General features: G+C 38.3%; 2 protein-coding genes across 3 annotated transcripts in view; one reads left to right on the forward strand and one right to left on the reverse strand.

Moving 5' to 3' along the window:
* The first annotated feature begins 12,974 nt into the window (after positions 1-12,974).
* LOC117406118 (discoidin, CUB and LCCL domain-containing protein 2-like) lies at positions 12,975-59,700 on the forward strand. The gene is made up of 15 exons (XM_034009942.3): positions 12,975-13,335; positions 28,467-28,694; positions 29,881-30,018; positions 42,860-42,911; positions 43,870-43,942; positions 48,937-49,070; positions 49,347-49,387; positions 50,548-50,760; positions 52,041-52,159; positions 52,676-52,823; positions 53,184-53,303; positions 54,452-54,545; positions 54,727-54,776; positions 55,016-55,153; positions 55,390-59,700. Exons 1-15 carry the CDS (start codon positions 13,230-13,232, stop codon positions 55,797-55,799), a joined length of 2,064 nt encoding a protein of 687 aa, XP_033865833.2. The 5' UTR covers positions 12,975-13,229; the 3' UTR covers positions 55,800-59,700.
* Positions 59,701-63,264: 3,564 nt separating this feature from the next.
* LOC117405243 (uncharacterized) overlaps positions 63,265-72,089 on the reverse strand; it is a 12,197-nt gene continuing 3,372 nt past the window's right edge. The window contains exons 2-9 of one of the 2 annotated variants that reach the window (XM_034008150.3): positions 71,036-71,383; positions 70,231-70,420; positions 69,976-70,094; positions 69,242-69,343; positions 68,406-68,638; positions 67,867-67,930; positions 67,411-67,473; positions 63,265-66,542 (exon numbers count right to left, since the gene is read on the reverse strand). In XM_034008150.3, coding sequence (XP_033864041.3) covers positions 66,363-66,542; positions 67,411-67,473; positions 67,867-67,930; positions 68,406-68,638; positions 69,242-69,343; positions 69,976-70,094; positions 70,231-70,420; positions 71,036-71,332 — 1,248 coding nt within the window. In that variant the 5' untranslated portion in view covers positions 71,333-71,383 and the 3' untranslated portion in view covers positions 63,265-66,362. Of the gene's footprint in view, positions 66,543-67,410; positions 67,474-67,866; positions 67,931-68,405; positions 68,639-69,241; positions 69,344-69,975; positions 70,095-70,230; positions 70,424-71,035; positions 71,384-72,089 lie in introns of both variants that reach the window. The other variant, XM_034008148.3, reaches the window with a different exon arrangement.

Genomic DNA, 72,089 nt, shown 5'->3' on the forward strand with positions numbered 1-72,089 from the left:
TATGGAAAACTACAAAGCGGTATGCAATTCAATTTGTTAACATAACATTATTCAGCAGGCTTCATTCGACTTTATGAAGCAAAATTAGTTAATTCTATAGAGTGATGCTAAACTTTTGGCCATATAGCTGTAGTCTCACATTGATGATGCAAAAAGCCCTTGTTAGAATCTAGAAGCTAGCCTTAATGTTTTTAGTAGGGAACATGCTGTGTACCGTGCTGAGGTCAAAGAAAGTAATGAAAAATGGAAGCGATGTGAGAAATGGAAACCAAATAACATGAATGGCATGTCGGTAATGAAAATGATTCATTTTGTACATCCTATTTATTCTGCCTTTAACATAATGATCTATGGTCAATCATACTGGACTGGTATTTTACTATGTTTTACTACACCTTGCTAAGTTTCAACAGTAGAATACCACAACAAACTTGACCAGTGTGCCCATTAAAACAGTGTTTGCAGACAATCCCCAACCATAATTCTGATCACAAGCAGCTCAAGTCGGATCGAGCTACAGACAGACATGTGCAACATATTTTTTGACTGATCAGTGTAGAAATGTGCCCCTGTGTACCTTTATTAAAAATGGTAAACTTGGTTGGTTCGATTGAAGATGATCCTGTGCACAATTTCTCAGAAATTACTAGTGTAAAACTAGTACTTTATTCCCATGTTATTGTATTTTGAGTTATTACATTTATTCAATTTTATTATATTTTGCAGTTGTTTGATATTACATTTTGCTGCAAGGTTTATCACATTCTGGGTTAATACTGAAATATGTGGAAAGTATTTTGCATTTGTTTAGGGTTGCTGTCTTTCTGATATAACAGAAATGTTTGGCTACATGGCTGTTTATATGACAGTCCCTGTTGTTTACTGAAGAATAGATACATTACCATCACAAACACTCAATTGAGAAGAGAAATGTCAAGATGATGTTGTCATCCATTAAAAAGTGCAAATAATTTTCGAAGCAGAAACTCGTAAGGTCTGCCAGCATGACATCTCCCTCTCCTGTGTAAACAGGAAAAAAAATGACGTATCCCAATAATGTCATCCAGCTTGAAGAAAAGCTTGTACATTTGTTTGAAATCATGATATATCAGTACATGTTTTATTTAGTGTACATTAATAACATCTTTGGATTTACAACACTAAGAAAGCACAGGAGAAGCACATGCAAAGATATAGCTTTCTATAAATGTAATTACAGTAGATATCTATAACTGGTTAAAAACTGGTTGGCTGGGCAGTTAGTGATTTAAGTGGTTAATTTGATCCACATATACTCCACTGGGATAAACTGCAGTCAGATTTTACAGCCCTGGGTAATGACTCTGGATTGCATAAACTACCTAGCTGTGGTTATCCATGGAATACCCCTAAAACCAAGTGGTTGATGCAATCCATGTTGATTACTTGGTGCTGTAACATGCTAAACAATGTCTCAAAGTCTCTGCACATTTACAGAATATTTTCCTTTAATATATTTTGTTAGCTCAACAGGCCAGCTGAGACTTCCTGGACCTTGCAGTGCATTGTGCTAGCATTGTACATGTTTCACAGACTTGCAAACAAAGCTCAAGCTTAAAGATGTTGGAAATTGCACAGGGTAATAAAGCTACACTTGAGGCCACAAACACAACACAAAAAACAGCAACTTTGGTTTACTTATTATAAAGCAGTCAACATGGCTTATTGCACAGGTTTCAGCACCATTCATAACATTCTTTGAAGTTCTTGTACGGCAGTCAAGGAGTGATGAAGATAAAGCTATTGATTTTTGTCTAGACAGTGAAGTACACTGTATATAATGGAACAGATTGATATGGCCTTCACTGTTTATATAGTTTTTTTTGTATTTGTTTTTCTCAAAAGCAGCTAACTAGTTTCTGAGAATCTGCTGACAAAAAGAGTTACGTGGAGACCATGGTAGACAAATATTGAATCGAGTGACTCGTAACTAACCATTTCCTATTCCCCATTTTTCAGCCTTTGGCAATCATGTGAAGAGATATATGGCTACAAAAGGGCACCATCTTTCTTTTAAGGAAGGTGACAGAATCCTTGTCTTTCATGTCTCTTCCTTCCACGGCAACTTGAGGAGGCTTTGGCGGGAATCTGTTGCAGTTTAAACAGGAACCTTACTGCTGATCACAGCCTTCCATAATAACTCATAACCCTCTGGCCAGCTCGCTCTCTTTGGTCCTTGAGCCTGGGTTTAGTCTCAGAACCTGGATCCAAGAGCTGTATTCTAGGTTCAAGAGCCTATAGTTGACTTTGGAATGCTTTTCCTCAGTCTATTAGAGACCGTTCTAGTTTTCTATATCTGTGCTTTGTGGTGGTCTTGGCGCAACACAATTGTTGTTTTTATTGTACATTTTTTTGTATTTAATTAGGTTTGTGGACTTCAAAATATATCTGTCTCTCTGCCAGTGAGTATCTGATACAGTAGTTGCTGTCTGAAGAGTGTGTATCAATGAAGCTACCAAGCCCAAGTTACAGAATCAGCTAAACTCAGATCTGGAAAACATTATAATTATATTTAAATAATAGTTTAATGTCTGTGGCTTTGTGGTGGTTATTATTTTTCATCCAGCAATTGAGAAATGTGAACTTTAATTAAGGAAATGAAAACACTCTTGATACCAGAAACATGCCTGGCTCTTTGAAGTCACCAGGACATCGACATGGAAATAATTTACTACCCGAAAAAAAAAATTTGTCTGCTTCCAACATCATTCCGTTTTTGCTTTCGCTGGGCCGCTCCAACAGGATGTCTTTCCATATCGACATTCAGATTTATGCAAACCAGATGGGGCTGTGACTCTGAAAAGACTGTTGTTGCCTGCACAAACACCAAAGAGCATCTTCTTCCAAATTATCATTAGTTTAACGTTTCATTTAGGAAAGGCACCATAAAATATTAATATTCTGGGTGAAAAAATATCAATAATGTGTTTTTTTTTGGGGGGGTTTCTTTCATTCCAAATTTTGATTGCTTTGTTTTTAGTTTATTTTAGAAAAAAGTGGAAAAAGTTATAATATTCACATTGCTTTCCTCTTAAAATGTTGGATAGAATCTGGCAGTGTGTTTTTTTAAGCTGAGTTCAGGAGCTGCTCTTCTGTTCTGGTTGTTTCTAGACTAAAAGATCAAATGTGTCATTATCTTAGGCCCTGTCCACACTATATAACCGATCTTGAGAACTGTACTCAAAAACATTTAAATTAATCCAGCCCACTAAAGTACTGTTTCATGTTTAGTCAGGCTTAATGCATACACACACTATTAAAATAGTCCGGATACAGTTCCTAGCAGCACAATGGACTGTGGGACTTAATATGACATTATCACAACCCAGCAGATATGGAGCCTGTGCCGATGAAAGACATAGCGCTTCTTAGCATGAACGTTATGGCTTTGTTTCTTAAACACAAGGTACATTTTATCATAATGTGTGCGTTTCATTTTTAACTCTGAAGTTCTCCTTGACTGATTTCATCACTCCAGATACCAATGTGCCTTGATTTCAGCATCTGATCAGGTTGCTCCATGATCCACCATTTTACAGACAAGCCTCAGAAATTGTATACGGCACAGCAGTACTGATAGTGGTTCTCAACTCAACTCCTTCAGGCATCTGTTCTGAGTACTGTATTTGTAATGTCCACGCGCCAGAACATATCAGAAAGCATTTGGGGATATTGGAGGATACACAAAAAATGTAGGTACTACCTGAACAATCTAATTTAGAACCAGACTCGAGACTACCCCCTGAGGTGGTCTTGAGTACTGTATTAAACACTGCATAGTGTAGACCCTAACCGTATTCAGCACTTTTAAGCTGGCTTAAAGGCAACAAATAAGGTTTAAAAGCATAGTGTGGACAGGGCCTTAGTACACACCAGACCCACCAGACCTGTCTTGTGCTCAGCTATACACTGTATTGCCAGTAATAGGAAATAAACTAGATGCAAAGTGGCAAACCACCAGATGACACTCCCACTTTGCTTTAACATGTGTTTCTCTCAATACCGCACACATGAGATCAACATTTTGTACCACTGTATGATTGAGTGTTTATGGATGGAATAGGAATAGGAAGTATATTACTGACAAGCTCCCTCTGCTGGATAATGTTGGCTAGTCACTCAGCAAATGGAAGTCTCAGGCAGCAATAGGAGAAGGAGGCAACCACTCTCAAAAACAAACCTGTGCTTGGAAGTAATAATAGTAATAATAATACGTAAAACAAAACCAAACAAAACAAAACCAAAAAACATGTGAACAGCTGTGCCCATCTAAAACTATTCAAAGTTAATAATAATAATAATAATAATAATAATAATAATAATAATAATAATAATAATAATAATAATAACACCGTGTAACAATTTTTTTTTTTTTTTTTGGTTCCTGGGTAGTAAGTGTTATTTCCTAATTGCTTATGCCTCAAAAGTATAGAAAATGGCTATTATTCCCCACAAACTTTGCTTTTGTGACCAGGACAGTGATATTTTGAAATTTACCTATTTTCCAGAACATTCCAGATAGATTCAGTGCTGAGTAAACTTGGAGTAACTTCTAGAACTTTCTAGAACTTTCCAGTAATATAAATAGTAGTATAAATACAGGGGCCTTAAGCCCACCAGTTCAGTTTAGTTCCAGCCGCCTAAGTGGATACATATCTGCATTTTTCTGAGATGGCATCAAGAGGCTGCAAGCATCCGGCAGACGCATTTTGCTATGTCTGCGGCCAATTTATCAAGACAAGAGCGAAAAAGTACTCTGTGGAAGCATCTGCTAAGATGTGTGAGGCCTACAAGGCATATTTCGGCATGCCTGTCGGGGATCAAGACAAACCCTGGGCATCTCATTTCACCTGCGAGCACTGCAAAAAAACTCTGGAAGGTAAGATGGACAATTGTTGCTCGGAATTTTATGTTATAAAATTTGTTAAAATTTTTAAAATTGTAAAAGTTTTTAATTTTAAAATGTTTTACAATTTTCAATGTTATTGAAAAAATATATCATATATGAAAAATGTTGCGAGAATCTTTTACACATTAGTCATGGGTGAAATAAATGTATTTTTGTAGGATGGTACAGAGGGGAAAAGAGAGCCATGAAGTTCGCTGTCCCAAGAATTTGGCGGGAACCCACTGACCACTCAAGCAACTGCTACTTCTGCATGGTGGACCCTTCCAAACGTCGGACTGGCAAGAATGCACCTGCTATCACATATCCGGACCTTCCTTCATCCATCGCCCCGGTGCCACACTGCCATGAGCTCCCCGTACCCACTCCTCCGGAGAGAGAGCAGCCGTCTTTAGAAGAGAGCAGCAAGTCAGAGAGCGAGGAAGACGTTGTAGATCCAGATGACAATTTCAGAGGTGGAGCTGAGGAGAGAAACCCATACTACCCCAACCAAAAAGACCTCAACGACTTGATTAGAGATCTTGGTCTCACCAAGTCCAATGCCGAGCTTTTGACGTCTAGGCTCAAGCAGTGGAACTTGTTGGATGAAAGTGTGCAAGTCGCAGATCAGAGGAAGCGTCACCAACCTTTTTCCAGCTTCTTCATCCGTCAAGATGGGCTCTGCTTCTGCCACAATGTGACCAGTCTGTTCGAGGCAATCTGAATCGCCTGTAACCAGAAATCTCGAAAAACTACTCACTTCTAAATCTTTTGTAGTCATTTTTGTATTACTTTAGTATAAATACATGTTAATTTGGATTCATATGTTGTTTTTTTCTGACTTTATGTGAACGAAAAGACACAAATGCGCCCGTTTTCTCATTGGAAATAGGTAAATTTCAAAATATCACTGTCCTGGTCACAAAAGCAAAGTTTGTGGGGAATAATAGCCATTTTCTATACTTTTGAGGCATAAGCAATTAGGAAATAACACTTACTACCCAGGAATAAAAATTGTGTTACATAGTGTAATAATAATAATAATAATAATAATAATAATAATAATAATAATAATAATAATAATAATAACAGTACATACAATTACCATGTTATTTTCTCTATAGTCTTCTACACACAAAGTTTTAAACATTTACAGTTTCTCATATTTACTTGAATAATATCGAAGTATATGTATTAATTTATTACTGCATTTGTAAGGGTTTATGAGCCATACCCATAATCATGAAGCATTTCACATTGCTCTAAATATGCACTTTTTTGGGGGGAAAAAACTAACTCACAGAACCAGCAATAAAATACTATTTTTAAGGTCCATGTAGGAGCTCGTTAATGGATTTTTTATTTGAAACATTTTAACACCAATGCTTGAATATGAAAGTAGACCTATATACTTTAATTTATAGGAGTGTTTGGGTATCTTTCTAAAATATTTATCCCAGAGCTAAGTTTGAAGCATTTTTGTCAGCAAGAAACATCGTAGGTGCATGTAGGAGCTGTAACGTCCTGATTTATTTATTTGAAGCTAAGTAACATCAGCATTGTGTTCTCATTTTAGAAAAAAAAAAAAAAAAACCCTAATACTTTGGTAAATGCTTTGTAAACAAAGCACCCAATAAAGTGTACTGAGTTGTTTATTTAAAAAAAAAAAAAAAAAAAGCATTCAAAGTTTTCACGTTTTGCACTGCAGCATAAGCTTTGTTTATCTGCGTCACGTTACTGAAAGGACGAGGAGCAGTAACAGAATAGTATTATTTTAACCATAGAGTGTTACAATTAAATTTGACCAGAAGAGGGTAGCAGTACCCCACAATGCAATACTGTCCACATAAAGCAAAGAGAGCTTTAACTATTAACACACACACACACACACACACACACACACACACACACACACAGTAAAACCTGTTTAATACAGTGTGTTGGTTTACAGAGGTACTGTCAATTTTAATACTGTACCTCTGAAATCATCAGAATATCAGTCACTGATGCTTTTACTATAAATGCGGTTAGAATGAAGTTACTGTACTTATCATAATGTAGTCACTAAACACTACTTGTATCTGATTATTCATCCACCGCTGGGGGGAGCGGTTGACTAGTTCTGGTAAAAACGTTGACATTAACAGATAGCTATTTTCACTGACTTCTTGTTCCTAGTTCCTAGTTCAGAGTTGCTGTGCTGAAGCTGCTGCTGTATGTACTCAAGCTGATGTGTAGAATAAAGTTAGTTGGTTATTTAATCAACGGGATGTGAATTATTTCAGTGGAATGACGGCATGGTACCGAAACTAATGGCTTTAGTTCAAAGCAAATTGACAGGCTGAGCAATTGGAAGTGAAGAGTGCTTGACAGGAATGAGAGGATGCACTCTACTGCAAATAGTCTGTACTCTGTATTCACTTCTATGAACTACTGTCATCTTCAAAATGCAGTCGTTTACTGTGACACATCCTTTCTGGTCTGGCAGTCAGATAAAATGGAGCACATGCTTACTTCTTGTGTCCTTATTTCAAGCAGAAGGTTTTACAAACCAATTATTCTTCTGTGTAGCCCAACGCATCTGTATGTGAGTAATGTATGTGAGTAATCTACATTACAGAACACTCACCCGGAAACAGACGCTAGTGGAGCTCTTAGAACCATTATAAATGTCCACTTTCTTGAAAAAGGTGCGGCCTGCTCCTTTAAAAATACCAAAAGAAGGTTCTGCAAGTTAAACTCGAATTACAAAATGTAAACTACAGCTTCCTGCACAGAAACCAATAAGTAGGAACCTGCAGTTCAATCTGTCTAGATATACAGTGACGTATTTAAACTATCTGCATATCTGTAAATAAAATAAAATAACAACAAAAAGCAGGCAAAGGTCTTCAGCATTCTTTTATAATACAGTAGGGTCTTTTTTAAACCAGGCATGGGCAACACCAGCCCTGGAGGGCCCTTCAACAACATGTGCTGTATAATTAAGTAGTTAACTGTTTTAGTGTACCACTGCTTGGGATTAATTGGTTCAATGAAACAATTATTAACATGGTTGGAACAAATAAATGCTCAGGAAGGGCCAGAGCTTTGCCCAACCTTAATTTAAACAGTGGCAGATCCTAATAGGAGGTTGTGTGGTTCAGCGGTTAAAGAAAAGGGCTTGTAAACCCTGGTCCCTGGTTCAAATCCCTGCTCACTCACTGACTCACTGTGTGACCCTAAGCAAGTCACTTAACCTCCTTGTGCTCTGTCTTTTGGGTGAGATGTTGTTGTAAGTGACTCTGCAGCTGATGCATAGTTCACACACCCTAGTCTCTGTAAGTCGCATTGGATAAAGGTGTCTGCTAAATAAACTAATAATAATAATGCCACCCTTAATTTTATAAGCCCAATTTACAAATTTTACTGTCTACATTTATTACAGTGCTCTGTGACCATACCTTAAGGATGTATTACATTTTGTGTTTTTGGGATAGCGGTTTATAGACAAATATTCCACCCTATGTGTATTAAGTGCTATATTTTTGCTTGACATTTTGGATATTGGACTTCTGACCCGTCTTCGTGTCTCCCAGGGCATTCTGCGTTGCCCTCTGCTATGACCTCTGCCCTGAACAATCTGTCATTTGATCTCTTCCAGATGTCAATATATTGTTGCCAATTCTATTTTTTTATTACTCAGAATATTTTATTGTGCCTTTTACTTTCCTGGTTTTGCAATGTGTTCAGATTGTAATTTGTAGAACACTGAGGCGATGTCTTGGTAGCTGAGCTAAGAAAACAAACAAAAAAACAGATGGGGTTTGTCAGGTGGCCCAGCAGAAAAGATGGTATACTCATACTGACATCACAAACAATTATCAGTAAAGTGAGTTTATCACTATAAGTATGCCTTTACTTTAACTAGGCAAAAGATTTGTTTTCTATGAGATATCACCAAATCATTCTGTATTGAGGAAACTGAATAGTTTTGGCCAACACACTAAATGACAGTGAGACTTGATCAAAGCTAAAAATCAAAGACCATCATTTGTTCTTTTTATTTTTTATGTAATCGGTTTTGGGAAATGGTGAAAAATGAAAATAAGTTATACACTTTACTTTTCAGTGTTTTCAAACATGGTAGATTTCCATAACACAGTTTATTTTTAAACAAAGATTACTATATTTGTATTATTATAGATCTCCTAATGTTTTACAGTGTCTATAAACCAACATAATAATGTAATAATGTTACCCTGTGCTGTTGATATATTTTGACCGTTTGACCAAATGAAAAGTAAAATAAAAAAGTACAACAGTAGAGACACGTTTCTTGAGAAGGAAGATCTCCCATCATGGCCTCTTCGCATTCGCCTAAACTTCATGATTCCAGGGACACAGAAAACAAAAATTCTTGTGACAATTTATTTTTTCTTGTGTTCTATTTTTAATTGTATTTGTTTTGCATTTTCGTAACAATTGTTAAAAGAAATACATAATGGTGGCTCACTTACTTAACACAGTGCCACTGGGGGTCTTCCTTGCACCACACGTGGCTTTACACTGAAAGCCATATTGAGAAAGAACCCAGGAGTGTCGGAGTTCACTTAAGTGTGCCAAGTTAACGCTTGCTAATCTTGATAAAACACCCTTAAGTAAGCTGAAAAGCTGTTTCTGAATATATCTGTACTGACTGTTTTAATTCACTATGTGTTCACATGTATATCTTTTTAATTAAATAAATCTCCACTGCTTTAAAAAGCAGGTGTGTAAAAGTGTGCAAGAGAGGACTATTATACCGGTGAAGGCAGAGGGGTTGGGTCCCTGCTTTTCTAGATTAAATGGGGTCTTTTTAAAAACACTTTTATTTGTTTGTGGTTTTATTTAAATAAAAGCACATGCTACATGTCTATTAGACTTGGCTGATCTAAACATAAATGGCTCTATATGTCAGTCACATATAAAAGGGGACCAGGAAACAAATGATAATATCTAACTTAATATGAAATGTATTAGTACTTGGTATAATCTCAAATTCCAAAATCCCTACATTTTCTATAAAGAATGTTGAGTATTTAACTGAAACTATGAAGCCTCTTCATCCCTGTATACTGTAGTTATACACTCAGTATTCAGGTATTGAACAGAGGGAACAATAGCTGTAGTCATTTATTTAGCAGACGCCTTTATCCAAGGCAACTTACAGAGACTAGAGTGTGTGAACTATGCATCAGCTGCAGAGTCAACTACGTCTCACCCGAAAGACGGAGCACAAGGAGGTTAAGTGACTTGCTCAGGGTCACACAATGAGTCAGTGGCTAAGGTGGGATTTGAACCGGGGACCTCCTGGTTACAAGCCTGTTTCTTTACCCACTGGACCACACAGCCTCATTAATTAAACATTTTGACAGTGCTTAATTATTTGGCTCAGGCAGATCAAAGAGCATTTTCTGGGTCTCCACTCTGATGACAGAAAACAACTTTCCAACAGAAGTGTTTTTTCCATAGCTAAAACAGCACTTGTGTCTCCATAGCAACCACACCGTGGTGTATGGGAGTTTATTTTTAATTTGCAATTGCTTCTGAATGACCAGGGATGAAGAAGCCATTCTCACGGAGAATGATTAACTAGAGGGAATTAACTAGAGGGAAAATGTAGTTCAACTCATTTAGATTTTAATGAACTGTCTGATTTGCATAATCTCCTTCACACCATTAGACCATTATAATGTGTTTCTCAATTCTAATTATGAGACCCATTTAGGATAGATCAAGCTAAAGGAGAGGATGCATGCATTAATATATATTCCATTACTTAGGTTAATTTTAGAAGGAAATAAAAATACCTGGATCAAAAAGATTTGGTGGTTGTCATGGCAAGAATATATTCATATTTTTGGAGTATAACATAACGAGGTCTAGCTAATGGAAATACACTTATATGTACAGTTTGGGTGAATTGTATTTGTTATAATACATGGTGACATAATTAAAATGTAACAAGAGGGTCTAACCAAATGTCATACGTTGTGTTCACTGACTTCTCTGAGATAATTTCTTAATAAATTATTTTACAGATCCCTGTCTTCCTCAGACACCATTTTAAATACACAGATCATTGTTGTTTATTTTGGTAGTGATGTTGTTTTCTTGTGTACATACATTGGTAGCAACAGAATTGCTTTTCAAAAGATGACATCACACTACAGGGAGCGCTTGCATTTTTAAAAATGGTATTATTATTTATTGTTTTAAATGTAGAATGTTGATTTTACCCCCAATTTTCTCCCCAATTTAGAATGTCCAATTAGGTTCCGTCACCTACTCAATTCTGCAGCTCAGGAGAACTCAGATTCAGTGGGCATCCTCCAATCCCACAACCAAGCCAATCGCCTCTTTACATCCAGGAGATCGAGAGCAGATGGTGGCAAAGGGAATGCTGGGGTCACCCTGGTACAGTCAAAGTGCTGGTTATGATAGAAACATTTATCTAGCATGGGGAAAGTTACCCAATTTAAGGGAGCCTTCAGATTTCTCTTGATAAAGGCAATGTTTCATCAAATGTGATCCTTCAAAACTGAATTTAAAAAGTTTAAGGGGAAATAAAAGTACACCCTGTACTGTACAAAAAGAAGAATGTGTCTGTTCTTAGATTTTTATCAGGTCTTGACAAAGATCTATGTTGAGGTCAGAATGTGATGTAATAGATTTGAGCAGAGCACCAAGACTAAGCGTGCAGGCCTTATTTGTACAAACTCTTGTTCAAAGCAGAATGAAGCACTTAAAGTGCACCGTGGGATGGGTATTAATATCCTAAATAATGTATCTGTATTCTTCTTGTTGTTTAGATTTTCTTTGTATCGTTTTCTGCTTCAGCCATCACATCTTGGTGCCTTTTTAAAATTCACAAGTTTAAAGCACCTGTACACCAGAAAGAAACCAATAACCAGCCCTCCCTCCTCCAGTGGATACATTATTAAGAACAAGCGTGGTATTTCTTGAATCCACTAGGGGAAGAGTGTTGCCGGAGGGCAGGTTATTTACCTAAAGCTAAATGTTATGTTGCGCAAACTATGGTATGACTGTCTGTGTACTCCAGATGGGCATGGATGTATGTGATCTGTCACGAGAAAATGTTTTCAATAAGTGTTTCCCAAAAGCAAAAGCCAGGAATGAGGTAACTCTCATAGCTGATTGTATTGGTATTTGTGGGGACTAGGTAATGATTTAAAGTGTATTAATGTGGAAGATGCACATTTTTTTTTGGTATTATAAATTCCCTCGAAAATGCTGTGTTTCTCATTCAATGTGGCATGTTATTTATTGATAATAATAAATATTAGAATAATAACAATACAGGAAATGCTGAAAAGAATACACCAGTATTTTGGACGAAGTAACTGCATGTATTCATGCATTACTGCTTCTTTGTAGGCTACTGCATTACAAAGTTAATTAAAAATGCACTTTGTAGCTCAGTTGAAAAGGTTTATCATGTCAAATTGTCCTGTCCTGCTTTAAATATCCCATCACCCTAATGGTACCTCCTAATTGCCCAATCCTCTCTTGACTTCTGGCTTCTTTGCTGTTACTTGACTGAAAATGACTTCCAAGCTCATATCACTTTCTGTCCATCTTCCTTTCTCTTTCTTTGCCTCGTTTAATTTTTTGATGTGGTTTGGATGATCTTGTTTAATTTTTATTAGGGAAAAAAATAAACAAATGTACGACTACTACTACGACTAATAATAATAATAATAATAATAATAATAATAATAATAATAATAAACAAATGTACACAAAACATACCCGTAAAAACACATTCATGTAAGTTTAATAGCAAAAATACATTGCAAATATGCATTGTACATACTGGTCAAGCAACTAGTGCTGCGTTCCAATGGGAGATTTTTCTATAATTTCTTCTCATAATTTAAACTAATGACTTGGAACTTGATTGTGCTATGAATTATGTGATTAATTTGTTTTCCACATGTGTACAGTTAATTAAAAAAATATATAGATAATTGCTATGAAATTGGAGTTCATTGCCATACAAACAGTATTCTCAATTCCAATCAGAAAAGTGAATTCTGTTGCATTGTGGGATGAGCGGAAGTTGAGGAAGTCGTTCAGAAGATTGAATGTGTCCAAACAGCAGCAGCGGCGGCAGTAGAGAGACTTAGTGAAACTCACTGAGCCGGGAGAAAATGCACGAGAGAGCAGAAGAAAAAAATACACGCGGCTGAAAACATCGATTTGTAAAAGTTATCAGAGTTTTAAAACCACTCTTCATTATGCATTCGGACTGTAGGCTGGCATGGACACAGTGGGAATGGTGAGAGTTGAATCGAACGGCGCAGGGCTTTTCTTCATTTCAACATTCATCATCGTCCTGAATACCGGAGCGAGCAGAGCACAGAAAGGTGGGTGGTTAGTGAGTAATACTAGCTGGTTGCTCTCCAAAAAGGGGACTATTTGCGAGGCATTTTTGCATGTTGAAAAGTGTCATTTCAGAGCTAACCTGAATGTAAAGTAGCGGTGGACACGCAGCCGTCGCTATTTTTTAATAAGTTGAAAAGTTGGAAGGATTTGGGAGTATTAACACCTTAATTAATCCGTATTAATAACGATCTTATAAAAACGTATAACTTCCATCAGTGCTGCAGATAACACCGGTTTGTGAATGGTCCCTCTTTAAATGCAAGACGGGTTTTTAACTTGAAGCTTGGGAAACAGTGGGGTAAAAAGTTTAGTTTTGTAGTTACTTTCTCACGCACAGACTTAATGACACCAGAGAGGAAGACAAACATCTGAATCCCAAATTGTTGATGTGCGTGTGTTGGGATCGCTGCAGTTTGTGCAATAGATTAGGCAGTTCCAGTGCAGGCAGGCGAGGGGGAGGGTTTGGGATCAGACAGAATAAACACTATTTGATCTCACTTTTTTGTTCTTTAGAGCTTACATATTTTTCATTATTCTCTTCCTAGATAGAGTTCATTGTTACGCGTGATTAACCGTATTCGTCAATTAAAATAAAATATGTCGCTTATCTTACATAGCCTATATATAAACCACATCTAGATGGATTAGGTAAAAGTATATACTTAAAGCCGGGTAAACAGTTTTGCCTTCTAGATCTCATTTACTATTAGCCTAGACACTGCCATTGTAGTTACACAGTTCAACATGATGTATCTAGTTATATTATGAGTTATGTTATTATATTATGATATCTACATCAAATCGTGTTTAAACGTTCATGGCGGCTGGAATACTTAATTTTTTGGCAGGCAAGCAAAATTTCATACTTTTTAATGTTAATATTGCCCTTGCTATGAACAAGAGAATTGCGGAATGCGGAGCGCAGTAATAAACTGCAAATCAATACACCTTATCAGGAGTGTTAATTAAACCTTGGTTTGCCCAAACCCGATGTATTTATTACACGCATGTTTGGATTGTCTGCTTGTTTAACATTTTTGTGTCATTGATGTTGCTGGGTAACTAACAAACCATCACCTCCTTTCACAGTCTACTGATCATGCTGTAGACCTATTTGACTGGGCTTTGCTTTGATTCAACAGTTTATTGAGGGAGGGAGTATGAATGGCAGGCACCCAGAACGGTTTTAGAACATGGCATATATGGATTGCCTTTTTATCAATTTGTTTATTTTACTTTTTTTTTTTTTTTACCAGCAGTCTCTGCTTAAAGGTTTCTAGTAGGACCAGGCACATTACAGGATCGCTTTTTATGATACTTGCAATACTTAATCCACTCACTTGTATAGAGGTGTTTAGATTTCTACAGACAGTGATTGGTACTGTTACTAGTAGATCTTTTGACAAGTTGAAATTGCAGTGATCTAGACAGGTCTGCTTCTGTAGGTATAATTAATTACTTCTGTTTCTTTGAATAATGCATAACCTTCTGTTTACCCAGCAAAATGGGGTGTAAAATAGACGGCACAGTCTTTCTGATGCATATGTTGCTCATGCTACTAATTCATTAGCATTTCTTTTGTTCCCCAGCTGACACTTTAAGCTCCTAGTCACCATAGAAACAAGTCACTAGGGCAGACAGGGAGTCTAAGAAAGACACGATTTCTCTCCTACTGCATATACAATTATACTTTAATGAGCGAATATGCAAAGCAGTTTGAAAGATGTGGGTCAACAATGGAATGGCATCATCAAAACAAGTGTGGAGGATGTATAGCGATGATATGGGTATTGCCATTTATTAAACGCCAGTGTCACCAGGAGCATTCCCGGTGGTACCCAGGGGGTAACAGGCCCTCGAAGCTCATTACTGCACTTAATGCACATGTAAGGGGATGCCATTGCTGTGTTGTGCAGGAGCGGTGGAGTTTTGTTACAATAGGATACTGTAATCTAGTATTAAGACTAGGGATGCACCCATCCAAGTTTTTAGAGTTCGTCTGATTACTGACTCCATCTCAAAAGATTTGGCCAAATACCTACAAAACTTGAAGAAAATTTAAGGTAACAATGAAAAACAGAGGTACAGGGACGTGCACAATCTATAGTTTTTAGCCTTTTAATGAATAGTATTTTTTATTACCGAACGGAAATATATCCCCAAATAAGATTTTAGTTTGAAACCTCCACAATTTACCGCTAGCCCCCACCACCAGAAACATCAAAATATGAAACAATGTACTGTACCTTTACATTTAAAGGAGAGCTGCATCCTTGTACTAACCCACTGTTTTCATTAATCTGAGGTTTCAACCTGTGTCACCTTAAAGAAAAAATGGCCGTGAATCAACCCACGTTGATTTAAATGCATCGTGTGTGAAAAACATAACAAATAAGCTATGAAATAGTTTACAAATGATTTTAATAAAGCATTGCAGTTCCCAAATGGTTCAACTTGTATTGGCATTACAATAATGTAAAATGATTTACTAAAGCATATTGTTCAACAACTTTTTGAACAAATGAAAGTTGTAAAGTTAGAAAAAAACAAACAAAAAAAATTGTGCACTTTTTTTTAACTCAGTATTTCAACAACTCAGTTTGTCGTTACTATATATTACAGGTTTTACTGCAAAACTTTACTCCATGAAATGTACATTTGCTTTCAAGGCGTTCTGCATTTGCTGGTGGAAGTCTACAGCGACTGTGTGAACAAATGTCCCCAGTTGTATTAAAGTTTCTCACTTAGCACAGATGTTTGGTGGAGGGCAGAGATGTACCAGTGCTGTTTTTGCCAATAATGGTAAGTGATACCTGTTTGCCTTCCACCACTGAACTGGATCACCTGTTCGATAAATGAGAGGATCAAGATAAAAGGCATGCATCTCTGTCTTGACAGCATTTGTAGCTGTGTGTGTACTTTCCCCGTAGCAAAATAATTCATCCCAACTGTTCCATGTCCCAGTACAGTGTCTTTTGTTGGAAGCTGTCAGGTTATCTTCTGTCTGTTGCACAACTGCAGCTGTTGATTCATTTGTTGACTTGGCAGAACAAGAAGCTACAGCCTCTTGAACCAGTAGCTTTGCCTGACGTCTTTATGCGTCACTTGACCAAAAGTTAACTTTCTATCTGGGATCGAGGCTGGTAGCAACAACTAATAAACTTTTCTTCAACTGCCTCAAATCTGTCTTGAACTGATGGCAATATCCGAGCTTCCATTTGCTTAACTCCATGGTCTGCTACTTCAGTTTGAATTTAGAGTTTCAGCATTGCCACTGTTGGGAGGATAGTTGAAATGCTTTTGACATTTACTTATAGGAATGTCCCATTATGTCTAGTAACGAATCTGCTATGTGTCTAGCTGTTTGCTTGCCATTAAAAGCTTCACATTTTAAAACTGCACTTCTGCAATTTGTAATTTAGTTAAACTGATGTAAGACTGAATAGTATGCTCAGATGTCTATGTATCATACGTAAAGGCTAATACAGGCGATTTGTTAACAGTCAATGATTTGCTTCATCACTTTATCGTACATGTCAGGTATAATTGTCCTGTGTGCTATCGACCATTTTAGTACCAGCAGAACAAATGTTCTACTCCACAGAATGTTTTAAACGCAGGTGTTTTAACTGCAGTGATGTTGTGTACTGAGAAATACATCCACACCAGACTCGTTTCTGCGATTTTTTTTTTTTTTTTTTTTCTTCTCCATTGCAAAATGACAGCTTTCACTCTTCACAAGTTCCTGAAAACAATAGCCACTGGATGCTGCATTATGCGTATGCAAGTTTAATGCGCCGGTTCCTGGCCTTGCAACATATATGTGCGTCTGGGCAGAGATGTAGGATTCGGATTCGGTTCACAGAATCCTAAATATTTGTCCGAATCTGAACCCTGCTCAAAGTAGGTATTCTGGCCTAATGCGAAACCGATTCGGTGCATCCCTAATTAAGACAGTACTTTATATTGTGAGAAAGATACATTTGTTTAATTGGATTGTTCAGCTTGATATAGTGTAGGAAATGCAAAAGGGAGCTGTCTTTGAGTTATTTAAAGAACATCCTTTGTAAAAATACTTCAGCCAGTACCAGATTTCTTTCAGCCTACTCTTAATCAACAATCTTTAGCTGGCCTCATCCATCATTTTTCCAGTTACACTTGCAAAGAACCTGGTTAATGTCTGTTGCTTGATTGTTTTACACCAGTAATCAGGTCTGTGGGATAGTCAAGAAAGAACTGATGGTCTTTTTCTTTTTTTGGGGGGGGGGGGTGGTTCTGCCTTTCTCACCTCCTGTTCCAATATCTCCCTTCCCTTGTCACACAGTTGCTATGTTATCTGCATAGTAACAGACACTTGCAGCAGCAGCTGTACATATGGCTTGGACAAGGTTAAACAGGTCTTCTCTTCATGTTGCTGTAAATCTTGGGTATTACCATGTTAAGTTTCCTTAGAACACTTTCCATCACACTCCCCTTAATGAAATATTAACTTGATTGAAAAAATAAAAAAACGTGAGAAATTGGTCTTTGTTTTTTATAATCCGTCATACATGTTTGGTCGTGTTTTGTCAGAGGTTATTCACTTCTGCAATGGTTTGCTGGCTTGTGAAGGGTCAAGGGTGTGGCATTGTCTACGGCGCGTCAAAAAGAAAAAAATTAACCACGCAACGTGCTGGTGTTACCAGGCCCTTTAGGCTGCTAAAGGCATGGTGCAAACATATATACAGTATAAAAATGTAGGCATTAATGAATGGGTTAACTCTGCATTTGCTTTCACTTTGAAACTTTTTACTCCTATGCATTCACCAGCTGTATAGTTGGCTCGTCGATTTGAGTGTCTGTCATGGCAACACGTTCTGACAAAATTGAGCTATAACAGTATTAAATTGAAAGTCTTAAATAGTGTATACAATCTACGTTAATAACTTTCACACTTGTCCAGTGTACTACATAAACATTAATGTGATTTCTACAGTAAGTAGTTGTACTTTCATTTCATACAAATTAAAGCTAATAAGCCGTGCATTGCAGTGTTTTGTGGCAGACTGCAAGCACCAGCCAAAAAGGGTATCTGCTCCAGATTTCCTATAGTAACTCATGCTAATCTCCTAAAGAAGTGGTATGTCAGTTTGTGCTAATCTGTATTAATAAAATGAAACATCCAAAACCATTTGTGTAAGTAATTTGTACACCAAAGTGATTTTCCATTTCAACATTACCCTTTTCCATTTGAAATAGTTTCCATTTCATATACCTATAACTTATTTATGTAGTGGACTTTCTTTCAGGATACATTGTTCAAGTAAATGCCAATACATTATTTATTGTTTGTATTTATTTTAATCAACAGTTAACAGAATTAAAAAAATATTAAAACACGAAAGAAAGAAAAAAATTAAACTTGCTGTAGAAATCGATTTATTGTTTACAGAAAATGCAACAGAAACAAACTTTTGGAAACTGTAAAATCAACAGTGTTTGAAATCGAAGTTCTCGCAAGCGCATTTTACAAAATGTATGTATTTATTTATTTATGCACTTGCACATACTCTGACTCTGTAGTTAATGAGAAACAGCGACGTGGGAAAGTACCATATGTAGACTCAGAATCTGACTAAAAATAAATGTAAGGATGGGTTGGTTCCATAACTATTTTTAGAAACTTAATGTGTCCTGTTTTTGTTTCGTTTTTGTGTATAAAATGCAAAGGAAAAAATGGAATACTGTACATGAAAAAATAGAAAGCAAAATACAGCTTATAGTTTACTTTTTCTGTATTCAAATTTGCTACCAATTAATACTGTTTATTGTCTTTAATTTAGAAATTGCTTCACATTTCTCTTCTGTCTCACTTGGTTTTATGGTATTTATATAGTGTGACATTGTTTGTTTTGTGCCTGAAATATAATTTCTCTGTTTCATTGGTTTCTGGTTCTGTCTTTCTTTCACCACTTTTTTCTGTGTGTAATTATTGCAAAACCAAACAGTTTGCTTAAGTATGTGGACTTACTTGCGTTGAAATTTATTGTGTGCTAAGACAAGTTTGTGGTTTTAAAATTCTAATATAAATAAAGAATTTTGTAATTACTTTTCATAGACACATTAATGGGATTTTGGGTTCCCATTAAGGCACATGTTTAGGCCCTGGATATGCAGGATTTAGACCCCTGCAAAACCCTGAAATTCATTTTCAGTGGGGGGCGTTGCTACTTGCACCCGCGCTGGGGGAGGACCCCCATACCCCCCTGCACCCGCGCTGGGGGAGGACCCCCATACCCCCCTGCACCCGCACTGGGGGAGGACCCCCATACCCCCCTGCACCCGCGCTGGGGGAGGACCCCCATACCCCCCTGCACCCGCACTGGGGGAGGACCCCCATACCCCCCTGCACCCGCGCTGGGGGAGGACCCCCATACCCCCCTGCACCCGCGCTGGGGGAGGACCCCCATACCCCCCTGCACCCGCGCTGGGGGAGGACCCCCATACCCGCTGCCTTCTGCTTGGGATTTCTAGCCTCCTACTTTAAATGAAAATGAAAAGACTGCATTGAAAACTGGTGTTTGATTTGCATTTGCAACATTCAGCATTCTGGAGAGAAGGTACTACTACAGTAGAATTATTCCCCAGAGCAGCAACAAATCCACTTTTCCAATTTATTCTGAAGGTTAGTGCTCAGAGTAACATACAACCTCTGCTTGTACTGTATTTAAATACAACTGTTTTGCAGGGAAGTCTTTCACATTTGCTGTAAACTGTTTTTATTACAGTAACTAGAGAATGCATAGAGAAGAACAAAAATCTAGTGGCAGCTAGGCCTTTTAAGGCTGTCTTAAAATGATAGTCATGTACTTTACAGTACCAATAGTGGGATGAATGTTGGTGTCTAAAAAGCTGGCTTTGGTTGTTTATTTACTTTGCATAACAGTTATCAATTACAAAAAAAACAACCTTAATGTAGGTATGATGAACCACAAGGTCAGACGCATAATACTGTGAACTCTGACCCCTATCCCTCCTCCATACTGAATCACTGGAAAGAGGTGGTCAGGTTGGTTGTGAGCATGTATATTACTCTAAATGTGTTTCAGTAAAATGTCATTTCTTGCACTGTACCCTAACAAACCATATAGAACAGTGCATTAAACTGTATGTTATACAAGTTACCCTTGAGAACCAATCCACGTGAAGGTCAATTCACAGGCCCCTCTAAGAAAGTGCATCTTTGTTACACTGACATAATGCACACATACGTACAGCCTCCTTTGTCTCATTCTTCTGGCAAAGGTTCAGATAATGACAGGTCCACATGATTGATCCAGAGAGCTAGAGCTTTGCTCCTAGTACAGATTTGGCAAAGAAAGTACACTTCTCTTTTGGTGCCTCTTACAACAGTACTTTCTGTACCTACAGTACTGTGCAAAAGTTTTAGGCAGGTGTGAAAAAATGCTGTAAAGTAAGAATGCGTTCAAAAATAGACATGTTAATAGATTATATTTATCAATTAACTAAATGCAAAGTGAGTGAACAGAAGAAAAATCTAAATCAAATCCATATTTGGTGTGACCACCCTTTGCCTTCAAAACAGCATCAATTCTTCTAGGTACACTTGCACAAAGTCAGGGATTTTGTAGGCATATAGTCAGGTGTATGATTAAACAATTATATCAAACAGGTGCTAATGATCATCAATTCAATATGTAGGTTGAAACACAATCATTAACTGAAACAGAAACAGCTGTGTAGGAGGAATAAAACTGGGTGAGGAACAGCCAAACTCAGCTAACAAGGTGAGGTTGCTGAAGACAGTTTAGACGCAGTGGTCGGCCAAGGAAACTTACTGCAGCAGATGAAAGACACATCATGCTTACTTCCCTTCGCAATCGGAAGATGTCCAGCAGTGCCATCAGCTCAGAATTGGCAGAAAACAGTGGGACCCTGGTACACCCATCTACTGTCCGGAGAAGTCTGGTCAGAAGTGGCCTTCATGGAAGACTTGCGGCCAAAAAGCCATACCTCCGACGTGGAAACAAGGCCAAGCGACTCAACTATGCACGAAAACACAGGAACTGGGGTGCAGAAAAATGGCAGCAGGTGCTCTGGACTGATGAGTCACAATTTGAAATATTTGGCTGTTCGCCGAAGGGCTGGAGAGCGGTACACGAATGAGTGTCTGCAGGCAACAGTGAAGTATAGTGGAGGTTCCATGCAAGTTTGGGGCTGCATTTCTGCAAATGGAGTTGGGGATTTGGTCAGAATTAATGGTCTCCTCAATGCTGAGAAGTACAGGCAGATACTTATCCATCATGCAATACCATCAGGGAGGCATCTGATTGACCCCAAATTTATTCTGCAGCATGACAACGACCCCAAACATACAGCGAAAGTCATTAAGAACTATCTTCAGCGTACAGAAGACCAAGGAGTCCTGGAAGTGATGGTATGGCCCCCACAGAGCCCTGATCTCAACATCATCGAGTCTGTCTGGGATTACATGAAGAGAGAGAAGCAACTGAGGCTGCCTAAATCCACAGAAGAACTGTGGTTAGTTCTCCAAGATGTTTGGGCCAACCTACTTGCCGAGTTCCTTCAAAAACTGTGTGCAAGTGTACCTAGAAGAATTGATGCTGTTTTGAAGGCAAAGGGTGGTCACACCAAATATTGATTTGATGTAGATTTTTCTTCTGTTCACTCACTTTGCATTTTGTTAATTGATAAATATAAACTATTAACATGTGTATTTTTGAAAGCATTCTTACTTTACAGCATTTTTTCACACCTGCCTAAAACTTTTGCGCAGTACTGTATGTGTTATTATAATGCATGTACAGTAGGTACTGAAGAGATCTGAGCAGTATTTTTCTTTAAATGCTGTTTGGAGAATAACCGCATACTGCAGTATAGCCTATACCACAGAAAACTGCAGCACCCATTATAACCATTCGAGTTTGTTGAACATGATAACAGCAAGCCATTAGCCTTGCAGCCTGTCAAGTTTGCCTGTCAGATTATTTGTAAGGGGAGCAGATCATCTCATTTGCAGTAGCTCATCTAGTACTGTCAGGAACAGTGTGCTTCTGGTCTTCATAATTTTATCCTGATTAGTTGTTTGCTTGCTTGCTTAAGCCTGAGGCAGAGAAAGGGTTTTCTTTCTGGTTATTTTATCCAATACATTTTAGTTAGTAAAGTCATTAAAGCTATAGGGTATCCATATCATACTAAAATGTTATTCATGATTCACTGGGTAACTGGTTGGGGCTGGTTGTCGGCAGTGTCTTCATGATTCGATCCATATCGCAGTACGAGGGTCACGATATGGTATGTACCACGATACAGTAAATTAAGCATGAAACATAAAAACCACACAATTGTCTCATTTGCTTGTGCAAGTGTTTGCAGTAACACTGGTAACACACTTTTGGTCAAATACGCTTCACAGCCTGTTTTGCTTTTGTTTCCTGTTTATTTTTTAAAATACATTTCTTTAAAACAAAATTACAAAGCAGGGCTCCAGACAAAGTTTTTGTTTTGGGAGCCAATGGCTCCAGGCCAGAAAAAAATGGTTGCCAAATTCTGTTGCTGGGTGCCACATTCTGCGGAGTGGTTAATCAATGCAGCTGACTGCAATGAACTCAGCATGATTGTGTTTTAGATATATTATAAGAGTTGGGTCTGGAATTGGTAATGGCACCTCCTAATTGTGTACAGTGGGAAGTAGCATACTGCAGCTCCAATGCTCAGTGTCAGTGTAGTCCTGATCTGACAGCATGTAGCACAGACAGCTCTTATGATTACATGCTAAGAATGTAATCATAATATGACAAGTTTTAAATTGTAGTGAGTTGGCTCTGCTATTTATGATATTAATTACTGAATGTGTTAATAATGCATTTTTTTCCCACCCCTTATAGACCGACTTCCTAGCGCATTCATAAATATTGACCTTTTTGTGTTACAGGTGCCAATGCGCCTCACCCTGAAAAAACTGTTTACAAATTTTGCAACCATTTTATTCCCAGTCTGGAGTCCTGCAAATTCGAGCCTTAGACATTTTACACATAGCGTGACTCTTATAGAACATGAGGCGAGTCCATGCTGGATTTTAAACCGGCCGGAGCAGGTCTAATTTCGCCACTCAGCTTCCATTTCGCTCAGCTGCTGGCGGACTTGACAAAAACACCCTGAACACAATGATTGGTAGGTGAGGCAGCTAGAGTACATGATAATAAATAATATTTAGATGGACAAAAAAAAAATGCTTTCTGGGGGGGGGCGGGGGGCTGTGGGGGTGGGGGAGCACACTGCACAGACCAAACAATGGAGAAACGTACTAGTTATAGAGGTGCCGATTTATCAATTCACACAGTGACCGTGATATTTTTCTTGACAATACAATTAGATAGAATTAGACTTTTATTTATTTATGTTTTAATTTAAGTACAATTTTGTCTGCTAACAAGCATGAGCATCCATTAATTTGTGTCTACACTGATAGTTAGCGAATATTATTTATTATCATGTACTCTAGCTGCCTCACCTACCAATCATTGTGTTCAGGGTGTTTTTGTCAAGTCCGCCAGCAGCTGAGCGAAATGGAAGCTGAGTGGCGAAATTAGACCTGCTCCGGCCGGTTTAAAATCCAGCATGGACTCGCCTCATGTTCTATAAGAGTCACGCTATGTGTAAAATGTCTAAGGCTCGAATTTGCAGGACTCCAGACTGGGAATAAAATGGTTGCAAAATTTGTAAACAGTTTTTTCAGGGTGAGGCGCATTGGCACCTGTAACACAAAAAGGTCAATATTTATGAATGCGCTAGGAAGTCGGTCTATAAGGGGTGGGAAAAAAATGCATTATTAACACATTCAGTAATTAATATCATAAATAGCAGAGCCAACTCACTACAATTTAAAACTTGTCATATTATGATTACATTCTTAGCATGTAATCATAAGAGCTGTCTGTGCTACATGCTGTCAGATCAGGACTACACTGACACTGAGCATTGGAGCTGCAGCATGCTACTTCCCACTGTACACAATTAGAGGTGCCATTACCAATTCCAGACCCAACTCTTATAATATATCTAAAACACAATCATGCTGAGTTCATTGCAGTCAGCTGCATTGATTAACCACTCCGCAGAATGTGGCACCCAGCAACAGAATTTGGCAACCATTTTTTTCTGGCCTGGAGCCATTGGCTCCCAAAACAAAAACTTTGTCTGGAGCCCTGCTTTGTAATTTTGACCATCTAAACCTTCTACAGTCCTTCAGCCCCATCATGTCATCTGCAAGCTAAATTGTACTGTAGCTCAGAAAAGTAAGACAATGCAAAAGTTACAGGTAATGGGTACTTTAAGCCTGTCCATTTTTTTATATCCAGAATGGTGTTTATTATAGATATTACCTACAATATAGAGCTTTATTTATCGTAAGCTACAGTAGTACGGTAAATACCGTTGTTGTATAACAATTTTTTTAATTGCATGGGGCACTAGTGTACATAATATAATAGGCCTACTTAATATATCTTAGAATGATACTGGTAGTTTAAAATTAAACCTCTTTAGTAACTGTCCGTGAGGTGGAAAAGTACATTTAATTTGGTCTTTCCTTAATGTTTGCTCATAATTTAATACACTGTACAACCAGCACAAAGAGTGTTAAATTCAGACATGTATAAAACTGGAGAGTGGGGGAAAAAAAGCTTGTTTTATTTTTAATGTTTTGTTCATCTCCCTGTAGAGAAAGAAAGGGTCATTACAAACTTAGCATGAGCTTTTAACTCAGTGTTTCTCAACGGGGGCGGTACTGCCCCCCAATCAATCAATCTTTATTTTGTATAGCTCCTTTCATAGTGGACCACCATCATAAAGCGCTTTACAAGATGCAGTAACAAGAAGAAAATCCATAATACTTTAAATACAGAGAAATGCATAATACATGATATACAGTAAAAAAAAAACCATAACAATAGTGAAATTGCAAAAACCCTTTAAAACCCCCGTTATTGCTGTCATAAATATTTTGCAGACCTTTTTTTTTCTTCTAATTGTGAACGTGTCAATTACAGTTATCAAATGTATTTTTGACAGAAATGAATGTTTTAATAATCAGTTTTACTAAGCAGTTTTACTGCAACCGGACCCCTGATATTTGTATCCAGTTTGTTGATTCCAAAGCAGGAACCAGGTACCCAATTTCAAAGGAACCGATTCACATATCTGTATTGTTATCCACAGCAGTGCTTACAAAGGTACCACTAAATGTTCCTGTCAGGACAACTGAGGAAGTCAGCACCTCAGGTCACTTTATTTTAAAGTAACAAAAACGCTTATTCACTGCCAAACATGAACTTTAGTTGTGTAATGACTGCAGTATAGGATACTGACCTTAAGGTTAGGGTTTGGTGTAGGGAGAGGATTATTCATTGTTTTATAAACGATGATATGATAGCCAATCAGAGTGCAGTGTCCTGACAGGAGAATTTCTTGTTACCTTTGTAAGGACAGCCTATCCACACCATGGCGCAAGCATAGAAGATAGGTCGGCAATATTCCATAATAGTAAACATTTTATGTATGTATGTAGATGTTGATTATATTATTGACTGGGGTTTAATTATTTTAGTTTTATGAATCATTTTTCTGCAATTCTTGGAACTAGTGGAATTAAATGTAATTAATAATTGCTGTTAATTAAACGCAGGGTTCTCCCCAGGCCTTTTCAGCCAGGTCGGCCACCCAGCAAAGTGCCTATCACCGCTCGGCTGAAAAAACCATCTTGCAGATGCTACTGTGCCTTTAACAATAAGCATTGATTGCGCTTCTAGCAGACTAGATCAGTTGCGCGTTGCTAGGTGAAAAAAAAATCTTAACCAAAAAAAATAACCAATTATTTTCAAAACAAAAATAGTGACAATGAATGCTGGGGGTCAAAATAAGCCGGCGATCGGAGCAGTCCATCTCCTAATACTATATCTGCGCCGGCTACTTTATTAAAAAAAATATTAAGATTATTTTCAGGTATTATCATTCAGTCCATTTTTGTCATATTATTGTACTGTAAGGTGATATATAGTACATAATATCTATACATCTGCACCAACCCCCCCCCCCCCCCCCCCCCCAAAAAAAAGCGTATTCCTTTTGTTGTGATATTGTAACAATATGTACCCAGGTGCTTGTAAGAGATATTGGGGGTTCATGTATAGAGTCTGTACGCCTTTAAGAAGAAAGGCGTGATGGGATGTCAGCTTGTCAGCTGTTATCAGCTGACATACAAATGCTTAAGTGCAGAGGTGCTCGATTATTACACTGCGGTTTCATGCAAGTTAAGATGGTGACCAAACGCGTGTGAGTACTGTTGTGTTAAAAAAATGGTTAATGAACAGTTGCATTAAAAAAAAATAACGAAAAACAAAAATAGACGTGCATTAACAAAATGCCCTGAAAACTTAACATAAAAACAATTTAAATGAAGCAAGAAGCTCAATAATTAAGCTAAAAAGGAAGTGAAAAGGTTGCCTTTTTTTGTGAACTCCAATAACCCTACGTTATCTTTCCCCAGTCAAAGCGTAGAGTACCTAAATAAGCACAGGAATTTACCATAATAAAAAACAGTAATGAAAAAGAAAACACATAAAAAAGCGCAACCAGATATAGTCAACGAAAGACAACACATTATTTAAATTATTTGTCGTATTATATATATTTTTTCCATTAAAAGTGCTCCCGGCTATAATGTTCTGCCGTCCGGCTGTACAGAATTCCTGCGGAGATCCCTGAAACGGCATTGTTAATCAGCAATAAATCTTAATTTTTTTATTTTCTGTGGCAAGGGGGCGATGACTAAGCTCAGCTGATCCTTAGGGGTCGTTGTTAAGAAAAAGGTTGAGAAACACTGTTTTAACCTATCTTTGTATCAAACATTCAGCTACACTAAATGATTATGGTTGTGAGGTTCCTGACTTACCACTCTCAAGATGAAATCTCAAATCAATTGAAATGTTTGTGGGCTATCAAGTTACCACCACACCGCACTCCTTGTTTTTCCTTGCCATCAGGACAGTTGATACAGTACTGTTTGGCATCCAATTGAACTCTCACATGTTCGACAGCGGGACACTGGAGATTAATTTGGTATTTCAGTGGAATTTAGTAATTAAACGTGTTGCGTAAAAGCACAGCTGGGAATTTAAAAAAGTTCACTTCTTTAAGTGCTGACTTGTTATAGTGTGAATGCCCACAGAAGTACCCGTAATGTATGGAATCTTGGCAGTGTATTAGTAAGCTTGACTAAACACTGTGGCATCACCATTACTCTGCTGGGGTCATTTAGTTTCCTGTTGTGAACCCAATCTGTGAAGAGAGAGAATTGTCTAATTAAGTCCGCCTCTAAGCTTGTCATCAATCATCATTTAGTAAATTATTACTTGGCCCTTTTAATGCACTTTAAATGCTTATACCTCAAAACTGTGATTTTGTTACAGCGTTCTTGCTCTCAGCCAGCAACTTCATTCTATCTCTTTTAAATTCTAGACAATATCTTTCATTAATGCTTTGACCCAATGGTAACAGTTTGTTTAGTGTTCAGCCTATGCTTAGTATGTATTGTAAAATAGATTATTGGATATTCAGACTGTTGTACATGTCTGTTTGAGGGGTGGGGGTCACACAAAAAATGCCTATTGACACACTGTTTACCAATGAGCACTACCTATCCACACTGGAGTGAATCGCTACAGTTACCAGAAAGCTTGATGTGTGACCCTGTCACCAGCACCCTGTTTTTACTGCTTTTCGAACCTCCTGGCTTTCAGTCCTTGACTTTACGGTTCAGTGGTAACCACCCCTGCATCATCTGAGACCAAAGGGGCCTGAAAAACAGCCATTATATAAATCGCTAATATACTTTATGGCGCTCTGGTGTTTTTACAAAATTTAGAAGCAGGTAATCTGAAGAGACTTGTGTGCAGTATTTGAGATGTTGTTTGCATATCCTTTGTACACAAAGACCCAAGAAGAGGGACTTTGAACTGCACTGTTGGAGTCCCTGTTCTGTAGTTCCTACTTGCTCCTGTGGTTTTTAACCTTCTTGTACTCTATTTCCCAGGTGATGGCTGTGGGCACACACTTCTGGGCCCCAACAGCGGGACTCTGTCATCAATCAATTACCCCCAGACTTACCCCAATGGCACCGTGTGTGAATGGGAGATCAGTGTGAGACGCGGAGAAAGGGTTACATTTAAGTTTGCAGACTTTGACATTGAAGACTCAGATTCTTGCCACTTTAACTACTTGAGGATATACAATGGCATTGGTCCCACAAGGACTGAGATAGGTAAGGATTTTTTTGTATTTTGCATTGTGTTTTGGGTGTTCTTACTAAAGCCACATTTGTTTCACAAAACACTGCAGAGTAAACGCAACCTTTAACACTCTAGCCAGTTTTTTCAACTCCTTTTTGCTCTGACTCTTTACAGTGTGTAATGACTAAATGTGCTACTTTACTTTGGATAAGGCACAGTAGTTGTTGCCATGGACGTGTTTTTTCTTGCTGCTCGAGTGGAAGCAGCTCATTTCTCAGTAGGCTTCAGTCTTCTGTGTTATACTTATGCACATTCATATTGCTGTATTAATGAAATGCAGTCTTAGCACAGAGATCTGTCTTAATATGTGGAGATATGAGTGATTTGGATGTAATAATGATCTTTCTCTGAGGCTTTCTGCTGACAAAGGGAAACAGTCTAATCTGATATCTTGTATGCATCAATCATGCCAGGCTGGTGGGCTGTACAATCTTCCAGCTCAAGGGAAAATGACTGGCTTACAAGAGGCTCTGAGCATGACATATTAAATAAGCTGCTAAAATAATTTGAATGTAAATCTACCAGGTGAACGGTTTGCCAGCTTATCTCTTTACTTAGACACGCTTCAAAGTGTCATGATTTTGTAGTATGTGGCTTTTAGAAACATTTAAGTGGTTGATCACTGTAATATATTTGTTTTATTTTTTATTTATTTATTTATTTATTTTTGGATAGTCATTGTGGTCTCTGCCCTGTCGCAACAGGATTTGTATTTACTAACTGTAATAGGACCAGGTAATATGATTCTACCTGCCCACAGGCTCCTGTTGCCTGTTACACAGGAAGTGAAGTTATAGTGTTGTGACAGAAAATAGACTTTACATGAATGCTGTGCGTAGGAGAAATTACTTTTGAACTGCATAATAGCATTGCTTATTATTTTATAATATACTTACAGTACTGGGATTTATGTCATTTTTTCCCGTTATGATGTGAACTTTGGTGCAGGCATACTGTATCAGGAAGCGTTGATCCACATACATTAGTGTACATCCACATCTAGTTTGTATTTTAGACTATTTTTTTTGTATTCCCTACATTTAATTCAATTTTACATTGGACCAAAAAGAAAAAAGTAAGCAAATCATTTCTTTTTTTTTATCATTATACATGATAAGTCTTTTATTAGCCCGTTGATTTCTCTCTCTTCCTGCTCAGGCAAATACTGTGGACTGGGATTGCAGTGGGACCATCTGATTGGATCTGCAGGGAATGAAGTCACTGTCCAGTTCATGAGTGGTACACACGTTTCGGGGCGGGGCTTTCTTCTCTCCTACTCAACCACAGATCATCCAGGTATAGTGCATATACTACAAAGCAGAGATCAACTCTAAATTAAATCATTTAGAAGGCTGTCAACTTTATTTGCAATCTGGTACATCCCAATTTAACGTGCAAAAAAAAAAACAGCTTTTGAGTGTTTTCTAAGCAGTAGTTCTCCACGCTGCTTTTCTTCTCACATAGGAATTTCAATGCGCATATTTTAGACGATTTGGAGTAAATATGCTGGACATATACCAGGGGTGGCCAGACTTCCTCACCCTACGAGCTGCATCCCAACTTTTCCATATGGCCGAGAGCCGCAGGACACATGCTGAGATGTTTGCGAGAGGAAGACATTTTAAATACTAGCATTGTTGTGCAGTGCAGTAGTAGTTCTTGATGGCAGCAAAATAGACAAGGACAAGGGATAGAACACTGCAGAGCCTACACAGTTTGTGTAATTTGTATTGTACTGTAGATCTACAGATGTATTATACTTTAAATGTAACACACTGGTGTTTTTCCATTTTCTGTTTATACAGTATGTGTTATGCACTTAAAATATATTCAGTTATGAAGCAATATGCAGTAATTGACCTGATTTCACCAAAAACACCACATTTTGTAAGGATTATTTTTTGACAAGCTTTTTCCTTGAAGATCTAAATGCTGGGTTTAAAAAAAAAAAAGTTTTTCTTTATATGGCTGCTGTGTGTATTAAGTACTTTTGAGAGCTTTGTGGATGACAAATTCACTGCATTTATTTTAGTGGTGGGACAAACATGTTTTTTTTTATGTTCGGATATATGTCCAAGAACTATATTCGTTCGGAAATTTAGAAAAAAAAAACATTAAATGAAACACGTTATTTTATGTAGAGAGATACTCGGGGAGTATATTTATTGCGTATGACATTTAAACAAAAAAATCGGAAAAACAACAAAAACACAGAACTTGCATATACTATTGATATTACGGCAGTACTTCAGACCTTTTCGTAACTAACAAATACCAACCAGTAAAGAAATTTAAATGTATTAACATTTTGTTCGCAATACGTGTTCAAGTGCCTTTATAGAATTTAAGTAAACTCACCCTTTACAGTTCAAAACAAAATAATTTAAAAACAAAATCAGTCCATGACTTCTGCCTTAGGCAGGCCCGCTTCTTCGTAACGGTGTTACCAGCTGCTGAAAAAACCCTCTCTGGTGGAGTCGATGTTGCCTGTATACATAACATTTCCCTTGCAAATTGGGACAGTGTTGGAAAACGCAAAGCATGTTGCTTCCACCATAAGAGTTGGTCGTCTGTGACATAGTATGGGTTCTTTCAAAAAAAATATAGTACTCGGATCGGTTGTCCACGGTGTTAAGTTCCTCATCTATTATTATTATTATTATTATTATTATTATTATTATTATTATTATTATTTATTTCTTAGCAGACGCCCTTATCCAGGGCAATTTACAATCGTAAGCAAATACATTTTAAGTGTTACAGTACAAGTAATAATACAATAAGAGCAAGATAAATACAATGACTTTGGTTCAAGCAAGTACAAGTGTGACAAAATACAATTCAGTAATACAGCAGATAACAGTGATAGTTACATCAGGATATGATTAACTACAAAATACTACAGATTAAACACTTGGCAGATTACAGTACTCTGAAGTACAGGATTAAATGCAGTAAAATAGGGGGCAGATAAGAGCAAATAAAGCGCATTTAAGGAAGGATGATAGTGTCCCAGGGGAAAAACAGAGGAGTTCTACAGGTGCTGTCTGAAGAGGTGAGTCTTAAGGAGACGCCGGAATGTGGTCAGGGACTGGGCGGTCCTGACATCTGTAGGAAGGTCATTCCACCACTGCGGAGCGAGGGTGGAGAAGGAGCGGGCTCTGGAGGCAGGGGAGCATAGAGGAGGTAGAGCCAGTCTTCTAGTGCAGGCGGAGCGGAGAGGTCGAGTGCGGGTGTAGGGAGAGATGAGGGTCTGGAGGTAGCTGGGTGCAGTCTGGTCAAGGCATCTGTAGGCTAGTACAAGAGTCTTGAACTGGATGCGAGCGGTGATCGGGAGCCAGTGGAGTGAGCGGAGTAGTGGAGTTGCGTGGGAGAAGCGAGGCAGAGAGAACACCAGGCGGGCAGCGGAGTTCTGGATGAGCTGGAGCGGACGGGTGGCGGACGCAGGGAGGCCAGCCAGGAAGGAGTTGCAGTAATCTAGGCGGGAGAGTACCAAGGCCTGGACCAGGAGCTGGGTGGCGAAGTTGGTGAGGAAGGGTTGGATTCTTCGGATGTTGCTCAGGAAGAATCGGCAAGTGCGTGCCAGAGTGGAGATGTGCTGGGAATAAGAGAGGCAGGGGTCCAGGGTGACTCAGTGGTTCTTAGCAGAGGAAGAGGGAGAGAGTGTGGTAGATTCCAGAGGAACAAAGATAGAGAGATCAGAGGAGGGGGAGGAGGAGGGAAAGAAAAGGTCAGATTTAGAGAGGTTGAGTTTGAGGTGAGTGCATCCAGGAGGAAATAGCAGACAGACAGGTAGAGATACGGGAGGAGATAGTGGAGTCAGAGGTGGGGAAGGAGAGGAAAATCTCCACGGGAGGTGGGGTCGAGGGTAGGTTTTTTGAGGAGGGGAGTGATAGAGGCTTTTTTGAAGGCAGAGGGAGAGAGACCAGAAAGTAGAGAGGTGTTGAGAAGGGAGGAGATGAAGGGAAGTAGAGCAGGAGCAGCAGCTTGAAAGAGGTGAGTGGGGAGGGGGTCCAGGGCACACGTGGTGGGTTTGTGACCCTGGAGCAGGGAGGAGAGGTCAGAGTCTGAGAGGGGTGAGAAGGTGGAGAAGGAGGGTGAGTTAGTAGGGGATGCAGTGGGTGTAGGGGTTGGAGCAGGAGGTGGTGCGGGGGAGGGAGAGGTGTTAAAGAGTTTGCGGATATCTGAGATTTTAGAAGAGAAGAAGGAGGCAAAGTCCTCAGGGGAGATAGAGGAGGGAGGAGGGAGGAGGAGGGGGGGGGGGGGGTTAGGATCGAAGAGAAGGTAGAGAATAGTTTACGTGGGTTGTTAGTGGAGGCTTGGATTACAGATTGGAAATAAGTACATTTAGCAGAGGAGAGAGTAGAGGAGAGGAGAGTGTGGTAAAGGTCTAGGGCAGCAGGGAGTTTGGTTCTCTTCCATTTCTTTTCAGCAGATCGCAGTGTGATTCTTGCTGAGCGGAGCGCAGAGGAGAGCCAGGGTTGGGGAGGGGAGGGGCGAGCAGGTCAGGAGGTGAGGGGAGGGAGGAGGTGAGGGAGGAGAAGAGGGTGGAGGTAGCAGAGTCTACGGAGAGTTGTGAAAAGGAGTCGATGGGAGGGAGGTGAGAGAGAGCAGTGGATGCAAGGACAGAGGGGGAGAGAGAGCGGAGGTTACGGCGAGAGGTGACAGTGGGGGTAGGAGGAGCAGGGAGAGACAGAGAAAAAGAGATGAAATAGTGATCAGAGAGGTCCAGGGGGGTGACAGAGAGGGTGGAGGGGCAGCAGGCCCTGGAGAAGGTGAGGTCCAGTTGACGGCCAGCTTTGTGGGTAGGAGGGGATGGAGAGAGACAGAAGTCGAAGGAGTGAAGGAGAGGGAGGAATCCAGCAGAGTGGCTGGGGTTGGAGAGATGGATGTTGAAGTCACCTAACAGGACAGTTGGGGTAGACAGAGAGGGGAGGGAGGAGAGTAGATAGTCGTTCATCCAGAAAGTGAGCGAGAGGCCCAGGGGGGCGGTACAGTACAATGAGCAGGAGTTGACAGGGAGAGGTTAGTTGGACTGCATGAAATTCAAAGGTATTAACAGAGAGTGAGTAGAGATCAGAGGGGACAGAATAGAGTAAGGAGGGAGAGAGGAGATGACCAGTCCCACCTCCCCGTCCAGTGAGACGTGGGGTATGGGACAGGACGTAGAGAGAGGACAGGGCAGCGGGAGTTACAGTGTTATCGGGACAGCCAGGTTTCAGTGAGAGCAAGGAAATCGAGAGAGAGGTGGGAGGCAAAGGCAGAGATGAAATCAGCTTTGTTAGCAGAAGAGTGACAGTTCCAGAGTGCACCAGAGAGTGTGCGGGAGGGGGGGAGAGGCAGAGGGGTGAGGTTAGAGGGGTTGGAGGAGCAGCAGAGGAGAGAGGGCAGAGAATGAGGACGAGAGGACAGAACAGGGATGTGAGAGACAGTCATATGCAGGACAGGCAAGACAAAAGGCACAGTAGGAGCAGTGGGGTGGAGGATACTGACCTGACTAGTAGATGGCTTCTTCCAGAGCGCTGTTAGGTTCAGATCTATTCCAAAAGCGTCTCGGCGCAGGCCTCCCCTTGCTGGACTCCCACAGCTAGACTCCCGGCTCTTTTGTTGAGGCTCTTCAGTTTGCTGGCGCCGAAATAGGCTGCTTCATTAATGTTACAACTGCGTGGCAAAAGAACTAACTAAAATATCTTGCTTGAGGCGTCGGTTACCTGTAGACTCCCACAGCTAGACTCCTGGCTCTTTTGTTGAGGCTCTTCGGTTTGCTGGCGCTTCTTGCTGGCGCCGAAATAGGCTGCTTGATTAATGTTACAACTGCGTGGCAAAAGAACCAACTAAACTGTGTGGAAACCAATCAAATATCAAATCAAATAACCAATCAAATATCAAATCAACTTCTAATCAATTTAACCACTCACCTGACGAATACAAATTTTATTTTCGTGTTCAAATACATGTAAAAAAATATTTGTTTGGATATCTCCCACCCCTAATTTTATTTTGAAAGGGATTACCATACCTGCGCATGACAATATGTAAGATATGTAAATATTATATAAATTTTAGACCTGCAATATAACATTTAAACATGCATTCTCTTGTCTAGCGCCAACACTCCAATTTTATAAAAAGATTAATCTGAATAAGGATCTTTGGCACACACGCTATTTCATGATTGCCATACAAAACTCGCTTGAGTCATTAAATCATCTTCTTTAACACTGAAAGGAGCATCTGCCTTCAATCTGATCCAGGAGGACATTCAGATGCAAATGGGTTGTGATTTGTTTCATAATGAAGTTTGAGGTTGCTCGCCTTGTACAGACCACACTACAGTGTGTAAGCGATTTTGTTGCTTGCAGATGAGACACAGTTTTCAGTGAAAGCAAATGCTTTCTCCCAGTCTGGTTTAAAGCCTCATACGTTCATTTATTACTCGTGGATATTTTGCTCAATACCATTGTCTCCACGAAACGAACAAGCACTTAATTCAAAATGATAAAATGTACTTTTAACTGCACATCCAGCTTGCACTTGGTGAAATACGCATGAGCCAACGAGTGGTGTGGAAAGTCAAAAAGTGAAGAAATATCCTTGAAGTGAACATGCAGGCTCAAAGAAAAACCAGCAAGATTAATGATTACATAATCGTCTGCTTAAGAAATCCTGATTATGGATGATGGTGTTCTTCTGAAATCCACTTATCGGTGCACCCTTCGTGACTTCCCTGTCACAACTGAGTAAGAATAGTTTCGTCAGTCCATTTAAATAAAGTAAGAAGGGGAAAAAAAAGATGAAACGTGTTCTTAGAAATATAATATAGGAATTATAATACTGCCTTTACAAGAGCAAGTGATCACTAGATTGGGTTATTTGTCTGTATTTGTTCTAGATAGTTAAACGTTTTGTTAGTTAATTTTAACAGTGTAGAACTTTCAGGATGTTGCAGGTACTCTGCCCTTTTTATTCCTGGCATCAGTTGTAGTGGAGGCACGTACACATGTCACACTTAAGTTTTTGCATATACTATGGTGTAGATCATGGTGATCTACTTTGTGATAATGATGGCTCTCGATTTATAATTTACGAATGTGTGGGAAATAAGTATGTTACTGACACTTGAAAACACTTCAGCATAAAAGTAGATTTTTAACCTTTGGTTAAAAAGTAATGGAAAATGTTACTTCATAATGTTCTAGTCAGTTTCTGAGAATGCATTGCCAGTAATATGTTTTTAGAACTGTCTGGCCATTGTCACTATTGACTGGCTTAGGCGTCCTCATTCACAGCTGAGACAACTGACTGCGATCATCTTTTAAGTGCTGGAGATCTGGAATCTGCAGCAACAGTTCATGCGTCCCTGGGGTACAGTAATGGTTTCTCATCAATGTATTGTTTTGCAATCTGATGACATTTGTAGTGTACTACAATCAGAAAACCACAATCTTTCCCAGAATCCGACTATGCAAGCACTGTCCTCTGGAGTGTATGCTTGGGTCTGCGCCTTTGGCTTTGTAGCTGGCCTATGGGGTAGCGTTAATATGCATTGGGTGGGGATCTGCTTTCTTCACAGCCACATAGCTCTTTCACATGGCTGAGTGGATGTGTGGTGGGGCTGCTGACTTATGTCCAGATAAAATAGAAAAAGCATCGAAACTTGTGTGCATTCATGCGTATTGGTTTCTACAGACTTGAAATGACTAGAGTGCAGTTGTATTGTTTGTTGGAGGAAATCTGTATTTTTTGGAATCCGGCCCTGCCACTGCACTTTTAATTTTATGGGGTTGGTTTTCGGGCTAGTCTTTCAGCAGAACCTACTCATATCGGCTGTGTGAATACTTTCGTATCAAGTGTTTATGGTCTGCCTTTGAGACACAGTGTACTGTTTAGTGTTTACAGTACAGTAGTAGGCATACATTGAACTACAGTATAGACTTCTTTACACGCACAATCGACAGTCTGACTGAATAGTCACCAACCAGCGGAACTCAGTTATTTTATTTTGTAAAAAACAGGACTTCGAAGTGAAAAGCATTCTCCAGACATCGCATTATGAGGAATTCATGTTTGTAAGAGAGACAATGACTAGGGGAGCAGAGAGTGTAGATTTTTCCCATACAGGCCATCCATCACCTTTTATCGATGTGAGCTTGTCAAGGATTTCAGGGCAGGAAATTTAAGCAGATTGAAAGGCACTCCATTAGCAGCGTAATCTCAGATCGCTGGCTGCCCTTCCAACAGAAGGGTTATTGGTAACCTGTCAGTGTTATTATTTTATTATTATTCAGTGCAGTTTGCTTTTTAACTGTTTGTATTGAAAGGATGTCCACTGCTTACACAGAAAAATGGATGTTGAACTAGTGCAGTGTACTTTCTTTTTTTTTTTTTTTTTTGGTTAGCTGGCTAGTTTACCTTTGGTCATTTTTGTATCCTTATATATTCATCATGACTCCATTTTGAAACCTTTCCCTGCTTCCAATGGCGTTTTTTGTTATGATATTATAAGTGAAGTTAAAAGGCTGGCTCCTGTAGGGGACGTTAATCAAAAAGAGTATATGGTTATGGAATAAGATCCTAGTTGTAAACACTAAGCCAGGGTGACTATTCTGTTATTTGTATAGAAAGGTTCAGTAGTGTGTAACTTGAAGACTTATGCCTACTGGCTCTGAATCTGTCATTCTGAAACTGACTTGACTAAATCAATACAGCAAGGTCAATTGAGACTGATCTCCACAGTCAGCTATGCCATGATATGCCTTACTATTAGCTTTTCACAATTGTAAGAGCCTGTGTACTGTACCGCAGCTGACCGTCCAGGAGGTAATGGCCACTGGGGAGGGTTGATGCTGTTATAAATCAAACCGATATTATGCATGTGGACATTTTTTCAACGTGGTTTTCTGTTATATTTTGGATTGGATTGCTTCGACTGCTTGAAGTGTATGTGAGCGCTTAAAGCAAGTTTCAAAAGTCTTATAGAGGGTATGCTGTATAAATAGATGTTGTACGATAAAGCAACATTTTGAATCCATATCCTGTTCTTTTTGTTTTCAAAATAACCAACCTTTCTAGAGGTTAAAGAGAAGATTAGGTCATTATTTAGGAAAATAGGATCTTTGTCTTAACGCATCACCAACATCAGGCAAGTCAATATGTTTAAGTGCTGTGACACAAATCAATAATGTTTATTTAATTTGGACCCGGAGGTGAGTTAGCCAGTGAACTTTTAATTGCATGTTTTTAATGAGATCCTATTTGCAGAAATATGGGCGTGGAAGCTCTTCGGAGAGAATATAATCCTAGAACTGGGTCACCTCTATACAAAAAACACTTAATGGAGCAAATTACATTGTGCAAATGTGGCTATTAATATTTTCCCCTGTTGTCTCAAGATGTGATGTGTAATCTGTCTTCCATGGTTGATTACCCTTGAAGACAGGATTATTAATGAAGGAAATGAATTGCAGTATCTGGATATGTGCTGTTAGAGATATGAAGGTACAGAGCAAGATTTATCCTTGACAGCATAAGCCTGCAATGCCAAGATCATAATTTAAGATATAAAATATGAGTACATTTGGTATCAATCAAATATGCCTGGGTTGATCCAGGACTTTAAACTAGTACAGATGCTCAAAATAGTATTTAAAAAAAAAAAAAAAAAAAAAGTGTACATGACATGATGATAGTTTCTGTAGATTACAGTTTTTGAATTGATAATCAAAGCAAACATGAGGTAACCAGAACAAAACTAATCTAATAATGAGTCTTGTCATTGCTCTCTCAGAATATTTGGAAAAACTGTTAAAAAAAAAAAAAAAAAAAAAAAAAAATAACAATAATAATGTCATAATATAAATGGATACTTTTGCCAAATATGTTATTTGTCATGCAACTGTAAAAAAGCATATTACTTGGGAAGATGATGTTGAAATGCCCTTAGTTATACATTCAAGATAAAGCCTCTGGTGGTAACTGAGTTTTGAAGCAGTTGGTCTCGATACCTTTTTACTTTATCCGGTTTAATACCAGTGTCTAGTTGGATACCTGTCACTGTATAAATCGCAGATCTTTGTGAGTAGGCAGTACTACACCCTAGTCTTTTTATAAATAGGAGCCTACCAAGTTCACAAACACCAAAAAATAGTAGCTAGTGTTTCTTGTGCTCAAACAAAACAGCTGTAGTAGTTTAGCATCTGAAAAACATTTTCATGCAATAGTGGAATCATAAAATGTGAAGAGTAAAGTTTTCTCACTTGGCAACTCTTTCTATTGGTGCAATGTGCTGTAGTCTTCTAAACTCAGCTGCACTGCACAATGCAGACAGTAACCTTGTGGCCTACCCATGGAAAACTTTATAGATGTAAGTTGATTAGAAACTTCTGTTTTCATGTCCATTTACTCCCAGCACAGTTCTTTTTAAAAGCTAAAAGTGTGTTAAACTGCCATTGCAAGCTAATTAAATCTCGGTGTACATTCTTTCAAAAGGTTTAACCCTCACCAGAATCTGCCCTCGAGCGCCCATCTTTCCAGTATCTGCAGTGTGCAGAAGAGTGAAGCATTTTCAGTTGGATATTAATGGATCGCTCATAAAACTCCTCTGGATAGGAAGGGTTTTAATGCTTGCTGAAAAGAATGGTCATAAAACAAACGCATATAAACCCAACAAATCATTATTGTTCTGCAAGAAACAACTCTAGCAGTTTACAGATTTTATATAAACACAAATAATGTTAACCGCATGTTGCTGAATGCTATAGACCAATGGTTTTCAACCCTGGTCCTCAGGGACCCCTGGGTCTTCTGATTTGCATTCCAACTGAGCTCTCAATTACTTCACTAAACCCTTAATTGAACTAATACTTAGCTTAATTAGGCCTTTTTAATTGGTCTCAGCTCCTAAAAAGTTGCAGATTTCAAGTTATTTAGTTGTGTTATAACACACAATATAGTTATTTATATACACATATATACACATACATTTTTTTTTCTTTCTAATACCAACTTGTTTAGAATACTGTCCTTTGTTGATGCAATGAGGAGTCTGCCACAGTTCTAAATTGAGATTATTGAACCCATCGATATGACTGGTACACTTTACAGTAATCATTAATCAATAATTAAGGGTCAGTTTTAAATCATAGGACTGTTGCAAACTGAGATTGAAACACATGTTTTGGGCTCCTACAGGTCGGTATCTATTTTTTTCTGTTAAGTAATTGCTACAGTTTAACAAAGTATACAATTACAGTAAAAGCTGTAGATAAATTCAATGCAATTGAGCTGTACTGTGTGTTTGCACTGGTTATATAAGATCAGGTATCCAGACTACTGCATGTTCCCAATAAAACGTGTCAGTAGCTGGCAGGGTTCATCTTCTTTTAAGGCAGGAAATGCTGGGTAGTTGCAGTAGTTTTGTGTACTGGAATGCTTCATAGTTACTTCCAGGGTGTCGTCAATTAATGAGCTAACCAGACTGCTTAAGTATCTGTAGTCTGATTATTTGACATTGAACTGTAATGGCATGTTTTTAACCTCCAAACTACTGTAGTACCATTAGAGGAAATAAAAACTAATATTTTATATATATATATATATATATATATATATATATATATATATATATATATATATATATATATATATATATATATATATATATAAATTATAATGTTATAATTGTTATGTACAGTAGCAGTACAGTATAACAAAGGGCAGTATGCTTAGTTTCTTGTAAATAGTTCCACGTCGGAGTTAAAACCACTGTACGTTATCATTTTTGAGCCAGCTCTGTATATAGAACATTTTACTTCATCTCTTTGGTGGTTGAGAGTACTTTTTTTCCACTGTAATAGTAAAAAAAACTAATAAAGTGATGGCTGCTGTAATTCAGACTGTAAAGTCACAGAGGAGATTGCATTGCAGCAAACAGAAAAGCAAAGCAAGGTCTCCTCACCAGGAGACCTGTTGGCTGTCTGCCTGGTGGAGTTGAAACGCGCTGTGTGTCATCCTGATAAAGCATCAGCTTGTGGAAAACAAAGCAACCATTCTCCAAATAACTAAAGTCAGTTTCCATTTTTGAAATGTTTAGACATGCAAGGGCTCTTGTTTTTTTTGCAAAATCACTTTCCCTCTGCAAAATTAAAATATTACACAACTTTCCATATCATAATGAACAAATGCTATCTATTTTATTTGTGTTTACCCAGAGCAGCCTACTGTAACTGAGATTGAGTTTGATGTTGGAGACCTTTTTTTATGTATTTTAGTTTATACATCCCGATATGGCTAAGAATACTATTCAGAATCAGAAGTCACTGAATCTCTAATCTCAGTTGGGTACATTTAAAACTTATGTACAGTTTTATGTATGTATGTATGTATCCCTGTTTCTTCATAATCTGAGTCCTACCTGTTGTCTTTTTGTCCCAATTGTACCTGCACACATGCCCTGTGTATGTACTGTATAGCATAGGAAACAATTGGTGGCACAGTGTAGTATGCCAAATTCAGTAGTTTAATAACTTGAGAAATAACTTGTCCAGTTTCTAATACTGCAGCAGCTGCACTTCCTGCAGACATTACAGCAGCGGTTGGGAATATGTATTTTCATTTACAGTGGCTGAGTGACAGAAGCTGCTTCATATTTTCAGTCATTTGTGGAATCCCAAACATCTTGACCCTTTCAAAATGCAGGCGTCTAGACTAACCCGGTTCAGCAGGATGCCCCCCCCCCCCCCCCCCCCCCGAGAGGTTCAGTGGAGTGAGGTAGAAACATTCTTCACTTGGAATGATGTTCACCCACTTCTGAGAACTATTCCAGTTTTTTTCTTTTTGTTCCCCAATAATTTTGTTTCTTTGGTACCTGTGTATGATGACCCCACAAGTACAGTAATGTGGACAGCATGTTGAATGGCTGTGCTGCCATTTTGTTTATTGCATGAGATGTACTGGCAGTACGGTGCTCTTCTATATGATTACATGAAAGTGGGATTATTAAACAATAATAAAAAAAATCAACCGTGGAAATGTAGGATTACTAAAACAATTTGAGTTGCCGTAAAAATACATACAGTTTCCAGTGCTAAGTCCAAATTCCTATTTGATTTGTGTCGATAACAAATCACAAATACTGTAATGTCATGTTTACTGAAGAGAGGTTGGATTGCCATGGAAACTAAACAACCCTCTCATTCTAGTGAGACAGTAAACTACATTTTTAAGTAGTGTCTTTTTCTTCCCTTTAATAAGGGGGTGTTGCTGTAAGTTTGAACTGCAGTCTCTCCCCCCCCATTGGGGCTCCCCTATAAATCACTATTAGTGGTGGGTGTGGGTGTTTGGATGGATATAGAAAAGGGTACCAACTCCTAATTCACATTGTTTCCACAAAAGTTGCTTTCCCCCTGCAAATGCCTACTCGGCATGAGTGAGATCAGGCAAAAACCCCAAGATCTTGGGTTTTGTGATTCATGAAGTGTGTTTTTTTTTTTCTTTTTTTTGTGGTCTACCAAGTCATAGTTTACTTTTATATGTAGCATTGTGGAATGCGCTGACGTAGACTCGCTATTCTGTACACATCAAGAGAATACATCTCCTATGGAAACTGTAGATGTAGGTGGTGTGTGTTGTTTTTTTTTGTGTCCCCCCCCCCCCCCCCCCCCCGTCAGAGTTGATGGGGAATAGATCTACAAAAACAAAGAACAGTTGGATGTCCAGTGTAGGGAACACAATGAAAACTAGTTGTGTTTCTTACAACAGATTTGCTGTAAAAGAGGTCTCTCTGCAGATTGGTAGATATGTGCAGAGAATGCACAGTAAAGAACATTTACTTTCCATCAATAATTCAAATTCCTGGCTTGGATTTTTTTTTTTTTAATATATGTATTTATTATAAAAGGTTAAAGTGTATGGAACACTGATGGACCACCTGCCTGCTCCTCTCTTCACTACTGTTGTTTTGATCATTTAAGAGCAATTTCATTTCACCTTTAATTACATATGGCAAATGGTAATCTACTTCACCAAATAACAAGAGCTCTCGTTCCCTAATCATTTGAAACATCCTGTACAGTGCACACCGAAGGCACGGTTAGTCTGCTCCCATATCTGGTTCAACTTTGTCTTATTTGCCTTCCAGATTTGATTACTTGCTTAGACAAAGGAAGCCACTTTACTGAGCCAGAATTCAGGTAAGAATAATAGTTTATTCAGATCTGATTTGTGTAGTAATTGCTTTCCACTAAAAATATATTTTCATGTAAGTATTTCAGTTTAGTTTTTGATCAAGCTAGTAGTTTGATCCTCTGACGTCTAAACGTATCTGCAGTATCCTAGGATACAGTGTAGGGCTGCTTATTACGATGTCGGATTCAAAATATAACGGCATTTTAATCAAATTTATAAAATAAATATTGTGTATTTCCTAGAAAATAGCACCTAGTAGATCAGTAAAAACCGACGTTCAGTTAAAAAAAAAAAAAAAAATCCTGTAATTTTCTGCTAAAATTTGAAATAAACCAGAGACGTGGAACGCTAACTATAATGTATAATGTTTGGCAAGTCTTTTCTGACCAGAGAAACATGTTGCTGTATTAGGCTACAATTTCAAAAACCTCTGTACAACACACTTTTCAGAAGTGTTTAGTGTTGCAGTTGCCAAGACCAAGCTGTCTTTTGAGAGGTTTATGGAAGAAATGTAACTGAGAATGTTTGACCAACAAGAGTGTGTTTCTGTCAGGCTTTACATCATCCTCAGCTGTTTAGTTTTTACTCGAGGACCTGGCAGGAAAAAGTCATGGCTTTAAAGGCCCTTTTATTATTTTATATACAGGTAGCTGGAATACAAATCTATGAAAATGTTGAGCAACAGCAGATGGTTTAGCTCACTTCTCATGTTTGTTCAAGTTTAGAGGAGGCTCCCTGTCGGACTGTCTTGTTTGAGATCAAATAACAGAATAACACTTAAAAAAAAAAAAAAAAACTACTGTTAAAAATGTCTGGGACTAGTACTTCACTACTTAGAATGTATATTCATCTGCCATAATATGTCTAAATCTTTTGTATTTAACAAATGATCTGCATTACAATACATCTTCGTTGTAAGCGAGGATCATGTCAGAATGTAACTGTATTGATTTCTCTTCATAGCAAATACTGCCCTGCTGGATGCTTGACTGATTTTGGGGAGGTTTCAGGAACCATTCCTCATGGATACAGAGATGTGAGTATTTAGCACTTTAAGATTCAAAGCTAGAAGCGACAGCAGTTCTGAACTGTTTGTCTACATGGCTTTAGAGTAAAAGATCATGGCAACTAGGATGATGGTTGTGATTTGTATGTTGTTTTAAAGTGGTGGTATACACTAACTACTATGTTCTTCATTTGTAAACTTTTGCTGAAATCCAATGTGCATATTCTCAAAATAACCTAAAATTGATCAGTAACTGCTTATGGCTGACACGGGCGTCCGTTTTACGGCTTTGTTGTGAAGGGATTCCAGCCTTACAGATGGCAGCTGTTGGCCAGGGATTTAAAATCATGTTGCCACTCATTGAGTACAAATAAGCCATTGTCCCTTGAGTTTTGTTTAGAAGTAGGGCTTCATTGGAAAGCGCACCTTAGATGGGCTTTTTGCTGATCCAAAGGTTGCACGTACAGTTGAATAGTCCTATAACTAGGACCATGCGAAATTCACGGGAGAATTAAAACGACAGGACTAAGCTGCAATTCAGACCTAAACCTTCAGATGTCAGTGTAGCCATTCCAGCTAAACTGATCTAAAGAATAACTAAGGAATCAACACATTACATTCTGGATAATTAGAAAATACCCCCTAATTACGAGGGACAGTTATGGCCTTTCTAGAAATTGATGTGTTTAAAGAATAAGCTTACCTCGAGACTTGCTGTTGTAGAAAACATGGATGCACCAACAAAATCAACAATCATTTATTTAAGAGATTGCACACAACAATATCCACCTGGTGTCTCAACTCTCCCTGATTGCAATGCATGGTAAGGATCTAGTGGATCTTATACAGTGGTTTGAAAGCCATAATGTTAGAGTTCATCAAATGTCTAATATAAAGTTGCAGAATTCATAAATACGTACAAGAGTTGCACAGCACAGATGCCAGTATAATCAAACAGTGTGTTAAAACTTTCCACAAAGTTAATGAAAAATTGACGAGCTACTACAACCCTGATCAATGCAGAACAAAAGCACATTGTATGCGACCAGCTCAGTGGTGCGGGAACTAAGGGTGCTGGGTGTGCTGGTGCAATGATAAATCCTGTTAGTTTCGTAAATCTTAGGAGCTGGGTGTGCAAAGCACTGCGTCTTCACATTGCTTTGGAACACAAACGATAATAGACCAATCGGTGCTGACGGTCACAATAGGGGCGGGATATTTTACAAATCACGTAAATTCTTCAGTGGCACCACCTGCTAAAATCAGCTTGTCACAAATGCTGCTAACCGTAGGTGCTGCTTTCTAGAGCAATACTAGTAAAAACACACATATACAGTGACGTTCAGGAAGCGTTCGAGGTCCATTCTCTCATGAAAAAAAAATCATCAGCATCGCAAGTCAGCCTTAAGTGGATCATAGCATTATACGCTACTTTTCTGCAAGCCAGTGCTCCTGTCTGCGCAGGTTACCACTATGGATCTCTGCGTTGTGTGGTGAAGTGTTGCCCTGCCCTTGCTAGACCAGCTGTGTTGCGTTGCTCAATAAGGGACACTGAAACAGTGCACTGCCGATTTGGGGGGTGTGACCCGGATGGCTTGTGGGTCAGACCAGGAAATGAATGGATATCAATACAACTACTGGGGGGGAATAAGACGCTTCTGTGCTCATGTTGGTTTTATTAATTAAATAACACATACTTTCAATAACAAAACAAACAAAAGGGCATGAGGGCCAAAATAAACAAACACTATAAACAGAACACAAAACAAATTCTGTGCTGGTACAACGATCAGGTAGGTAGCAGTTGCTTTCTGTATTTCATTCATAGATCTCTCAAACACTGTCTCCATTTCTATTTCTACTCATCCAACCACCCCGTTCAGCCAAAGCTGCTTGTTTTTATATTGTGGCCAAGGGATTAACTGGCTATTAATTATCTAGTTTATTCCTCTACCGCATTCATCACAGGTTTTCATACGCATGGTCAACAGCCAGTTTGTCAATGATCACTCGCTGCTGGCCACGCATTCTCACCATTTTATCTTGGGGCATTGGGGTTGATTTTCTTAGGACTGCAAAATACTTAATCAGCTTCCAAGTTTTTCTTGTCCTCTTATTTCCTCCACTCAGCCAAGAGTAAAACTGACTAAGGGGAGCAGAGAATGTGCCAATAAGAAATGCAGGAGTTCGCTGGGCAACCCAGAACTGTATACAATCACTGGAGACTAGAATTTTGGTGGAAATACACTAAACTATTTTGTATTCATGCTAGATTTGCTCTAAATGTTTTATGGTAAGCATGTTGTAAACATTGTTGCAAGGACTGTGGTGTTGAAGCTGGCTTTGTTTAACAAAATAGCAACTGAATGCATGGCTTCCATCATATACAGGGATTATAGGTTTGTTTAATGGCTTTCAGCACCCACACTGTAAAAAAAATAAAATAAAAATGGTTCCAGCGCCATTGAACCAGCTCAAGTTTCTGAAGGCAGTAAGGGTTTCCGACCCACAACAAGTTTGTAGTTTAGATAAAGAAATCCTCCTGTTAGTTTTTATTCCAGGGTTTGATGCTTACTGTAAATCAGAAATAGAGGGATATCTGCTCAAGGGACAAAATGCTAGACAAATCTAGTTGTCCTTCTTAAAAATCTACTTGTCCTGTCACTGTCCCACAAAACACACACACGCTTTTTTAGGATTTTGCTTTTATTAAACCATGAACACAGTCTTAGTGATTTTTGCTACATGAAATCAAATAAAGAAAATTCAGTCCAAACATACTTGCCAAAACTGAGCCCATCTAATTTTTGTACATGACACATGGCAAAACAAAAATAATAATTAAACTAAAAAGATTCAAACCACACCAATGGAGATTATTATGAGGCGCACCTGTCAAACTATTTGGTGTAAAATGAAAACCAAACACAGTATTTATAAAATTCTTTATGATCCTACTTCATGAGAGTTGTGGCTCCACTGATACTTTTGCAGTTTTTAGGTAGGAGATCACTAAATTACACTTATGGAGATATTTCTAAAGAAATGATTTTGGATGCATTTTAAAACGTCACTTTTACATTCAAACTAGGTCATTGTATTTCATCATAGAGTGAAAACGTTATTCTCTTAATAGTCTTAAGATTCTCAGCTGTTTAGAAAGGTATAATACGGATTTGATTAAGTAGCTTTTTAAAGAAAGATTATTGGTGTTAGATCTCCCTCCTGACCTTGGAGGAGCGGATGTGCTAGTTAACCAAGGGGTCATGGTTGACGCTATAAAAAGGGGACGTAGTGATGTGATCTGTTCCTTTATTGTGGTTATGCAAAAGAACAGAAAGGACCGGTGTACTGTGTTAAAAGAACATGAGTGTTTTGTTTGTTGTTGTCAGTCTGTCTATATCGTCTTGTTTGTCTTGTGTATTTAGACTAGATGGCTAAACACAATCCTGCGCTGTCGCCCACGGCCAGCACAAAACCCGGACAACAACGCACTGACTGTTCACTAAAATAACATTGCAAATTCACTACCAGCACTACAGCACTCACTGGGAGAGGTGACCGTGTTTGTGTTTGGGTATTTCCATTGGGATTATTGTTCATTGTAAACGGGACTGTGCAATACACATCGTTGTGTATTGCCAACCATCATTGTTTTGTTTCTGTTTGGTCATCTGACCCCTGGATTAAAATAAACAGAAAACATTTTCACCCGTACTTTGTTTGTCTGTCGTTTCTTGTTGGATTACTGCACTGCACCTGAACGTACCACTTACCACTTTGCCACAGTCCCTTCGTAGTTGCAATAAACAAATGTTAGTTTTTTGCATTTTAGGGTTTCTGTTTTTGGTCCATGTACAAGAATAGGGTTTAGTTATCTGGCCACAGGAAATGGGAAAATGACTTTCAAATTCCAGAGAGGTGAATAGAGACAACGTCAGCGGTTCACTGGGTTTGTGGCCATGACCACAGAGCTGTCATCAATAAAACATGGAGGGGGAGGAGGGTCCCTTCAAGGTTTACCAGGATGCTTTGGTACAATATCATTGACCGCATTAGAAATCATGAGCTGTACAGCAAATCCAACACTAGACTGTAAGTATGTGTGTAAAACAAAGGAGGTGCAGCGCAGGTATACCTACTGGTTTCCTCCCAAGAGGTTACTCAATGCATTCTACTGCCATTGCTACTCATTTCAATGACTTGCAAAGGAGTCATTAGTAAAAAAGTTAGGTAATGCTTTGTGGTGTAATATTGGCCAGTTTCTATGGGCAATGCATGATGTAACCTGTCTAAGGCAGAACAAAAGGGTAATTCTTTGTTCTTTAGTCAAATGCAGCATCTCTGCAACCCTTTCTTTTCCATAGACAAAAAAAAACAAATTTCTTTGCATGTTTCTGTATATGGCATACACATCTATAAAAAGAGTTCTGGACTACACAATCAGACTGTGCAATGTGTGCATATTGTACATGTAGAAGAGAAGAAAGATGGGAAAAGGCTGATCTGAAAGGCAAAGGAGCAAGAATCTCCTTTGAAATGTCTAGTCATGTGTAAGATTATCTGGCTACTAAAAAAAAAAAAAAAAAAAAAAAAAAAAAAACTATGAAATGAATCCCAGACTAATGGTGGTGGTGATTTAATTTCCTATAATACCGAACAAATGTAGACTTGCACTGCTGTCTCCAAGATGCATACTTTTATTAGATCACCACTGTTGGCATGTCATTCAAATCCGTGGACTCCACCTTCCTGCCAGTAGTTCTGATGCTGATGGAGTTTCAGATGTCACATTTGGCCTCTAGAAGGGTCAGTTTCAAATTCACAGGGCTCCTAATAGTGATCATGGGGCTGTGATAATGGGGGGGGGGGGATTCAATTAAGTAGATTCTGTTAATTTTTTCAATGAAAACTAGCTCTTCATGCACAACATCATCCTTTTATGTACTGTTGTACTGTTTTTATGGTGTGCTTAGTTGATAACCTCCTTTCTTTTTTTCTTTCTTTCTTTCTTTTTTTCTTAGTCGTCCCTGCTGTGTAGGGCAGGTATTCATGCTGGGGTCGTCTCCAATGTCCTTGGTGGACAGATAAATGTTGTCAACAGCAAAGGCATCCCGTACTACGAGGGCTCTCTCGCAAATAATGTCACGTCCAAAGTGTGAGTAAAAAAAGTGCATGAAATCTGCCACTATTGGGGGGAGGGGAGGAAAAATAAAATTGACACTGGTATGAAATCTGCTTCGAAATCCTATTAAATGTTATGTAAATATTTTGAGTAATTATGTTATACAGCAGTTCATTTAAGCTTGGGCCAGTTCAATCTTTCTAACATCGTTAATGCTTATTCCCCCCCCCCCCCCCCCCCCCCCCAAAAAAAAACTATTAAGTCATTTAAATGATCACAGTTAATTTATCTTTGTCTCCTTTTTCACAGCGGCCCTCTTTCTGCCAGCCTCTTCACTTTTAAGACCAATGGTAAGTTTAATTCCCTTTCTTTTGATTTAGTAAGAGGTATTGCAATATAGCAACAAATACTTTTGTTCAGTCTTTGAAAAGAGACTAAAGACCCTTTCTAGTTTTAACCATGGATATGCACTAATATCTTGGGTTGCCTAGTAACAATTGGTTTCTTTGAAATAGCTATGAGGATTCCTTACATTTCAGACATGACCACCTAAATGCTCCTTTTATTTTTTCAACAGTTTCAGATTAAAGTTTCTAAAATGTATTGTTTCAGCTTTGCGTTATGGCAAGGTGGTTTCAAGGAGGTGATAACATCTAACCCTACTGCTAAAACAAACTGTACATGTAGTGAATAGATACCAAGGAATTGTTTTACTAAAGCACACTTGTGGTACACCGCTTCTTTTAAATTGGTTTACACAGGAACAGTTACAGCCAGCTATTGACTGGTCGGCTTTCAAACCAGACACATTTTAGCTTTTAGTACTCTTTAATTGGATAAAATTAACTGGCAAATGCATTACCATTCAGCTAAAATGTGAAATTGGTGTTTTAGTCCTGTCTGACTCCTAATTTCCAGACCTTAACTCAGTGTAATAATTTGATTGTAGAATATATAAAACCCCTGACAAGGGCAGCAGTATCCTGATGCAGCCAGTTTAACAAAATTACAAATGGGTATAAATACGGTTTCATGTTATAGAATGTTCCTTTTATTTTAATGGCAGCGTTTGATTGATATTTTATGAATATACTGCCAGTTTGTTTGGGTTATATGTAGCATTTCCATGTAGTTTTAAAGCTTGATTTGTTATCTGTTTTGTGCTTTACTACTACCAGTACTTTCCTCCTTGGGTGGTTTAAAATGTTGGGTAACAATACTGTAACAATACAACATAAGAAATTAGTTGCATGAATAGTATTTGGCCAAAACTAGTACTGTTATTATATGTGTACATGTTGTCCCTATAGTTCTAGGAATTGCTTTACTGTGCATGTCACATCAGTGTGAATATTTTATTTAATAAAAAACAAAAAAGTAGTGTGGTAAATCCAGCAAAATCAGACAAACAAGGTGCAAAGGTTGTGAGGTTTGTTCTAGTGGTTAGCAAAGGCCCATGGCCATCGAGCTCCTGGGTTCAAATCCCAACTAATGAGTCTTTATTCAACAGGCTGCTATGGGACACTGGGGCTAGAGTCTGGAGTTGTCCGAAATGCACAGATCACAGCATCCACTGTGCTTCAATGGGACGTCAACGGGCAGCCAACTGTGTGGGGGCCCGAAAGAGCCAGGCTGAAGAAACCAGGCCCTCCCTGGGCTGCCTTAGATACCAATGAACACCAATGGCTACAAGTGGATTTGAAGAAAGAGAAAAGAATAACAGGTAAGGACAGGGAGGTTGACTTAAGGCAGGGGGGCAATGACATTCTCTCTATTTATCTATTTATTTATTTATGTATTTATTTATATATATATAGATACAGACAGACAGACACAGACATTTACATTTAATACGATAAGTAACAATAAAATACTAAAAAAAAATAAGATTCCAATGAAAAACAACAATTTATACCCTTCACACACGCATGCCGCTACTGAGCTGCCTCTACTGAGACGTTTCAGTTATTTATTTATTTATTTTTTTAAATACCCATTCACACAGCACGAAAGTGCGCAATCTATGCCAGTATAATACTGTCATAACCCTTTCACACAGCCAAAGGGGGATCCTGGGAGTACAAATTTCAAAAGTGTCAGTCATCAGATCGTTTTCATTGCAACGGAAACCAAACAAAATCACAAAACAAAATGCAAAACAAAAGAAGTAAATTTTGTTTGTTTTTAATGTTCAGTTAAAGCTTCAGGCACAATATAGGTTGCGTATTTTATTCTAAAGAAAGCGATAGATTTTAAAGAAAGAGAGTCCAGCTCTTAAGGCAAAAGCAGAGAGCGAAAGTACGGTGGATGCTGGTATTTTCTATATATAAAGGATGCTCGTGTGAATGCTCCTTGTATTTTGCAACCTAACACTCCCAAGATTTTCTGATAGCGAGTGGAAAAAACATTTCCGCATGGGAAGAGAAACATTTGAGTACCTGGTTGAACAACTGCATCCGGTATACAGTCACTACAGTGCTTCAGAACCGGCATAGCATTTCACACAGAGGTTAAGACAGTTCAGTGCTGTCTCTGAACCACCAATGACGACTCTGTGGCGGTATCGCCAATTCACACAGACCAAAATACCGCATTAGTGCCGGTACTGAGCCGTCATAACTCGTCTGTGTGAAAGGGGTAATAGATTAAGTTTATTTCCATTGTTATGGGTTTAAACGTTTTTTTAGTTTGTCATTTTTCTTAAGTGCTAATAATTGGCCGTAGTGCCCAATACAGCTGAACAAGTGGGCCTTGGGTAAGTTATTTACTGAAGCTTAATTGTTCTGTGTTGGCAATGTATACACCAAAAGTAAAATTTATATTTTGAAATAATAAAATAATAACCTAGATAAGGTTATTGCATCAGTTTGAGTTAATTGGGTTGTAAAGATTGCATAGAGTAATACTTTAACAATAGTTAAAATACTGCTTGTGTTGGTGGCACACATCTTTAGCCAAGATCATGTGTTAAATAGCCCCTTTTTTTGTATTGTTGGTCTGTAGGCATCTCAACTACCGGATCAACCATGTCCGATTACTATGTCTCTGGTTATCGAGTGCTGTACAGTGAAAATGGGAAGAATTGGAGTGTGTTCAGGGAAGCCAATGCAGACCATGACAAGGTAGGATTACAATACAAGTCAAGTGTCTCTTTGTGTGTTCTGGTATGTGTTTCAGTATGCTATCTGTAAACCCTAAAAAAATGTTTTGTCTTGTGCAGGATCGTTTGTTCAAGTCAGTCTCCTCATTTATTTCTTTTAATTGATTGAAAATCGGCTAAATTTAATACCATCTTAACAGCGGGGGTGGGTTAAGAAATGTCAAGACTTAAATGCAGAGAAAGAACATGTTGCATTTGTTACTAATATATAGTTATATATTGCACTTCGATACACTGGACATTCTTGTTGCAGTTTCTATACGCAATTATTCCAGTAATATGCATGTTTTTTTAAAATCAGCAATACTCATGTTTTTCTATTGCTTTCCATTACACGTGAACTACCCAAAAAATTCCACAGGACAGGGTTTCTGTGGTTTTTTGTTCGTGTTTGTTTGTTTTTTTTAAGATTATTTTGTGTGTGTGTGTATGAAATCGGTATGTTTTTAAGGCAATTTTTTTTATTCTCTTATGACAGATTTTTCAAGGAAACGTTAATTACTTTCAAGAAGTCCGCAATAACTTCATCCCCCCTATCGAGGCCCGGTACATCCGGATTAACCCACTGCAGTGGCACCAAAAGATTGCAATGAAGGTGGAACTGCTGGGCTGTCAGCCATCTTTAGGTAAAGGAGACATTGTCACCTGTTGGTGGATGGCAAGGATCAATAGTTGTGTAGCTACTAAGGCAGAAATAAGATTAATCTTTTAATGAAGTTGGTAAGTTACCAAATGTATAATTGATAGGCCAATTTGTCATGCATGTGCTGTGCAGTGGAGAGAAAAAAATAATTTAGTGTAATACTACAGACTGTTTCCTTTTTAAAACCATGTATTAAGTGTGTCCTGTGAGTGAGTACACTAATGGATAACTCATAAACAGTGCCATTCCTTGAGGGTGGTGCATATTCCCATCCTATCCAAAATAAATTCTCTTCAACTTGTGGTATGTAACTTCTTTTTTTTTTTTTTCTGTCTGATTACAGGGAGGGCCCCGATCCCTCCACCACTCCCCAAGATCAGCACAGACTTTCCAGTGCAGTTAGACGAGACAACCTTCACCCCGGACATCAGAAACACCACAGTGACTCTCAATGGAACCAAAGGTACACCGGCAGAATGCTTTAGTTGGTCCCATTGGTTAGAGTGAAGTACAGCCAATTAACACCCAGGCATGTGCCTACTAACGATAAGGAAGTGATACAGGGCTTCTTTTTTAACCCTTTTGCGGTCCTATGTCGGACCAGGTCCAACATTACAATTTTTCATCAAAAAGACATCAAGCACAGGTCTCTAGTCGTTTTTTCTCTGGAAAAAGCAGAGAAAAGCTTTCAATGGCCGATAGAAGCCGAAAAAAAAGGAGGCGGATCTGAGCAATACGCATAGTCCCTTCACCACAGACAGACATAACACGGACATAAACAAACAAGATAGCTGCTTCCGCATCTAGCCCTTAAAGAATGTCACGGACATGAGATGTTATAGTTATAAAATAATTACTTGGGTAGCATTATTGAGGAGTTTGGTGATAAAACGAGTGATCAGGAAATGATTTATCAGTATGCATGACTATGAAGAGGTATGTGATAAATACAGCGAACAAGGGGTGGGGCAGGGCTGTAGATGCAGTACTGAGTGTCATATTGATATGCAGTGCCTTTTAAACCGGTTTTACTTTGAATAAAATTACTTTTAAACAGCGCGTGTAAAATAAATAGCGAGTGTGAAAATAAATTAGACCTGACGCGCCTGAGACACGCTGAATAAATGCACCGCAAAGGGTTAATCTCTGCTAGGGATGAATGTCCTCAGGGACAGGGATTTAGTAGAGGTCTGTACTTACATTATAAGTTACATATTTCTATGGGACAACTTGTTTAGGACATTTATTAGGACATGCACATTTTGAGGGAATCAGTCTGGGATGTAAGGAGATGATTGTCAGTCTATATTTATGTACTTGTCATACACTTGTACGAGAGAACTGTCTAACCAATTGTAACAAAATGTATGTTTTTATGATTACACTTAGTTGTTAAAGTAGGGAAATAATTGAAACCATTATGTCATTTTAGATTTTTTTTTGTCATTTCTGGATTTTGCCTTCCATAATACGAAATGCAGGGCCTTCAATAAAAAAAGCCAGTTTTTGATTTCAAGTGTGCCACTACAAGACCTATTGCTGGTTTGAGATATGAAGGGTCCTTTACTAATGAGTAACTGGAATAGGAGTGTTTGGATTGGTTTGTTTCAGACGTGGCCTTGGCGGCTGTCCTAGTTCCTGTGTTAGTGATGGGTCTCACTGCACTCATTTTAGTCCTGGTTTGTGCCTGGCACTGGAGAAATAGGTGAGGAAACCAACAATAAAATACCTGATGCTTTATGTATGTATGTATGTATGTATGCATGCATGCATGCTGCAAATTGACGATTTTACTGCTTCCGTCCATATTTTGAATACCTTTTAAAGTTGTGTGCGCTGTTGTATTAAGTTTGTTGCACTAAAACTGAAATGATTTTAATCTGCAGAAAGAAGACTGCTGAAGGGACCTATGACTTGCCGTACTGGGATCGGCCAGGTAAGCCAAGGACAGCAATTGCCAGTTTTTTCAGTATAAACCAGTACTTGCAGAGATAATCTCTCTCTAACACTGCATGCACAGGTGCGCCTGAAAGATGTACCTGTAATCTTTCTTTAAAGAAATAAAAATAAACAGGAAATCATCTGACAATATAACATAAATGTTTCAATGCTTGGTGCTGTGTGCCTTGGCATTGACCAGTTAGAATATAAATCATAATTCTCATCTACCTGCAGGCTGGTGGAAGGGAATGAAGCAGTTCTTGCCAGCAAAGGGTCCGGAGGTGGAGGAATCCCCCGTCCGATACAGCAGCACTGAAGTGAGCCGCCTGAGAGCGAGGGACGTGGGCCCCTTGTTACAGACAGCACCAGCAGGTACCATATAAAGGCATTGGTGCCAATAGATAAACATATAGAAAGTGTTTTTCATTCTTTTTTTGCCACATCTAAACTAGAAGTACAATATTTGTTTCATAATTAATAATTTGTATTTTTTCTGAGTAAAAAGTACTGGAATAAATCACATGCCTTTTTTAGGGGAATGTATTTGTTTTGAGCCGCCTTATTTATTTATTTATTCTTTTTTTAATCCTTCTCTTTTGTTAAAACAGAATATGCACAGCCTTTGGTAGGAGGAGTTGTGGGAACACTTCACCAGCGATCTACTTTCAAGCCTGGGGAGGGTGTTGACCCCAGCTATGCGGACCCTGACCCCTACGATGCACCGCTGCAGGAGATATACCATGCCTACGCAGAACCACTGCCAGCATCAGGAGCGGAATATGCCACACCGATCATTATGGACATATCCAGCCACCTGGCAGGAACTGTGAGCCAGCCACCCATATCCACCTTCAAATCACCAGGGATGGCACTTCTATCCAGGACAGACAGCAGTGTTTCCACTGGACATGTTCAGTATGACACCCCCAAGGGGACCCTCAGCCCAGCCCCTGCTGCTGAGGAGCTGGTGTACCAGGTACCTCAGAGCAGTGTCCAGAAAGCGGTTGACAGTGGCTGACCAGGTGTGAATCTAGGGTGGGGGGGGAAAGAAAATTGGATGTTGTTCACTGAAGCCTAGGTCATTTTTAAAGCACACTACCTTATTTTATATTCACAGATCAGTGGGTCATACTTTCTTTAGGAAGGAGTAAGCCCTGATCCAGTCCTACTGAACTGAATGTTAGCCAAGGGGAAGGTTACTGCTCAATTTTCGCAGTCTATTTTTTTCTCATTTCATTTTTTTGTACAGTCCTTTCTGATGAAACTGTGATGACAAAGTATTTTTTTTCTAATACCTATCGAAGAATTTCCATTTAATATGATCAATAATTTATTTTAAAATCAAAGAAAGGTGGCGGTTTATATCCATGCCAGCAGCTTTGGAAGTCACGACACATATGTAAAGTAGACTCACGGTGGCATTAAATTTTAGAAGTGTCTGCTGCTCTGAGATGAGGATTTTTTTTTTATGGCAACCATTGTCTCAACATCCAAACTCAGACACAATACAAGCAGCTTATTTGCTTTTTAATAGAAACTGTATAGGGATTCCTTTTCACCATTTCTGTAAGCTGTAATATTTTGGTTGGTTTATAAAGATAAAGTACTACATAGTTAAATTGAAAGAAAATAACACTAATGATCCTTTTAGAAGCTGTTATGGTTTGGTTTGTTAGACCTTCAGCTGTGATATTAACTGGAAACTAAGTAATTGTTTAGCTGTAGTACTAAATGAAGCAATAAAAACGGTAAAGAGAGGAAAAACACATCAGTACTTGCTAACAAGGACAGCTGCTTAAAAATGTATTAAGCATGTAAATTACTCTGTGTTTTATTACATGCTTTGACTAATTGCTTCAAGTTTTAAAGAAAATCAGTTTGCCAATTGCATAATTCTTTCCAAATACTCAGCCCAATATAGAAAAGCTATTATTCCCCTACTAGAAATATAGAAGTTACTCACATTAAGTATCTGTGTAATAATTTTAATGAATCTGTTTTGCACTGTTTTTCTAGCGATTTTACTGTGTTGTGCAGAATTTTGCATTTATGAGATCTGTTTGAAGGTTGTACAGACTCATTTTGTGGAATTGGATTTCACATTGTCTGGTTTAAAAGTGAGATCAATGTTGTGTGTTGTCACTGCGAAACTCTGATTGCACATGCCTATAATGTAGAGATGAACAGATGCCTAGATATACTGTACTGCCTACATTCTCTCTGCACACACACATACAAACCTAAAACCTGTGGTTCCATCACTGGAATTAGAAATGGTTTGCCACGCATTTTACTAGATGCAAACCTTCTTAGTTTTCAGTTCTTTGTGAATATTGCCCTGTTGCAACATCATTAAGAACTTATGAAGTGGACATTGACCTGTGCCCTGTTTGTTCTGGTCTTGTTAAGTTTTACATGTGTTTGTGTGTTTGGTAGACTTGAAAGACAAATTTTGGGTGAAGTCTTACAACAGAGTTGCATTTTATCTGTTGACTCCACACAGCCATCTTCATTTTTGAAATATTGGGATTTCAGGGAGCTCTACATAATATAATACAGTACAGAATAAATATATAGCATCGTGCATGAGCAAATATCTCAAGGTTCTGTACAAGCAGAATCTTTTGCAAAAAAGAAAGTCCTCACTCTAAATTTGAAAATGTGAATAGTTTCTGCAACTGAATGTATTTGGCAATAAATGGCACATCTTCCATCCACACTAGAAGCTCTTTGGATAGTTTAGAGCAACCAGATGTCAGGAAACAGCCAGGTTCAAGAGAAGGAAAAAAGGATTTTGCAGCAACAGGTGGTTTAAGAGGTTACTGTAGAAACTCTGTACTGAATATCTAGCATACATAACAATTAGGATGTATTTATCTTCTCATGTTTTAATAGTTAACAAAGGTGTCATGACAAGCCAAAGAATGCAGAGCTCTGCATGAAACTGTAATTGTAGCACCATTCAAATTTGTAAAAGTGTCCGGTACCAACCGACTTATGAACATGCAATGTAATCCCTTTGAGTTCAGATACTCAGCTGGCACTAGCAGCATGATTTCCAAATAGGAACATGATTGCAAAATAGACTGGTATGTCATTTAATCACTTTTTTGTGTATTTTAAAAGTCAGCAACAACAATGCACCATGTTTTGAATCCTTATAAAAGTAGGGAGCACATGCTAACCTTTATGAATATGGCACATTGTCCATTTAACTGTTAAATAAAAACTGCAAAGGTTGAGTAATGAAAATAGAGAATATTCTTAATGTGTTTGTAGTATGTGATTTAATCTTAAGTATTTTCACAGCTTACCCTCCAGCATTGTGACTCGGCAGATCAGTTACATTTGATTGCAATTTTCTGTAGAACTTTGAAATGAAGTTTGACTGTGCATGTTAGTGATGTGAAATTAACACAAGGATTAAACATGTGATGCGCTGTTTAACTCTGCACTGCAGAAAAGAGGGCAACAAACAATAACTGTCCTCAATTGTAATCTAGGAAACTGTTGCATAGCCCGTGTTTATGCACAGTTTTCATTATTTTTCCATAGAAGACACTAATATGATTGATAGGATATCCGGGGGTTACAGAAGGAGTTGAGCACTAGGAGTTTCTGTATTTTTTTTTTTTTTTTTTTTTTTGGTCAAGCCAGATCAGTGGTTGCATTAGCGTTTGATGCATGGACAATTTGCATTGTACATTTTATATTTGATGTCAACTGCCTAAGTTTCTTTGCAGTAATCCAGCCATATGTAAACAAGTATATTATCAGAAATGATGTACAGTCACAATTTTAATTAACATCTTGTTTCACTTTTTGTCCAGCTGAAGTGATTTCAGCTTTCCAGTGCAAAGATTGTGTAAAAGCACAATGACCGTACACAAATTCAGGGACAGAACGTTTTGGTTTCAGTGGGGTTCTCTTGTGCAAACTGAGCACACACACACTCACACACACATGAATATAAGACAAATAGAAAAATGGTGACACTTTGAAAGGCAGTATCATATGAACTGACATTTGGTTGTGTGCTATATTCATTACTTTATCAAATCCAAAGTGGTCTATAATATGATACTGGAACCCAAGTACAACTGCTCATTATTTTTAAGCAGCAGTGATGTTTAAAGTAGTTCATTTGCTTATACAGAGCCAAAAAGCTTTTAACCGGAGTCATTTTGTGTCAGCAGTTTCCTGTGCGTTATGGTCTTAATGAAAGTTAAGTGCTTCTAAATCTTTTTTCCCCTCATGATCCTAAAGCATCATAAAATCAGAATGAAAAGAGTACTGGCAAGCTTTTTAAAGTGAATCCCCTGAATGTGCATTAGTACATTTGTCACTGAATTTTTCATTTTGAATGTATTTGAGGAATCTGTTTCAGGTCATCGCTAATCTTTCTTTTCATTTGGTCCATTCCTTAGTGAAGTGAGCACTTGCAGTGTACTACCTTCTGTTCTGTGCTGAATGGAAATCAAGGAGCAGTTTGTAATAGAGTCTGACCTAGATAAGAGAGTACATAACATCATTTCAACTTCATCTTCAATGTGGCTGACCTGAAGTTGGTGAAACACTGTTTTTTTAGTGTACAGTTACATTTGAAGACCTGCATTTGGATGTTTCACCCTTTCCAAATGGTCAGGTTGCAAAGATATTTATTTTCTTTGTGGTCTTCTAACTGTGGTTGGTTGAAAAACAGTGAATACAGAAGTAAAGTCAGTACAAGGTGCAATGTAAAAAGCATCACCTGACACACTTCCGTTATCGGTGAATCCCAGAATGTATCTTGTCTTACCTCGCATGTACTGCAGTCAATCCATATTTGTATATGTTGGTGGAATTTAGATTGTATACAGAGATGTTTTTTTTTTTTTTTTTAAATGTATGTCTTTTAATAAAAATGTAAAGGAACTAGATTTGATTTGCCTTGTTTTGCATTTTAAAATAAAGTTTTCTCCACTGTTAACCATTTATTTAAGCAATGTGTCCTTCACACACTGTGCTTAAAGTAGTCTGTTGGAAATGAATGTACTGCTATAAAATCAGGCTCAAAGAAAAAGTCTAATTTGCTGAAAGGAACATTTTCGTATAGAGACATCCAAGTAATACGTTTTAAAGTTCTATTGAATCCCAATTCATATATTACATGACTGTATTTGAGGAATTCACTTTAATTCATACAGCTTTTGTAGGATGTCATTGTGCCCTCAGGGAAGCATTCATGTCTGAAATGTAATTATTCAGTCTGTGGTCAATTGTTGACAATAAACCACATTGTTTGCTATGTATAAACTATTGACAATTTCCAAGTAACTCCATCACCGTAGTAGCCTGTAGTATAAAACAACATTTTTGAGGTCAAATAAAATGGTACAGATTCCAGAAGAAATTAGAAAAAATATGATATGTTATGGTTGTTTTCACTTTTTTATCTGATGAGCTAAGTTTAAGATCAATAAAAATAAACATTTGGCAAAGTATAGTAATGAATCTGGAATGTGGGAGAGAATAATGTGAATTGAAGTCATGAAGTACATATTGCAGCGACTGGGTGTGGACTTTTTTACTCTGAATATTTTCTGAAATTTAAATTGACATTTTGTGCACATAACATTCTTTGTAATACTGTACTATTCTTACCCAAATTAACATATACACTACAATTCTTTCTATTTCTCAGGCGGTTCTACTGTGTTAACATAGGCACCAAAAATATCACATTCCCCTTGGAAGGCTTGGAGGATGGCATTGTGATTTTACTCCCATAACTAAGTGTCTGTAAAATGAAGTATAACAGAACAGTGTAAGGTAAACACGTCATCTCCAAGCCCTGTGCAATATCACTGGGAGACTTTTGGCACCCAGCACCCCCCCTTGCCCCCATAGCAAGAGTAAAAACAGTTACGCAATCCAGAAATTGTTCCACCCTGGGTGACCTTGAAAACAAACCAGAAGTACTGAGATCAGCCCGTCACAGACATGACTCTGACAACCAGCAATGTGAGCTGGAAGCCAACGCAGACACTGTGAAATGCCAGATATGCTGGTGCCTTGTGTAAGCAAGGGAGATGTGTCAGGCAAACTCAACACTACTGAAACGTCTTCCTAGTTTATATTCGCTCATTAATCAAAGGCTGAAGTTAATGTTTATACAACAGGTTTGATAGTTCATGCAGCCCTTCACAGGTGATGCACTCCATTTACTTTCAAAGCATTAAAAGAAATCCAGAAAGTTGCATAGATTTTATCATTTGTACATAATTCACAAGGGACAAACAATTTTATCCAGGGCGATTTACAGATTAAATAACACTCTGTAAAGTACAGGATCAAATGCAGTAAAATAGGGAGCAGATAAGAGCAAGTAGAGCGCATTAAGGAAGAGTGATAAAGTGTCCAGAGGGAAAAGAGGAGTTCTACAGGTGCTATCTGAAGAGGTGAGTCTTGAGGAGGCGCTGGAAGGTGGTCAGGGACTGGGCAGTCCTGACATCTGTAGGAAGGTCATTCCACCACTGCGGAGCGAGGGTGGAGAAGGAGTGGGCTCTGGAGGCAGGGGAGCGTAGAGGAGGTAGAGCCAGTCTTCTAGTGCAGGAGGAGCGGAGAGGTCGAGTGGGGGTGTAGGGAGGTGGGTGCAGTCTGGTCAAGGCATCTGTAGGCAAGTACAAGAGTCTTGAACTGGATGTGAGTGGTGATCGGGAGCCAGTGGAGTGAGCGGAGCAGTGGAGTTGCGTGGGAGAAGCGAGGCAGAGAGAACACCAGGCGAGCAGCGGAGTTCTGGATGAGCTGGAGCGGACAGGTGGTGGACGCAGGGAGGCCAGCAAGGAGGGAGTTGCAGTAGTCTAAGCGGGAGAGTACCAGGGCCTGGACCAGGAGCTGGGTGGCGTAGTTGGTGAATATATATAATATATATAACTTGTATTTTTCTTTATTTATATTTATGTTGTATATATCTGTTTGCTTTTTGTATTTTTTTATTGCCTGTAACATATTGTTATAGTTTGTTTTATTTCTGTAAGTCACTTTGGATAATAATAATGTAACACAATTTTTCTTCCTGGGTAGTAAGTGTTATTTCCTAATTGCTTATGCCTCAAAAGTATAGAAAATGGCTATTATTCCCCACAAACTTTGCTTTTGTGACCAGGACAGTGATATTTTGAAATTTACCTATTTCCAATGAGAAAACGGGCGAATTTGTCTTTTCGTTCACATAAAGTCAGAAAAAAAGAAAATATGAATCCAAATTAACATGTATTTATACTAAAGTAATACAAAAATGACTACAAAAGATTTAGAAGTGAGTAGTTTTTCGAGATTTACAATTATACTGTAAATCACTTTCACGAATCAGCCCCCAAATGTAGTCTCCCATCATGTTCTCGTTATACTGTCCTTCATTGACAGCTCATCCAGGAGCCTCAAAGCCGTGCTGCTCCATAATGGTAACAAGTACCTGTCTCTTTCCCTGGCTCACTCGGTGCACCTCAAAGAGGATTACAACAGCATCAAGACCTTGCTGGACACCTTGAAGTATGATGAGTACGGCTGGGACCCCCGGAAGGTGCTGATGCCACCACTGCACATCAAATTGGGCCTTATGAAACAATTTGTCAGAGCTCTAGATAAGGAGTCGGCAGCCTTCAAGTACCTTCAAGACTTCTTCCCTAAGCTGTCTGAGGCAAAGGTCAAAGCCGGTGTCTTCGTCGGACCACAGATAAAGAAGATCCTGGAGTGCAATGAATTCCCCAAGAAGCTCACTAGTAAGGAGAAAGCGGCTTGGAACAGCTTTGTCGCAGTGGTTCGGGGTTTCCTGGGCAATCACAAGGCCGAAAACTATGTGGAGCTGGTTGAGACTCTGGTGAAGAACTACGGCACAATGGGCTGTAGGATGTCCCTCAAAGTCCATATCCTTGATGCTCATCTTGATAAATTCAAGGAGAACATGGGAGCGTACTCGGAGGAGCAAGGCGAGCGCTTCCACCAGGATATACTGGACTTTGAACGCCGCTACCAAGGACAGTATAACGAGAACATGATGGGAGACTACATTTGGGGGCTGATTCGTGAAAGTGATTTACAGTATAATCGTAAATCTCGAAAAACTACTCACTTCTAAATCTTTTGTAGTCATTTTTGTATTACTTTAGTATACATACATGTTAATTTGGATTCATATGTTGTTTTTTTCTGACTTTATTTGAACGAAAAGACACAAATTCGCCCGTTTTCTCATTGGAAATAGGTAAATTTCAAAATATCACTGTCCTGGTCACAAAAGCAAAGTTTGTGGGGAATAATAGCCATTTTCTATACTTTTGAGGCATAAGCAATTAGGAAATAACACTTACTACCCAGGAACCAAAAAAAAAATAAAAATTGTTACACGGTGTAATAATTTAAAAAAAAAATAATAATAATTTTACACAGTCTACCAGGCTTAACCTTTATATTTTTACTCAAGGTAAATGGTTAAATCAAGATTTTCATTTTCCTGAAATCCTTTATTAAAAACAAATTTGAGGTAATGCTGCCACCTGGGGATATGTACGTGTAATATACAGACACGGACAAAACTATTGGCACCCTATGCTTATACCAATTTTCAAGGTAACAGATTAAGGACAAGCATTTAATACACTTTAACCACTTTTTAATAAAACAAAGAAAAATACACAATTTCTAGTAAATTAACAAATAATCATAAATATTTTGTGTGTCCTTTTGCTTTTATTACAGCTTTCAGATGTTTACGATAATTCTTAGTGCTACATCTTGTGAAATTTGGGTCAATTCTGTCTTGCATATTTCTTTCAGCTCAGAAGATTGGGTACACAATACGCTTTTTTTTTCAGATCATTCCAAAGCATTTCTATTGGATTGAGATATGGGGATTGCGAAGGCCATTCCATAACTTTAATCTTCATTTTCATCAAGAATTCCAGAGTTGACTTAACTGTATGCTTTAGGTCAGTCATGTTTGAAGATAAACAGTCTGTCAATCAGCATAAGAGCAGATGGTATCATTGTACTTTGCAGAAGTGGGGTTAGGGTTAATGTCAGAGTCAGAGCTAGGATTAGCTTTAGTGATGGAGCTAGTTAGGATTAGGCTGTGGATTAGGGTTGGAGCTAGGGTTAAGGCTGAAGTTTAGGGCTAGGGTTAGAGTTACATTGGAGTTAGCGTTACCTTTAGAGCTGGATCCAGGGTTAGGATTGGAGCTAGGGTTGTGGTTGAAGCTAAAATTAGGTTTGGCACTAAGGTTACAGTTATGGTTGGAGATAGAGTAAGGTTTGCAGCTAGGGTTAGGGATGGAGTTAGGTTTAAGATTGAAGCTAGGGTTGAGATTGAAGATGGGGTTTGGATTAGTTAGAATCCCTTTGTACAGTTCTTTTGTGCACTATTTTGCTGATGCTTCTTAATCTTTCTCTAAATTGTCGGCTTTTAATCTTTTTTTTTTTAGCTGCTCAATTCTCCTACCTCCTGTACCCGTAATTTTCTTTGGATGTCCACTTCTTTCAAGCGTTTCAGTTTAATTTGTTCTGTGGTACTTCTTGATTGTGATGTGGATTGTGGATTTTGATATTCCATATTTTATATACTGTTATGTAGCCATTTCCTTTGGTGTAGTTTGTGATGTGTGCTTTTCTCAAACGTGAATCTAACTCCTTTGTCTTAACCATAATCTGCTGTGTTGGCAAAACTTGTCATAAACAAATATTTGAAACTGCTTAAATACTTTATATAAATGTAAGGATTGTTTGTTAAACGACAAGAAATGGTGTATTTTTGGCCCTCGCCATATTACTTAGTGGCTAATGTTCACTAAATGCTTGTTTTCTTGAATTATCTTATATTAAGTTTAGTGCCAATAAGTTTGTCGGTGCTCGTAACGATATACTCAAGGCTCTTTAATTTTCAGTTTTTATTTTATGTAAAGATTCCCGGGAATTTATCAGTTTAAAAATTCCCAGTTTTCTATTCTTTGTGAATGCAAGCAGGTGAAATTAACCTGTATCAGTACTTCAGTTTAGTATGTTTAACAGACAGCCCCATATTACACTAAATTTAAACTTTTATTTACATAAATCTATCTATTGAATAAGTCATGGATTTTCTTGGTGAAAATCGATAAATACCGACTTAGCTTTTGTAAAACCCATTCGTTTGATGGTAAAAATTGAGAGGGTCTGATACTAAATCTACAAAAACAAAAAAGTAAGCACTGTTATTTTTATTTTTTTTAAGTTAACCCCAATTTTGTATTAACCTTTAACTATATATATATATATATATATACACACACACATATATATATATTACACACACACACACACACAGTGGAAACAGAAGTATTCACGCCCCTGCAAAGTTTTCACATTTTGTTGTCACCTCAGCGTACTCCACTACGCTTTCAAATTAGAATGTAGAATCTACACAAACTACTCCACATTGATAAAGTTAAAAAAAATGCATATAGAACATAAGATTTACAGAGAAAAACAGATTAATCTCAGTTACATAAGTATTCAACCCCTTTGCTACTGCAGCCCTAAATCAGCTCAGGTGCAAATTATTTCTTTGAAAGGTCACAAAATTAGTGAAATGGTTTCAGCCTGTGTGTACTCAAAGTGGTTTAACTTGTAGATAATTCCCTTCAGGTATATAAAGACTTTCAAGCTGCAACTCACAGTGATCCAACAAAGCAACCATGAAGACCAAGGAGCTTTCGAAACAAGTCAGGGATAAAGTGGTAGAGAGACACAGAGCCACTGCCCATCACCCAGTCAACACCATCCCAACTGTCAAGGATGGTGGTGGCAGCATCATGTTATGGGGATGCTTCTTTTCAGCAGGGACTGGGAAGCTTGTCAGGATAGAGGGGAGCATGGATTGTGCTAAGTACAGGCGAATTTCAGCAGGACAATGACCCAAAGCCACACTGGAGTGGTTGAACAAGAACAGAATTAATGTTCTTGAGTGGCCCAGTCAAAGTCCTGACTTGAATCCAATCGCACATTTATGGCAAGACTTGAAGATTGCAGTCCATCAACAATCCCCAATAAACTCATCAGAACTGGAGCAATTTTCCCATGAAGAATGGGCAAAAATGTCACCATCCTACTGTGCAAAGCTCGTAGAGACCTATCCAAAAAGACTCATAGCAGTAATTGCTGTAAAAGGTGCTTCTACCAAGTACTGACTTAAAGGGGTGAATACTGGTTGCATAAGTAAACTTCATTTTGTACATTTTCTTTGCAAGTTTTGCTGACATTTAACCTCCTCCTCATATAACAGGGTTCAGTTTAACCACTACAGCTTTGAATAAAAAAAGTTTGTTTGAAAAACTGTGCATAAATTATTTTTAATTCTATAAAATGTGACATTATTGGTAGGGAGTGAATACTTCTGCAAACCACTGTGTGTGTGTGTGTGTGTATGTATATATATATATGTATATGTATATACATATATTTGTTCCACCCTGCAGAAATTGAATTAAAAAAAAAAAAAAAATCTCAATGATATCCCTACAACCAGCATGGAAGATGTACGAACATTTTACACATTACACCCATAGCTTTATCTGTCCATTGAACAAAGCCTCTGCATAATTCTCCGTCTTTCCAGAAAAAGCTCTTTTCGTCGTTCAAGTCTCTTTAATCTTTGTTCAATCTTTGCCATATTCACTGTTCCACTGTAGTTCTCCATTCGTTTTGCCTGCAAGTCCTCTATTTGGCTCTTCATGCTTTTAAAATGCTCCTGGTAGAAAATAGAGGGGATTATTATTATTATTATTATTATTATTATTATTATTATTATTTATTTATTTATTTCTTAGCAGACGCCCTTATCCAGGGCGACTTACAATTGTTACAAGATATCACATTATACATTATTTCACATACAATTACCCATTTTTACAGTTGGGTTTTTACTGGAGCAATCTAGGTAAAGTACCTTGCTCAAGGGTACAACAGCAGTGTCCCCCACTGGGGATTGAACCCACAACCCTCCGGTCAAGAGTCCAGAGCCCTAACCACTACTCCACACTGCTGCCCTATACCCATTATATATGGTTCATTATACCCATGTATTCTATGTTGCCATGGAAACAGAACACTATATTAAAAAAAGAAGATGTCTGTAACCTTCATGTACATATGTATGTACATGCAAAAAATATATTCCTATAATATACATGTTCCTACATCATGACGCTCCCTGGTCAGCAGCTTCATTTAAAATCAAACCGCTGCCATGATCACTCTCGCTACAACAAGCACAGTACAATGGAGAACAAATAATGCATTCAAAATAAAGACAATCAACCAATGATGAGAACGTTGAAACAACTAAGTTCAGACCATAAATACTCGTGCATTATTGGCAAAAAAATTGAGACATGTATTATTGTGTGATAATATATTCTGATCCATACATTATTCTATTTGTATTTTCAGTGCAATAATAAAATCTTAATTTTCAAATCAGTAACAAATATTGTAACTAATTACGTATGTTAACAACTCTTCAAGGAAATGAAAAGTATTTTACTCTGTCCCAGTACACTACAATTAATTTATTTGGATGCTTCATCTAATGTTGAGCAGAGAGGGATAAAACATACCTGAGTTTCTGACAGCTTTTCCTGTAGTTCTGACAGCTGATCATTGAGATTATCCACAAGTTCCTGAAATACAAACATTATATTAAGTATTAATTGTATCACAACTGAAAATGGCTGCCATACCAGGCATTTTTGTAAAGAAGCACAATTAAACTTCTAATTTGCACACATTGACCATTGGGCTCAATATGGATGCTAGATGCCCACAGTTAAAGCATGTACAACATAACCAAGGATAGAATTGGGTGTTTGGGGGAAGTGACACATGAAGTAACATGTATATGGTCTGAGATTAAAACAATGTTGCAGTGATCCAGTTAAGAATCATCACCCTCCATGATAAGGTAATTGGTCCAGGCTAAAACCAGCAAACTGCTCCAAACTGCTTGTGCCTCTCCAGGTAAAACCAATGTAATTTAGGCTGCACCTTGAACTAGACAATCTGAGTGTGTTTACCTGCTCCATCAGGACCCTTTCTTTATGGGATTTTATCTTTTCAAGATAATACATTTCCTTGTTTCTAAAAACAAACAAAACAAATAACATATTCAATCTCTCAGATCTGGATTACTTAAATACTTTACAGAGAACAAGGTTTTTCTAAATTCATTCACGTTCTATATTCGTTCACAATTGCATGTTATTAAAATTATGCAGATGCTTAATCAAACACATATAGTAGGATTTATACAGTAACACAAACGGCAGTAGCGGTGTTTTTCTTTAACAGCTTTGACTGTCAGAAACATGATCACGGTTATTGATCATTTTAACACAATAAATTGAGAAACAAAAAATGACTGATAATATTGAGAATTAATTATTATTCCCATATTTCTTTTCTTTTACAGAACACCTTTCTTTTTTATTCAAAGTCACCACTTCGTATGTGGGCACAAGGTTACACAACAAAATTGCCCCAGTACAGCTCTCTAATTTCCAATGTCAGAAAACTCTTTCTAATTTGAAAGGCAGTGTGGGGGCACCTGCAGTACCTCATTTCTATTTGTAGCTGCTTGATCTGATGGCTAGCCTGCTTTTGTTCGCCTGTCAGTTTTTCCTCCAGAGCTTGTAGTTTTGCCGTTTCCTGCTGGATAACCTGCTGCACAGAGGCAACACTCAGCTGTTTCAGTACCGATTCTGGGCAAAGAGGCTCAACAATGCTGGGGTCCATCTTCCTGCACAGAAAGGCTCTCCCAAGCTGCACTGTTCTATCAACGGTCTCTTCCTGTGAAACCAAAATTAAATACAATTGTATTGTACAGACAGCGATATACATTTACACGCAACTCTGTATACTGTAATTCTTGAGTAAAAAAATAAAACTATTAATTAGTCATTTAGATACTCTTGTATCCGAAGTGACTTACAGAGACTAGGGGGTGAACTATGCATCACAACTGCTGCTGCTGCTGCTGCAGAGTCACTTACAATAGGACCTCAGTTTTATGTCTAATCCGAAGGACGGAGCACAAGGAGGTTAAATGACTTGCTCAGGGTCACACAGTGAGCGGGGATTGGACCGGGAACCACCTGGTAACAAGCCCCTTTCTCTAACCACTGGACCACCAAGCCTCTCTCTATTGTTCATCGTCATGTTAATATTCTGCAAGCAGGTTATTGTTTAAAAAAAAAAATAGAACATACCATTTAAAAAATAAAGTGCATCTATAATATTACATTAATGTAAATCTACATTTAATCAATTAAACTAGTTCACTACATGTTTACAATGTTAAAACTCCCAGAACGATTTGGAACACATTAATAAAATAATTCTGAACAAAGAATGGCGCCCTGAGAAGAGCCATCTAGTGTTTTAATGTATTACCATGTTCACTGTATCTGTCTGGATCTTTTCTTTTTGTGCCCACAACAGTTCCTTCTTCTGAATTTCATCTTTCAGCTCCCTTTGCAGCCTTTTTAATTCTTCCTAAAAGAAGAAACAAAAACGCCAAAATGTTAATATTCTGTAAGCAGCTTATTATAAAAAAAAAAAAAAAAAAAGTCAACATTATTAAAAAAAGATATAGAACAGACCATTATAAAATCTGTGAGCATCCTATAGGATGTAATGATTTTAACACCGAGATATTGTTGCCACAATGAAGCCAGTCTCCAGCATTGTATCTACAGTATATGACTGTATAACGTGAAGCTTTCAAATATAAAAGTATACCAGAAGTAACATACAGCCCCTGCTACGGATGTAAATAGAAAAGTGGAGCAATTCGTATCCGTAAATAAGGCTCACATCATGACCTGCTATATTGTGCACATGGACAGACTGCTGGGTTCCTCCATGAGATTTCCCCAGATTCTGACTCACTCAACCAAGTGTAATCTCATGTAAAAATGGAAATGCAACATTGCGAAGACACACTAAATAACTCATGAATGTCCTAGCCAAATTTGATCACAAATAACTTTACTAACAGCATGATATTTGGAAGGCAAGCTTAGCTGCTGTTTCCTCTTTATGCAGTTTATAGGAACATATTGTTAGGCAAGGACAATATTCTTAATGAAGAACCTGTGCTGTTATTCTAACCGTCCTGTTCTCACCTTTAACTGCATCACCAACTTCTCATTTTTCATTCGTTGCACAAATTCCAAGTCAGCCTCAGTCCAATTATTCCCTTGCATTCCTCTGATTATGCCCGATGTGTCCATTGCATTAAACCCTGTTCAGAGGAAACAAATTAGATTTAGCAAATCAAAGAACCACTCTCTCTACAGATACATGTAAATCACTCACATTCCAATGCAAGTTGATTATGTCCCACAATATCTTAAGGACTGTCATAGCCAGATACTTGCCTTGAACTGGAAGTTGACTTAATCGTCTTAGAGATTTGCTCTCTTTTGTAGAGGACTCGCTCTTCTTTTCCACGATTGAAGACTGGTTACCCTCCCTGGGGTTCGATGCTGAGAGATAAGCTGCTCTACTTGACCTCCTTACCGGCCTGCATTCGTTGTCTCCTGACACATGCACAATTGAGGACTGCAACTTCTTAGAAAAAAAAATGTTTAAAAAGAAGGTCCCAATTAAGTTAATCTTTTAGCATCATAATATTAACTCTAGTATTGGTCTGGTGAATACAATTCAAAATCAACAATGTGGCTTTTGCTGACTTTTGAAAACAACCATTTCTTTCATGTCAGATGGGATTCTTCCATTCAGTAGTTCAGGATCAGATGCAATCAGATGCTATGACAGCACATGAATAAAAAAAAAAACAACACATGCACCGCATATAAACCTGTACATCACACTTCAAACAGGCAAAAAATGCAAAACATCTGCTCCTTATCCACTTACTAATCACAGTATTATTGGTCATATGCTGCACGTCACATTCTCAATTTTAATGATCTAAACAGTGCCTGATCTTAATACCACCGCTATTTAATTATAACAATCTTGCTGGTGTTTTCACCAACTTATTAACTACAAAAGAAAAAAAAAAATCCTTATATATTTTACTTTGGTGGTATTAAGATCTGCCATTGTTTAGATAGGGAGATTCAAGCATAAGGAGTACAAAGTGCCAGTAGGATACACCAATACCAGTGGAAGGGATTATATCACCACATTCATGACGGGTGTAACGTCACCATTTACCTCCTTTCTTGAAGAATTTCGACCCTGGCCAACTCGACTGATCGCTTCTTCACCTGGAGTGAGCCTACTGGAAGTGTGAGATTCTTCGGCAGTTCTTCTGTTGCTACGCCGCAGCTTCTTAGAACTTGTATGTTCACCAGCAGGCACAGCTTTCTGTGAGGTCCGCCTCTTTGTTGAAGAGGCCAATGGCGTTCGAGCTAGCTGGTTCCCAATAGGAATTACATTGCCTGTTTTGCCAGGGTTGCATACTGTTGCACCTTTGGTTGTGGGACCCTGACTTACTTCCTTGTTGTCCATGTTGCAATAAATCCAAGTGCCTTTAAGGAAAGACAGTGAGAAAAAAAACACCTGCAAAAGAAATAAATACATTTTCGGTATTGGCAAACAGATGCTCTATTTTTCTGCTATGCATTGTTTTGTTTTTCCCATCCAATCAACAGACTAGACCACTGATCCTTGAACACTGGCACCTTCCCTTCTGTACCAGTTAGCAGTGGTGCTGAAGTCTCACTTTTGCACAACCGTTTTTTCTACACCAAGGTTTGTATTTGTATACAGTACTACTTTTGCTACACTCTTCCCTACAATAGTTTGTTTAGTCATGTTTGTTTACATACCCTAAACTGATACAAGCCTTTCAACAGTGGGAGGTTGTAAATAGGTGATATTTTCAGTAGTATAGGCTTTGCAGGGATGGAAAGCAGTTTCACCTATTCCAGGTTTTAATACAGTGCCTTGCGAAAGTATTCGCCCCCCTTGAACTTTGTGACCTTTTGCCACATTTCAGGCTTCAAACATAAAGATATGAAACTGTAATTTTTTGTGAAGAATCAACAACAAGTGGGACACAATCATGAAGTGGAACGAAATTTATTGGATATTTCAAACTTTTTTAACAAATAAAAAACTGAAAAATTGGGCGTGCAAAATTATTCAGCCCCTTTACTTTCAGTGCAGCAAACTCTCTCCAGAAGTTCAGTGAGGATCTCTGAATGATCCAATGTTGACCTAAATGACTAATGATGATAAATAGAATCCACCTGTGTGTAATCAA

Source organism: Acipenser ruthenus, chromosome 9, assembly GCF_902713425.1.
Source record: "Acipenser ruthenus chromosome 9, fAciRut3.2 maternal haplotype, whole genome shotgun sequence".
NCBI classification, from domain to species: Eukaryota; Metazoa; Chordata; class Actinopteri; order Acipenseriformes; family Acipenseridae; genus Acipenser; species Acipenser ruthenus.

Bases quoted from the DNA above. Each gene is read 5' to 3' on its own strand.
- LOC117406118 (XM_034009942.3), top strand. From the start codon at position 13,230: ATGGACACAGTGGGAATGGTGAGAGTTGAATCGAACGGCGCAGGGCTT. The intron at 13,336-28,466 runs GTGGGTGGTTAG...TCTATTTCCCAG, and splicing joins AGCGAGCAGAGCACAGAAAG to GTGATGGCTGTGGGCACACA. The intron at 50,761-52,040 runs GTAAGGACAGGG...GTTGGTCTGTAG, and splicing joins GAAAGAGAAAAGAATAACAG to GCATCTCAACTACCGGATCA.